At 40.1% G+C, this 72,089-nt stretch overlaps 1 protein-coding gene across 2 annotated transcripts; it reads left to right on the forward strand.

Annotated features, from left to right (window-relative positions):
- Positions 1 to 13,498: 13,498 nt before the first annotated feature.
- Positions 13,499 to 33,574, forward strand: OPRK1 (opioid receptor kappa 1). 2 transcript variants are annotated; one of them, XM_037380635.1, is made up of 4 exons: positions 13,499 to 13,866; positions 14,357 to 14,681; positions 27,250 to 27,602; positions 31,999 to 33,574. In XM_037380635.1, the coding sequence occupies exons 2-4, from the start codon at positions 14,422 to 14,424 to the stop codon at positions 32,529 to 32,531; spliced, it is 1,146 nt and encodes a 381-aa protein (XP_037236532.1). In that variant the 5' UTR covers positions 13,499 to 13,866; positions 14,357 to 14,421; the 3' UTR covers positions 32,532 to 33,574. The 2 variants fall into 2 exon arrangements, with proteins under 2 accessions (XP_037236532.1, XP_037236533.1); XM_037380636.1 differs by lacking the exon at positions 13,499 to 13,866 and having other exon boundaries at positions 14,454 to 14,681; positions 27,250 to 27,606; positions 32,009 to 32,594.
- Positions 33,575 to 72,089: the final 38,515 nt, after the last annotated feature.

Below are 72,089 nucleotides of genomic sequence, written 5' to 3' on the forward strand. Positions count from 1 at the left end.
GATGGGATAAAAAGTATAGAATCATAGGATGGTTTGTATTGGAAGGCACTTCTAATGATCATCTAGTTCCAACCCCACTGCCATGGGTGGCAGGGACACCTTCCACTAGACCAGGTTGCTCAAAGCCCCATCCAGCCTGGCCTTGAACATTTCCAGGCACGGGGCATCCACAGCTGCTCTGGGAAACCTGGCCCAGTGTCTTACCACCCTCACCATAAAAAATTTCTTCCCTATGTCCAATCTAAACCTACTATCTTTCAGTTTAAAGCTGTTGCCCCTTGTCCTGTCACTATGGGTTTTGGTGAAAAGCCTTTCTCCATCTTTCTTATAAGCCCCTTCTAAGTATGGAAAGGCTGCAGTAAGGTCCCCTCCAGCTCTCTCATCTGCAGGCTGAACAACCCTAATTCTCCCAGCCTTTCTCCATAACAGAGATGTTCCATCCCCCTGATCATTTTCATGGTCCTCCTCTGGACCTGCTCTAACAGGTCCATGTCTTTAAAAAAATTCCTGTTATGGATTTTTTGTCATGTATAGGGGTTTTTTTGTTGACTTTTTTCTTGTAACTGAGCTCATATTCAAAGCCTTTATTCATTCCATGTTTTTTTTTTTTTTCTTTTCCTCCGTGACTCTTCTTTTCCATTTTCCTTGCTTCATCATTCTTCATCTTCTGTGGCAGCTAATGTCATCTTCCTCTTCTGGCAGACGGAAGCAGTGGATCAGAAATCATGTTGCCACCTTCGTCATTACTTTGTACCTATCCAGAAAATAGATTAGATGGTCCTTGCTGGAAGACAGTTCTTTCCTTCTGCTGTTGCTACAATCCAGATCTTCAGTGCATTCCACCATAAGGGCTCATTTTTCTGCATCACATTTATCTTGAAACAGGAGAAATTTCTATGCATCTTTAACTTCTCTGAGGTCAGTTCCTACTTATAAAGTATCACCTTCACTGGAACTGGAGGGCAGGACAATACTGCTTTCAGAATGCTATCTTATATTAATCTCCAACCATAGAAAATTTGTTAATTTTGAAGGTATGCTGTGACTGGCAGTGCCATAGTCTTATTGTGCTACATACAGAATGCCTACAATTCAGAAGGTATCAAATTACATTACTTGTGTTTAGGTAAAAAGAACAAAACTAAATGTCACATGTATCTTTTGGTCTGTCTCTCCTAATGGCTTTTAAAATCATTGGTTAATTTTAACCCAGCTTGTCAAAAGAATAATCAAAAGGATTTAATACGTGTGAGACGAGTTTAGCAAAATGGTAACATTGGATGGAGAAGAGAGTGCACATTGGAACCCCATATGAGGGAGAGGCTGAAGAAGGTGTTTTTAACTAGGACAGGAATTGTTCCAGTACTGCTAGGAAAACTTATTTTATTTTTAAAGCATTTATGAGTTCTTAAAGGTCTCCATGATGACCACTGACCTGGCTTGGCTTAGATAAGTTGTCTGGGGCACAGTGCCCTGTTTTATTATTTATATCAGGAAAGCTGAAACAGACAGAAGTAATGTACACCTAATTCCTTCCAAAGCAAGTACACTTAAAAACGTACTATATGATGAAGTGTTTAATAACTTTGTGTTTTCCAGATGTCAGTGTGAGCATCATTTATCCACTAGAAACAGTACATTTTTGCCAGTGCATTATTATGTCTATGTCTGTGATCGAGTGGTCCTCTGGGTATAGCATATTGATTAATGTCAGCAACAACACGTTCTTCATTTTGTTCTAGACTGGAAGCGTTTCATCTCTGTGGAACGTATACAAACTAGATAGACTATCATGTTGGTTTATAGCTTGCATTCTAGATTAGCCTTGAAGATTACATTAACCTCACTGCAAAATAAATGTTTGTTATCTGTACATTTTATTCTAGTATTAAAAAATACCACTTGATATTCATCCTCTTTCAAATATTAAATACTTTAACCATGTTCATAATCAAAACAGGCTTGACAATTAGAAAAAAAATGCTTTCATACTAAATTAATGTTATTTTCCTTAGACACTTACGCAAGATGATAAATTTATGTAGATTTACTTAGAAGCACTTAAATGCCAGCTTAAATATCCTTCCAAATTCAGATTTGTTTATTAACAACAAAGAAGCAATTCACCAAATTCTTCTTGTGACAACTTACATGCAGAGTTTTCTGTGTAAGAGCTAGGCGAAAAACTGTCTAAAGATTTTTTAAAAAGGCAGGATATGGAGTTAGGAAGAATTCAGTGTAGAAAATTTCTGTCTTTCATGTACTCAAAAGTTCCTTTTTTATTTTTTCTAAAACCCATAAGTACTGGAAATTGCAAGTACAGTCTTGACAGTGAGGTAGTCAATGAATGTTTTTCTTTTGATTGGAAAATGGTCAGGATTTTCTCTCTATTTTTACTCTAGCTTTTATTGCCTCAGTTTTATTAGTCCTATTGGCTACTGAAGTACCTAGCTGGTTTGTGAAGTAATGTCTGGTTTTTTTCCTCCAAATACATTCTTGGACCAAAGGGTTTGGAGGGGAGAAAACTGAAAGGGAAAGACAGCGGAAGGGGAATTAAGCCTTTAACCCAGGGCAGATTTTCTGCTGTTTTGAGCAAATCTTTGTTTTCCTAATACCAAAAAAGAAGCTAATTTCATAGTGGTGGAGCTGAAGACATTCACAAGCAACAAATATTTATCAAACTGATGGTCCTGCCTGAGACAGTGTACTCTCATGACTGCAGAAGGTTCTTCGTATCAGACTACAGAAAAGCAGGTAACAAGTGGGGCAACAAAATGACCCCACCAGGTAACACGGATAGTACTGGTTGCACTACCGAGTACCTGCAGGCAGCAGGGCAGTGAAATCACTGAGAAGCACAGGACTTCAGAGGATCCTTATTTTCAAGACTAATTTTAGTTTATTTGGGTGATTTATTTCCAAACATCTTTTTTTAATAGACTTATTAAATATGATTGTAAAACAGGTTAATTTTTTCATCCACCTTATGATAAGGTGGAAAAGAAGTAGTTTTATGGTATTTCCTATGGAGTCCTGAAGTAAATAGGCAACATGGAGGAAAGCATGAAAATAATTATTGAATGTTTTTGCCTGGGAGTTGCCCTGGTGGACATTGCTTGTAGAAGAAAAGGAAAAGCAGTAAGTAGTAATTCCCTATAGTAGCAGTTCCCATCTGACTTGGAGAGCCTTGAGACCTGGGTTTCCTCCAGGCCAGATGAACCAAAGCTTCTGAAAGTTACTGGCTGTATTTTGGAAAATTGTGGGGAGTTATCATTCAAATCTTTGCATTTTCAGCTGGATTTATTCTATGCTATTCATTTTTTGTGTGCTGACTGGATATATTATGAAAGAAATGCTGAAGTGGAACAAGTAGAAAAAAGCATTCAAGTGACCAAAACTATAATGTTTAGTGTCTCTATTCACAAGCTAAAAAATAGTCACAGGCTATTTTCCTAGACTGCACTGTCTCTGCAGAGATTAGAATTAAAAATCAGTTTTCCTGTATATTTTCTACAGTTCTTATGTCTTATTCTAAGTAAAAGCTGCAGGCAAACTACCAGCTGCTTTGCCCACCTCTACTTTTTCTTTGTCCAGTCTCTCTGGCCTTATAATCCTCCTTTCCTTCCTTTCCCTCTGTGCCTCTCTTTCTTTTCCTCTTCACTGCTTCAACACTAGGGTGAGATCTGATGAACGGAGATTGTTGTGTTCAGTTGGAGTCAACCTGCTCAGGGTGAGCAGACTATGGAGGTGTTGCTTTCCTATGGTCTGACAAGTCTCCTCAAGGCACTTACTAAATGAGATTATTCAAAAGCTTTCAACGTGGCGCTATTTGGGAAATTTCCATATGAACAGTGCTCCCATAGTTCAAGGTGATTCTGTTCTGAAAAATAGGGAGCCTTTCCACTAAGATGTGTTAGTACCAGAGGGCCTCAGCAAAAACACAAACTTGTTCTTGTTTTGCTGTAACTAAACTGCCTAATCTTCTCCGGAGTTTTTGAATGGTTTTCTTCTTTGCTGATTTCTCTCAAAATCATTAAGATAAAAGATGAAAGTTAACATGAAGAAAAAACCCCACAGATCCAGTATTAAAAGTTTGTCTGAAAACCGAAAAATAGTGTCTTTTGTGAATTTGATGATTTTTAACTATTGACAATTTGACTGCACATGAAAAGGGGAATGAGTGTTGGTAAAACGGTATAAAACTCTCAGGAGGTGTTTAATGTCACGTATCAGTGATTTTGTTTATATGTAACTATTTATGCTGCATAAATGAAATACTTGACAAGTGTAGAAAATATATTTTTTTTATTGAGGAAAAGTCACTAAACTCATCAGATTAGGACAAATTTGGTAATCCAGAAGGTAAAAAATCCAAATTTGAACCAGGGAAGCTACTATCCTACTTTATCTCATGTTGCATCTTCTACATGTGTCTACGTCTGTATCTCAAAAGGCAAATAGGCGTATAACGGAAATTTAGTTTGGATCTCATGGTGATAATATTAGTAGTTATATGTTCAGAATTTAATTGCAGCAGAACTGATTGGAAAGGAAATATTTCTTTTCTGCTGAGTGTAAAATGAAGAAAGACAAAAGAAAAATCTTGCTTAAAAATAAGAGTGGCAAAGGTTTAATACCAGTGCAGTCTAGGGACATGATCATAGGAAGAATATACACATATATTTTATAGTATTTATATGTAGTATTTTAGGAGCAAAAATATGTGCATCTTGTACTGTAGAAGGAGAGCTATGGAGCCGAATATCTAACACTGATAACTCTCCATCCTCTTTGGTTCCTAAAAGCTGGTCCTGTATTTTTGGTATTTCTAATAATGGAGGGAAAGTTAAGGACAAGAGGTATCCTGCATTGTTCTGAAAAGCATAAAGAAGAGCACCTTATCATGATCCTTTGCACTCAACAGACCTGCTTATAGAACCCAGACCCTTGTTTTTTTTGAACCAGGATTCATCCCTGCTATCATCTAAGATGACCTCTGAAACTCTCTTCTGAGATGACATGTGTACATTGTGATTTCTGAAACAGTACGGTGTGGGTCACTGCCATACAGCATGATAAGGATACATATTTTGCAATGGTACAATACATATTTTAATCCTGTTGCACTCACCTGACTATTCCAGAACAGCAGAACTTCATTCGTCTTGAGGAAGTTTTTCTTTATAACTTTTAACCTCTTCCATATCAATTTTAACATCATAAATAATAAACCTATCTTGCTAGAGGACCCATAGTTCTGTCTGGATTTATTGCTGAGTGCCGACACAATAAATTTAACCTGAATATTTTTTGAGACTTTCCTAACTCTTCATTAAATTTAGGGGTGGATTAAGCATTCTACAAGCATTGTGTGGCTTTAAACTGCACATCACGTAAACACTTGGCAAAATTCAAGGTAAATATAATTCAAAATCTGCACTCACAAATTCAGATTTGAATGACTGAAGTAAGACACTCAGATTCACACCTAAAAATATAATGAAGTGATTTTATCAATTGTGTTGAAATATTTAAGTTTAATTACCAGAATTTTCAGGTTAAATTGCTATTGGCAATTTAAATGTGAATGCTCTGGATGAAACCAAACACATTACTGGTGGAACCCAGTAAGGACAGGCTCACTTGGCCAGCATGTCTAGCAAGCATTTAGGCTACTAGACTAGAGAGCAATCTGTCTTTGAATATTTCTTTATCTACAGTGGACTGGCTCCAAGGGGAAAGGCTAAAGCCTAAAGATGGGTTGTTTCTGTAACCCCGACTACCAACCCATCTGCCAGCCTCAGCTGCTGGAGCTCCCTCTCGCCCTCACTCTCCCTGTGTCTGTATATATGCAACCATATTCCTTCTTCAGCAGTAATAAAGTGGCATTGAAATAAGTAATTTCTACAAAAATTGTGTTCAGGAATGGGTTATTTGCAGACCTTGAGCTTTTCTGGCTTGAGGAAGACCTGCTGTACTAGACAGTGTCTTTGCCAGCTGGTCACAGGATAGTCTCAGGGAATTTGTCTGTTTGTGGTGCAAAATTACTTAGAGCCATTGGATGGCACACCTATAAAAAGCATTTACATTCTGGTTACCTGTAAGTAAATTTTAGGAGTAACATTGGGTTTTTGTTATGATGCAGATTTTCTTAGAAATTGCATACCTACTTAAGAAGCTGGTTGCCAGGCTTGGTCCCTGTAAGGTGAATATTTTTTAGGATAGTTTCTGTCTGGAGGATGCAAATGAGCCAAAGGTTACGTGTTGTCGGGAGAGTTACAGGCTGTATGCATGTCTCATGTCTTCTAAAGCTAATGAAGGATTTGTTTGTGTCATATGAAGTAAGCACTTCTGTGCATGTTAATGCCATGTCCTTTAATAGCCTGTGATAAAAGCCTTTCATAAAACTCAGACTGGTCTGACTTTAACAGCCAGCTGTGTCAAATACCTGACTGGCCGACTCTCCCTACTGGCAGAAAGCAGCAGCTTCTGCCACTTTGCATGACAGAGCAAGTAAAGTCACAGGCAGTAAAGACACACTGGTGTCTTCACTGAAAGCATGCTACTGAAACAATGCAAATAAAACCTTTGGGCACTCAAATACGTTCTGTTCTTGAGGTTTCAAAGGATCTTTGCATTTACTGAAAAAAGAAAATATCCTTCAGTGCATAGAGCAATTAGCAGCCTAAAGCAATTAGTAATCTTCTTTTGCCACAATTGAAAAGCGCTTTGGAAAAATAGCTGGTATGGGATTCTAATTTATTCAAATATAAAAAGAACTGCCTTGGTGCAATTTACATTATGAATATGCTGATATTTTGTAATAATAGGCAGTTATACTAACAGTAAGAGAGGTGAAATCAGAAAAAAGGTGAAGACAGCCTAGCTGAGGGGTATGCTTTAGTGCGGTATCTAAGCCTTTGATGATTTCCTGTGTTCCCCTGCCAAAATCTTAATTACACTCGATGTTTCTTTTTGATGCCACTTGCTCGCACTAATGATACCTAGTCAACACTTCCTTCTTCTGTAGGTTTTGTTCAGCTTGGGTTGCTCTTGCAGTTTTCTGTGTTACTTCTGGTGATTCTCTTTTCCTTCCCCTCCTTCCTGTCTTCTAGAAATGAGATTTTTAGGCTGGTATTTTTACTCCATGAGCAGTATTACTGAATTTAGTGGCACTACATGCAGTAAGTAACGGCCATAAAATTGGACTTTGGTATTTTATGTGACCCACTTAGTACCCTTCTAAGCAAGGCACTAGTTTTCCAGCTCGATACCCAGCTCGGCTGTAAGCAATTGACAAATCGATCCTCAGTCATTTTCTTCTTGCATAATTTATTTAAACAAATGCCTCAAAGGGCCCACTTCCATGTGGTGCAAAACATCAGCACAGAGTTTTCAGATTCATTTTCCCACCCGGTAACCTGCAATTTAGCAATAGCACCGAACAACATAGGGTAAAATGCCCGTTTGTCCTCTTTGTGACATTTTATACATGAGCTTATACATCTGTCTTCATCCTCTCACAGGTGTCGCCATTTCAGCAAATGGCTGCAAAAGGCTTAAAATACCTGCCGTCCCGTTGTGATGCTGCAGAGTAATTATAAATATAACCAAGGGAAATAAAATATCGGAGTGGGGGGCAGCTGGCAGCGCCAGGCAGAGGGGAGACGGCTGCGGGGGCATCACCCCAGGCCGCGCCTCGCCCTCCCCCTCGGCCGGGGCTCCTCGGCGGGGCCGGGCTCGGGCGGCGCTGCGGGAAGCGCTGCGGGAAGCGCTGCGGGAAGCGCTGCGGGAAGCGCTGCGGGAAGCGCTGCGGGAAGCGCTGCGGGAAGCGGCACCCTCTGCCGCTCCTGCGGGAAACAGCGCGGCGGGGGCGGGGGTGCCGGCTGCCCCCTCCCGTGGGTGCTCGGTCCCCGTCCCACACGGCGCACGTGTTTTTTTTCCCGGGGGTGCTCTGGCTACACGGGCTTTTTGTGCGGGGTGAGCGATTCTGGGCTTCCGCCTGACCCTTGTGTTTGGGTAACTGCTTGCCAGTTCTTAACCCGTTGCTCGGCGGTGCTCAAATAAACGCAGATCACCTCCGGTAAATCGGGGTTTGCTTTGCGAGCACCACTGGTGGAAGTGGCTGTAAATGATCCCTCTTTTACCTCGCTCCTGCTCTGAGGAAAGCTTTGTCCTCTGCGCCTGATTTTTCTGGATAATCTTTGCTCTCAGCATCGCTATTAATGTGCTGTTCACACCTGCGGCTCATGCAGGTTCTCTGTGGCCCTAACTGAGCAAGTAATAGTGGGGAAGAGGGAAGGGGGAAGAGCGAAGGGAGCTGTAGCCTTCCCCACTCCATCCTGGAGTCAGTGGAGACTGGCTTAGTCAGCTGGTGCAGGCACAACCCCTTTTTCAGAGCCCTAAATTCACCCCTCTCTTCATCACAACATGGTTGTGTTTACACCATTAACCATATATGAATGGAGGTGTCAAAAACAGGAGGCAGAGGAGGTGGGAGGGGCAAGGTTTAGGGGTTGTGTGTGTAAAATTTACTTTTCTCCATCTTCAGCTTCATCATTTTTCAGTCTGATTCTTATTTCTGCCAGGCATCAGAAAAAGGCAACAAATGACTCTAAATCTTAAGGCAAGGAGATTAAGATTTAGGTATCGTTGGCATATAATCAACACAGTTCTTACCTCCTGGAAATGAATCATCTTTCTTTTGTCAAAAAGGTAAAGAGACGGCTCTGCAGGAGCTTGAGTTCTTTGGGGAGAAGTCAGTACTTATCCCACACAATCCACTGGGATCATCCTAAAAAGAAACAACCAGGCTAATCTTCAAGTGGCTTTATTTATTCCCATAAAACCTATTAATGGCATCAACAGCGTTCTGCGCCTCAGAGCTGAAGCTGGGTGGATGTCTGGGTTGTGTCAGCTCATTCCCTCCCTGGGGCAGTGTACCAGCTACCAGCAGAACTGTGCTTCCACATGCTGGGAAGCCAGCTTGCTGTGGAAGATAACTGATAGTGCCCCATAGGAGAAGTAGTTGTAAATAATAATTTGAGATGCTTAGTTTCTTTGTTTTGGTGGTTTTTTTTTAATGTTGAAAAACCTGACCAACTGTATCAGATGGGCTGGTTCTGTAGACCAGATATGTGTATCTGTTTTACAGATATCTGAAGAATGCTACGATTTTCTTTTAAAGAGAAGTGCTAAAAATGGTTCTTTAGCTCACATTCGGCTGCTGTCAGGAACCTTGTGTCTCTGGGAGTCACAGCTGTAGTCTGGTCCAGAAAAGTGGGAAGTTATGGAACTTTCATACGAGGACCTCAATGAAATGAAATGCAGGGAAGATGGCAAAGTGGTGACCTGCTTTGACAGCTCTGTCCCTGCTCCGAGGTGCTGGCCTGGGTGCCACAGCTGTCTGCAGTGGTAGTGCTGCTGAGGGGAGGCAGGGCCACAGCAGGACAGAGCAGAAGGCCTCCTGTTATGACCTAGTGAACTCCTTAATCCAGCCACTGGCTTCCTCACTGCCAGTTAGCTCTTGTCTGTGTGACACTCTTCCATGCTAAAGTCCTAGGGCCAGAAACCTTTCAACACCTGCCCAATACCTCCCTGCAGCTGGCAGTTGGAGGGTGGCTGGTCTCTCCATACCGTCCCAAGGACTTTCCTGTGGAAGGTGGATGTTCTTGAGACAGGCCACAGAGGCTGTCCTGGTGCTCAGGGTTTCATTGGGTTGGTTTCTGAAGGTGACAATGGAGATCTGTACTAGTAATTTATTTTAAAATGTAACGCAAACTTCTGTCATCTACAAGTGAAAACCAAAGCACAAGTCTTATGCTGCATATTTAGTCTGCTGTGACCAAAATATGTGTACAAAAACTGTTTAGGAAGTATTACATATACTTTCCTGCCTCTCTTTTCCCTCTTCCTCTCCCTTGCTGATCTTCGAAGAGATAAAATACACCATTTCCTGAGAGCTTCGTTCACACGGAGAGCTAACATTTGTGGATGCAGAGAGACAGGAGAACTTTGTTTCCCTGGCAACAGGAGCCACCAGAAAGTGATTCCAGCATTTCCTCCCTTTACTCAGGCTCGCTATTATTATAGCCTTTGGTCATTCAGGTAGTAAAAACAATTATGAACTAAAAAAAGCATCTTGATAGTGTGCTTTACTTAACTCACCTGGCCTCCTTCATTACCTCTAGAATAAAAAGTGACCTCTGCAAATGATCCTGTACCAAAGCATCCAGTGTTACAATTCATGGTTGAATTTTAAGGTCTGCCCTACCCCACAGATCTAACTTAAACCTAGAAAGTGTCAAGGTCTTCTGGGAAATGTCAGCGACTAAGCAGCTTTCACTCAAAACCTGCATGTGCTGGAGGGACGGAGCTGACACTCTGCTGTGGCATGGTGAGCGGGTGTCGCACAGAGTCGTGCCTGTGATTCAGCGCGGTTCATTCTTACCTCTGAGTCAGGCTGAATTAATGTCCTAGCGCATTGTTAAGGTTTTGAAGCAGTGTGCTGATGGGGGCAGCTCTTTACTTTAGCTTTTGGTAATAAAAAAGACAATGTTGAAGCCCTTTCCCACCTGCTATTGTTAAATAGCACATATCTTCCTCCTCCCATAATCCTTATTCATTCAAAGAATTTCACTAGGTTTGCAAAAGAAAACAGCTTACAGATAAAAATTACCAACTCATGGTTTTCCTTCTACTTAAATGTAGTAATATTGTGTAGCTGATCTGAGAATGAGGCAGAGATCCTGGGGAAAAAAAAGATTGCGTAAATGCATATGTATTGTAGTGCCTAGGTATGGGATGGCTGCATGTGGTATTTTTTTGCCTTTGAGGGCTGGAATTCACAGCTTAAACAATGTTCCCTAATTTGATACATAGTTTTGTATTATTAATGAAAAAAGTCTAGGTGAGTTCTGTTGTGTGTCTCAAAGTCCAGTGAGGTGAACACTGGCTCTACAGTATTATAGTGGAAAATATCGGTGGGCATGTGAGCCACAGGTTTGTAACAAGAGTGCTGGGGGAAAGTTGTAGCTGCATCGTGAGACTGTGCTTTTATGCTGTCTTTCTTTTCTAAATCTTTCCTTGATTGTCTTTCTTTCCTAGATCTTTCCTTGCTTTCCCTTGAATGAACAGGGCCTTTTGCCTAATGTGAGCCCTCAGAGGGAACAGGGACTTCTTGGCATCGGCGGGTGGACAGTCTGGGTTAGGTCAGCTGCAAGCCCTTTCTTTCTTTTCCCTTGTGCCTTCAGGAGACTCCTGTCCATTTCTACAGGACTATTGGGAAGGGCACAGAGGCACCGAGTAGTTACGTGTTGAAGGAGAAGATGATGCTGATGGAGCGTGGTTCTCCCTCTGCCCTTGTTTTTTTCTTTTGATATTATTGCAGATGTTTTCAGTGCCTGCAGTGAGACCTTACTGCTGAAAATCCAGATATTAAAGTTTTCATCAAGAAAACAAACACAAGAAAGGAAAATATAATTTTTAACAGTTTATACGAGTTTGATGTGACTTTCAGAAGAAAAAGGCATTTCTCTAGGTCAAGTACTTGCTTTCTACTGAATCGCAAAGGCCTACTGCAACTAAGAGCCAGAGCTGAGCCTCCAACATGGAGCACACATAGACAGAAAACACTTGCCTCTGGCTCACTCTGTAATTTGCGGTGTTGTGGTCAAACTCCGCCTCACTCTACCACACCTCCCATGTAGCTGCAATGCACACTCCACTAAGGGTCAGTGACTGTAGCTGTGACCACATCTTTTTTGTGCTAAGATCACTGGAGAGTTTCAACACATAATTTGCTAGAGAAAGAGTAGCTTGCTGCCCAACTGAGCGGTGCTTGAAAAAGCTTTGATTCTGCTATTAATCTTCCTGAGCTTTTTACATCGTCCATGTTTTAGATTTATGCAGAGTGATAATAGACTTTTCCTCCCCATGTGGAAGTTTCTTATCCACCTGTAGCAGTTGCAGAGTGACAAACTGTTGCTTCTTTCTCCCTCACTTCAGCCTAACCATTAGAATCCACTTTACTGATCATTTTTTGGCTGTATATGCTCATATTTAAATCACTTATCCAAACAAAATGATTGCTTGTAAGAGATAAATTGTCAATGAATACTGAAATACTGCTATCTTAAAGCTCTCCTGTATATTTTAATTCCAGAATATGGAGAAGTCTGGGGAAGATATTAACAAGACATCGAAAACTGCCAAGTAAACCAATGTATGAGAAGATATAGCACTAGTAATTCCCTTCAGTAAGTCTGCAAGAGCCCATGGATTGCAGAGGATAAAAACAGGACTGGGGTACATTTTATGTTAGGATCTTACCTTACCTTCTAAAAAATTATTGTCCCAGGTCTGTGCTCCATCCTTCAAATGCATTTGGCTCGGGGGTGTTTTTATCATGTGTTTGCTATTTTGCATTTTTATCCATCTTAATTAAGGGTGAAACTTTTAGTCAGCCCTATACAGATGATAGTGAGCAGATGCTGATGTTCTGGAGAAAGCAGTGATTGCAGTCAAAGCCATCTGCACAACTCTACACTTCTAACAGAGGGGATTCTGTACCTTTTAAATCTCCTACATGACTTTTGACTTTACATCTGACATAATTTCTTATCTAGATGGTAAAATTGTTTTAGAAATAGAAATTGCAGCCCCATCACTCTCAACAAGAGCATCACGAGGCAAAGTTTCAACATGGGAAAAGGATGAAGGAAACCCACAACCCCTTTCCTAGCCATCTAAGCCTCACCCAATGCCCAGAGAGGCACGGCAGCCTGCTGTTCCCTGCTGAAGCCTGCTTTCCTGCTGCACACTTTGTGATGCAGCCAGCCTGGCTGTTCCCCATCTCTTCCAAGGGAGTGGAAACAACTCGGGGTCTTACCTCACCTCTCCCAATTTGCCATTTAAAGGGATTCCTGCTGGGAATTTCAAGGTCTATATGTAAATAAAGGGATATCCTGAACACAGGTTGGTGTTTTACCAGCTCCTGCTTGATGGAGTATATTAGGGATAAGCTCTGAGGGACATGGTTTCTGCGCATACCATCTCTCCATCCCTGACTGCAGCTGGAACTTGAGGGGAGCAGAGCTCTGACAGTGCTACAGGGAATCCTTGGCTTCTCACATGGTGTGGGACAGTTTGAATAAATTAAGGACAGTAATTGGGGTGCCTCTCTCTGCTTTTATAGCCAGCTTCTGACTTTCCTCCAGGTTGCAGGTGTAAAAGAACAGGGGCACAGCCACCCAGGAGAAGTGTTTTGAACGCACAGTTACGGAGCTGAGGCATGAAAGATCTGATGATCAGGCAAGGCACCTAAACTGAAAGTTCCTGTTTTACTCAGCATCTACTAGTCCATAAAAGCCTGTGGGATTCAATAAGGTAGAGAGGATCATTACCTGAGGCCTGGGATTGCAGGGGGAATGAGGAAAAGCAACTCAGAAAAGTGTATTTAAACAAGCATTCATTCTTTGCAGAACTTATTTTTCGCTTTTAATTTATCTGCCTCTCAGTGTTTAGACAGAAGTCATGTGAGCTTCTGAGCTGCAAGGACAGAGGAGAACGTGTGCATCAGTGCAGAGTGCTGCTGGAGCCCTGACAGTGAGAGGGAGGCAGAGGGAGCCTGAGAGGGAAAAGTGGTGGGAGCTGGAACAGCAGCAACTGCTGCTACCACGTTTCAGCTCATGCCTGGGAATCGACTCCGCTGCCAGCACTCCCCTCTGAAGGTGTAGGTGCCTCAGGTTCAAAAGTCCTAGAAGGTCGGTGGCACTTCCAGAAGCCAAGCAGAGCTGCATTATTTTTTCCTTTTCCTGCTTAGAACATCTGTTTGAGGACTCTGCTCCTTTTCCTGGACTGAAAGAGGTAATTTGTGTCATTAATGTGTCTCTTCTTTGAAAGCAGGTATGGGATCAGGAAAAAAAATAACTCAGGACAGAATGTCAGGGCAGATATGGGTGGTGGGTTTCTCTATCCCTCCTTTATAGCAGAGCTTAGGCATTAAGGAGCCCCTGTCAATAGGATACAGTCTGACTTAAAATATGGAGGATGGGAGAGACAGGGTTAAAGTGTGGGGGTGGATCTGAGCTGTTTCCCATCTGATTTGTTTCTCTGTGCAATCTCTGAAAGCAGAGGGAAACTTTCCTTGTGCACCTGGAAGGGACAGCACTTTCCCACTACATAGTGCGATGTAAACCTTGTAATTATTTAATATGAATGCAGTTTGCTTAAATCTCTGCTTGGCAAATTACAGTTCCCATCACAGCAGAGCTCCCCTTAACACACACAAGTTTCAGAGGTCTTAATGTCCGGCGACTGTGATAGCACTTTTGTTTCTTTCCCTCTCTCTTTCCAGCCTACTGGCCTCCTACTGTCTGCACTCCTCCTGGTGTTCCTCCTGCCCGTGGGAGCTGAGTCCCTATGGATGCCCCGGTACAGATTTTCCGGGAGGAGACAGAATCCACCTGCTCCCCGGTGCCCTGTCGTGCCCCCAGCACCAGCGGCAGCTGGCTCCTGGGCTGGGTGGACTACGACAGCAATGCCACCGGGGCCTTCGGTGGCACCCAGCACAACCACACCAGCATCTCCCCTGCCATCCCCATCATCATCACTGCTGTCTACTCGGTGGTCTTCGTTGTTGGTTTGGTGGGAAATTCTCTGGTCATGTTTGTCATCATAAGGTAAGGGGTTTTTGAGCTGAAAGAGGTGCAAATAGCCATCCCTAAATTTGGGAGGATGGGGGAGGGCGTAGTTTATGGGAAGCTCTCTGGGTGTGTATACATGAGGAACTGAGAGAAGGCAACTGGAACGACCCAAACCTTTTCAGTCACAGAGGTTTGCCTGAATGTGCAGGTCGAGGCAGGAGGGAGAAGCCGGTTCAAAATGTAAATTCTGCAGCCTGCGCGAAGGTGCTCTGTGCCCCAGCCGCGTTCATCGGGTGCCCTCTAGGGATGAGAGGCCGCTCTCATCCCAGGGAAAACGCAAGTGGAAGGAAGACATTCCTGCAAGGCAGCACTTTTCCCCTGTGAGGCGAGCCGTGGACACTGATACATTGCTGCCTTGCCACCTAGCTGCTTGTTTAAGGAGGTGGGGGAAAAAGGAGACGATAAAGATAGGTGGAAATGCTTAATGTAAAGCATGGGATGTTTTGTCTCTGTCTAGTGGTGTTTAACTCCAGTTGTTGATGTTGGACCGAAGAAAGCAAAAGCAGATGCTGAAATATCTGTCTTATTGTTTCTCAGGAAAGAGGAGAAAGCTATGTTCATTACTTTTTCATACTAAACCACTTAGTGAAATGCACCAATACTTACACTTGCAATTACACTTGTGTATTGGTGTATATTTTAGCTTGCATTATGATTTCTCTCTTTTTGTCCTTTTCATTTGCATTTGATACAAATGTTTGTACAGTACAGATCAGTACATGCTCATCAGATAATAAGCAACCAAGGGAACAGAAATCATAGAATCGTTTAGGTTGGAAAAGACCTTTGAGAGCAAGCCGAACCATTAACCCAGAACTGCCAAGTCCATCACTAAACCATGCCTCCAAGCACCACATCTATGGGTTTTTTAAACACCTCCAGGGATGGTAATTCCCCCACCTCCCTGGGCAGCTGTTCCAATGCTTGACCACCTTTTCAGTGAAGAAATTTTTCCTAATATCCAATCTAAACCTTCCCTGGAATAACTTGAGGCTGTTTTGTCTTCTCCTGTTGCTTGTTATCTGGGAGAAGAGACCTACCCACAATCATGAAACCTTTTGGAGTCTTTCTTCATAGTCCATTTGCATCCAGCAAAAAAATGCTAAAAAAGAGTAATTGTGGAGTGTTCGTTGCTCAAATGAAATCAGATTGTACACAGAAAGAAAAATGGAGGTATTGGAAGGGATCTTGTTAGTAAAGCACGCATGTTAAGTGTCAAGCAATTGTGGGATGGTGAAATAACTGTCAGACTTGATATAGGAGGAAGTTAACTCGAATGATGAGGTACTTTACAAAAAATGAGTTATAACCAGGTGAATACTCTTGAAAAATGGAAATAAAAATCCCCTATGATAGTCAATGCAACAAATAAAGATGCCTGTGGTCAATTTGGGGAAGCTAGTTGGCTGCAGTTTTGTGATGTTATGATTTTTATACCCCTGCATGCCCTTTTGCCCTTCATTCAGAGTAGAGATTTCATTTCTTTTTGTATCCCTCTTGCAAGAAGAGAGTCTCCATACCTGACACACATAGAGCTGCAAAAGCAGAGATTTTCTAGGCCATCAGTCACTAACAATGATAGTCATTTAACTGGCCTGGTCAGTGGAAATAAATTCAAACTTAGCCAGAGCCCTAAAAGTTAGCACATATTGATTATACTGGTGCATATGTATTTCCTTTTTTCTCTCCTGTTACCCTCCTAAAATTATTTTTGTGATGGCCTAGCTAGCTATGGCTCACTCCTACTAGTTCCTACATTAGCCTTTTGCTTCAGTTTCCTCTTGGTCCATCTTTGATTACATGACCAAAAACATAAATTAGTATGACAAAACACCTGTTAGTTTTTTTATTTTTTCTTTTTTTTCTTTTTTTTTTCCAGTATCCTCATGTCCTGGGTTTTATCTGTGGCAAGTGCTTTAACCACTGCTAGAATCATTAGCTGAATTGCATGTATACACACACGTACAGTTTCAAACGTTTCTTATGAATTTGAAATATTCCAAGGGTTTGTGCAAGAGGTGCATTTTCTTTATTTTTGTCCTAACTTATCATCCCCTTGTCTCTTTCCCTAACATCCACTCTGTATGATTGTGTCTCAAGATGGATTTTCATGACCCATTGAAAAATGTAGCCAACAGTGATGTCCTTTCGTGTGGAAAGTGAAGGTCTGTGGGAAGTTTGTGAAATAAGGTGGCAAGGGAGGAGGGGATTTTGTCCCCTGACCACCCCATGTTGCCTCTCCTCCAGCTGTCACAAGTTTAATGGAGGATGGGGACAGACTGTGGCTCTTCTTTACTCTCCAGCTGAGCACAGAGTTTGTGCGAGGCCCCTCACTGCTGTTCCTCATCTCTCTGAATTCCAGATCTGCTCTCCTCCTCCTAACTTGCTCTGGACTGGCAGGCAAGGCAGGCACAGCTGCTACTCCCTTTGCTCTTTTAAACAACATCTAATATTGTTAGAATGGTTTGGTTGAAAGGGGCCTACAATGATTATCTTGTCCAACTGCCTGACCACTTCAGGGCTGACACTGAGTCACCTTTTGGGTGACACAAACAAGATCCCTTATGTTCTGAAATTTTCAGTGAAACTGTTGAAGTGCCAATGCTGCAGTAGATTCAGGAGACTCCAACTAGTCTTGAGATGCCTCAGAAACAGGCTCAAATTCAGCCATAAGCTGTGGCATAGGCAGGCTTTGCCCAGTTCCTTCCTTTAATACCCCCACAAGAGTGTTTTTTCTACTTCTGCCCAAGGGCTGCTAAAGAAGCTCATGGAGCCCAGCGAGTCAGCATCTCAGCAGCTTGTGTGTAGAGTGCTGGGTGTCCGAGATCTCCTTCAGGTGTGGTGGGATGTGTTTCTGCTGAGAGGGAAAACCCTCTCAGAGTTCCCTCAGAGGGAAAAAAAACCCTCAGGAGAATGGAACTTCAATCACATTTACAAGGTCCTGAAAGAAAAATAGCTGAGTTTGATACAGCTCCTGTAAACAGAGATTTGTGTTAAAGGCTGAGCGGGAATGGTACTTTAGTACGGTGGTGGCATCATGCCTGTTGAACCACGTCTCAGGAGACCTGGACTCTTCTGTTGGTTTTGCTACCAGGCATCAACACTTTTTCCTGTTCTGGCAAGGTCATTTAATGGCCTTGTGGCTTGGTTTCCTCACATGCAAAATGGAGATGCTGGTATTCACTGTCTTTGAATGCACAGCGACCATTAGATTTAAAGGCCAAAGCCCTATCATTAAAAATCCTATCAGAGCAAGACCAGGACTATTGTAAGCCCCCCAGGCTCCTCGGGCACAATGAGGGTGGTTATTTTTAACGTGCAGAAAGAGCTCTGTGTTGAGTACTCAGTGCAACCTGCACTCTGCACGCCCATTGTGGTGTGGATGGTTTGTGGGACCTCTCCTCATGTTTGAATCAGCTGTGAGGCATGTGCACCAGCCCCAGGGGGTCTGCTGTCAGGTCAGCAGCCGGCCGGGTGGCTGGCAGTGCCTCACTCACGCTGAGCCATGGCATGCGGGATGTGATGCTCTCCTGTGACTGCCGCTTTTCCTGCGGAGGGAGTAGGAGAGAAAGAGGTCATCACACTGCCTCTTGCACTGGTGGGAACTGCAGATACTGTGTGTGAGAAGCACAGTCCTTCTCTTGTGGAAGAGGAGAGGAGGCATGAAATGAATGTAAAGAAACCAGGTGAAGTTATCTGACCTTACCTGAATAAAGTTATAGAGATATGTGTGTCTTGGCATGATCAAAATCTATCTCAACCCCAATCCTTTTTCCTTTGAGATTGGGTTTAGCTCTGAAGTAAACGTTTCTGGAGGTGAACTGGCTGGCTGAAGCTGATAAATAAAATTACTTGTCCTTGGAAGCAAAAAGTCTTCTTCCTCTCTTCCTTCTCCCTCCTGACCTTATTCCTCTAAAATTTAGGGCTGGCTTTAAAGAAAATGGTACTTTCTTGTGATAGCTGGAGGGTAAGAAAAGTCACCTGACTAAAGTTACAACTTTAAATAGGGATTTGCCTTTATCAAAACCATAAATATACTATGGTAAAACCTCTGGTAGATGCTGTCTCTTATCCACTCCAGATTCACTTTTTCTATATATCTGCCTTACTCTCATTGTTCCTGAAGTCATTTGCTGAGAGCAGCTGCTATCATCAGGATCCTAAATAGTCAAACCTGCATTTATTTTAAAATTCTCTTTCAAGTTTCCAGTGAACAGAATAATTTCCTACATTCAAATTCAGCTTTAACAAGAGGCTGTGTCACAGATATGTAGATTGATTCCTAGGGGAAAAGAGAAAGCTTGTATTCCTCTGCTTAGTCTAATGTTGAAGAAAAAATGTAACTGGTAGTACATGTTTGTTCTTATATTCATCGAACTGAGTGGCAACTTATGTAACAGGAAGAGTCTATTAAGAAATGTCATATAAAATCGACTCAGTTCCAGTCTGTTTTTAAATCTTCTCCATCATTATTTCCAAACAAGAATGAAATTATAGAAGAAAATTCTGCAAAAAATAAATTGATTCAATATATTGGTTTAAATCAAGAACAGATTTTGATAATATCAAAAGATTACTTGTTAATTTGCTTTAAATTATTGTTCTAATTTTATTAAAATATATTTGGAAAGAATATTGCTCTGAAATAAAAAAATGAAGGTCCAGAAGATTCAGCCTAACTGACTACCTGTTCCCTATTACTTGCAGTTGGTATGATTTCATTCTTCTATGAAAGCAAAGGTTTGGCTTCTAAAAATAAAGGCCAAGCTGTACTATACTTTAGTGAAGTTTATGGCTTTTTACCTTTTTTTACCCAATCAAAAATTTGCTATCTTACTATTATCAGTACAGAGGTGTCAAAAGGATTGATAGTAATTTATCACAGGACCTCAAAGAGCATCTGCCCTTACCTCTCTGAATGGAGGTAATTTTGATAGGTTCTGCAGGGTTTGGCCAAACTAGGCATAATTTTCATCACAGCTTTGAAGACTGATCATTACCAACAGCTTTTACAGATGGCACAAAGACCAGGGTAACAGGGAAAATGGAAGACGACAGGTTTATGAAAGAGTATTGGTAGTTTGACAAGCATAGCACATTTATATGATGTTTCTAAAACTTTTAATATCCTACTAGACAATGACTAAGTGAGACCTGGGGTTTATAAGCTGACAAGAAACTCAACATGAGTTCCTGGTATGATGCTGTGATAAGAAGAGCTAATACTGAAAAAGCAGAGAGAGCAGAGGGAAAGGTTGGAAGGAATATTTACTAGAGGCAATATTAGAGAGAGGCTATAGCTTATAGTGAGTAATCTGTTTGGCTTCTGAAAAGTAATTTGGTATCCATCCAGACACTTCCGCCGGGCTAGCAGCCAGGTTGTCATTTATTTCAGAGAAAGGCGTAACTGGAATCAGTGTAGGGAAGCAAGACGAATTACAGGGATCCCTTTTGAAATGGCAGAAAGTGAAGACTTACAAGAACTTTTGAGTTTGGCTACTGGCAAGGCAGAAAGCTTGAGAAAGCTTACCTGGCCTGTCCTCAGCCGGGAGAGCGGTGGGGAAGCTCACGCTCCTGGACGAAGTGTGGGGAGGAAGTGCAGTGGGGAGATGGTGCTGGGGAGGACAGGCTGGCTGAGCCCTGCTGGTAAAGGGGACAGAGTGAGCTAAGAGTGGGGACCCTTCATTTCGTTTTTCCTGCAAGGGGATTCTGAATTTGCTGAAAGGGTGTTGTCCCTTTGAGCAATAAGATTTATTCTCTTTGCCAGGCAGCCTCTGTCCTACTCGCTTCCCTCTCCCACAAACACACAGGAAACACTTTGCTAAGAGAGCTCATGCCCTTCATGAAAAAAACCAGTCCTTCCAGGAGATAAGAACAATGGGAAAAGTGTATGTTACCAGAGACAGAGACTCAGCACTCACCAGGGCAATGCACCTGTAGCAAGTAAGAAGGATTAGGATGAGCAGTGTAACAGCCTGGGAGCTCCCCACAGCATGACTGGTCACTGGAACACATCTGCAGCAGTGTACAGTTTCTCAAGAGGCAGTCAGCTGCTTGACAAGGTCTAGATTCATTTTAATAACAGAGGCAAACAATCAGGTACCTAGTCTAAGCTAATTGTCTAGGCTCTCTAATAATAATAATAATATTAGGCAGACTGGTTTTAGATAAAATACTTATTTCATAAAATTCTTCATTCTCACTATTTTAGTTTAAGCCACAATTAATCACAGCACCTTGACAATTCTCTGAGCTCTCCTACCAAAATCATGCAAGCAAAAATTTTGCAGTATTGCTGTTTCTGACATTAAGAATTTTTCTTCAAAAAAAGGCTCTTAAGCTCACATAAAAATATTAAAAGTCCTTATCATAGAAGGAGGAAAAAGTTCATTTTTGTAAGTAGTGTGGATTTTTCATTTTGACCAGGTTATATGTAGACTTGAATCTCTTTTCTTCAGTTTTGAAACTGGTTCTTTAGCTCAAGAAGGAAAGCTTCCGCTTCTGATCTAAATCTGCAAGATCTTGTTCAATCTCAGTTTATGGCTAGTTCAGAGGAGTAATAGTAGTGGTAAATTGTAAGGTTTTTAATGATACCTTCTAGCATTCAGGTAGATTATCCTTCCTGAGGGGAGAATAAAAGACAAGATCATGCCTTTCTTCTTTAAGCTGTTTGAAAATAGGTACCTACAGGTGCTCTTTAATAAAGAAAATTCCACTTTAGGATACTATTTTGTAGGCAGCATGTGCAATTTTTTGTAGGCTCCTAACAATTTTAAAGACAGGTGATCTTCAAATATGTGCATTAACAATGTTTGTTTATATTTAAAGTGTTTTCTAAGGTCCTATGTACTGCTAAATTCTGGCTGTCATTTGAAAGGTGATAATGACATATAACCCAACATGAACATGGAACCACAGCATATTGATTTTTATATTCTTTAAATGACCTCCAATCTTAGTTTCATACTGGCAATAAGCCTTTTATACTCAATTACGAAGATCCAGAAGGTAGATGAGCCACCATTTTTACCTGGTATGTGTTTGGAATAGATCCTCCTGGGTTGTATTGTTTATTTATTTTTATTTTATTTTTATTTATTTTCATTTTTTCCACTTGTTCTGATGCAGGATGATATTGAGTGTGCCCTGAAAATAGCATTGAGATTTAGAGCTTTCCTGACTAAACTTTTCAGCTGCTTAATCTCTATATACTTCATTCAGAGGAACCTAGTGGAACAGAACCTGCATCCTGCTGATAGGTGTTACTGTAATTTGGTTTTAGATGTGCTTTAGCTTTCATTTTCATTCTCTGACTCAGGTAACTACCGCAAATATTTGTTTGTTATATCTCGCATTTCATGCTTTTGTACTTTCACTCTGCTACTGGAGAATGTTGTTGTAGTGTGTCTGTTAGTCTCGCTCCCTTCCTCATACTGCATTTCATACTGCAGGGAACATTTCAGTCTATTACAATTACATGAAAAAAATTTGACCAAAGCCTCCTTCTCAGCTTTTATTAGCTTTACTAATGTTACAGTGCACATCAGAATCATGCTCCTCTCCTCTGCTTGAGATAATAACTTTAAGGGGCTCTACTAGCAGATTTAGTAATGCATTTCAATTTTTTTCTGAAATCATACCAACTCTTTAGTAATATGCTTCCTTCTATTACCACAATTTTGTTGATAAGCTTAGGCTGGAGGTATGATTTCTTCCTATTTACTGTCTTAAAAAACTGTTCAAATTAAGTTCTGCTCCAGAAGGAAAAGTACAGTAATGATGAATCAACTGAGAAATGGGGAAAATTTTCTAAGGGTCAGTCTAAAGTCAATCTCAAAGAACTTTCCACTTTTGGGAAGTGGACTTAGCCTAAATTGTGATAGTTTTGAGAATTTAACTTTTGACGTTATTTAAAATATGCTCCTTACAAACTCTCATCATGTATTCATAAAAAAAAATACACCCAAACCAAAGTTTTATTTTTCATCTTGACTATTTTTCTGCAGTTTCCATATATCTTCCAATTATCTAAAGTCTACAGAGGCTCGAGGCCTGCTTATAGCTTGACAAGCAGTCTCAAGATCCACCAACCAGCTTAAGTCACCAGAGGTTTTTCTGCCTCTTGAAATTAGATTCTAGCACCTGATTTGAGACAAGGACCTTCCATTTCTAATACTACATAGCTGTCACCTTGTTGTCGTAACAAGTTGTCACTTTGTTATGAAATCCCAGTATTTAACAAACCAATTTCTACACATGGGATTTGCCATGAGCAGTTTATGCAACAATGGTTTATAAATATTTTAATGGTCTTTGAAAGTTGTATCTCAAAGACAGTAAGAAAATGTTTGTAATTAATTACCAGTGTGCCATCTATGCAATAGCTATGTCCAGGCTTCCCCTATCTGTTCTGCTAGTCTAACTAAAGGAGATAGCAGGATTTTTTCCTTAAATGAAATTCAGGTATTTGATCAATAATTTTAATTTCACAAAGGAAGATGATTCCCTTACTTGAGCACTGTTTTGACCTTGTTCAAGGGCAGATTTGGGTGAATGGAGGGCATGGTGGGAAAACCCCAAACCACATAATATAATATATATTTTGGTGCAATTGAACAAATTGTAGAAAAGCGCTTAAACCCCTTGTCTCATGTTTGAGTCAAGACTCTGTCAGGGTCCACTTCAAAGTATCTGACAACCACAGCAGTCAATCCGTTACTTTAACTGGACTTTTGATTAAGCCTGCAAGCACATATCTTCAGAGGCATGTAGGCATTTAATAATTTTTAGGTGTTCAGTTAAATACATTGAAAGGAGTTTGGATGATTGAGTCCAGATTCTCAAAGGCATTTCTGAATTTTATGAACTTCTAAACGAATAATGGTTTAATCTATATTGCCTAACAGCTTTAAAGGCTACCATCTCATTTAGATGGAGGCCAACGCTTCCACGTGAAAGAAATCAAGCTCTTTACATTACTAATATGAGATCAATGACTTTTAAGGTTGCATCAGTAAAATGTGCTTGTATATAACATTGCTGAGGTTAACCAGCACACCCTTCACCCCTGAGTTAGGTACGCATGATCCCTTTGCAGTGCCTGGGAGAACTGATTGCCTAAATGTAACAAAGCATTTATTGGAGCAGTTTTTATTGGTCTCCCACTTTCTTGTTCAAAGTCTGGCAAAAGAGATGTCAGGTGCCTATTCTGGCTCAGAATGAGTGGCACAAGGAGGCATCTGTGGTCAGTGAACTGGGGTGGATTTGGGCAAGGCCAGCTAGTCATGGGATTGCCAGGCTGGTGAGCTACAGCAAAGCATTAGATGCACGTCAGCTAAAGTTGTCAAGGCTGGGATAGTTATGTGCATATGTGCCCCTGAAATAAGCCAAATCTTTCACAAAGAAAGATTTATGGTGGGAATGGCACACTGTAGGTTTTCTTCTCCCCTTTATATTTTCACTTCCATATACGGCTTTGATTTGTTTACATTGGAAGTTGTCCAAATGCTGATGCTGGAATGACTCTGTATTTCTTACTACCTGTGAATGACAAGACATCCTTCATGTTGGATCAACAGTAGTGAGCAAAATTATTTTTCTTAGATTTGCATCGGTTCCATAGGCCAAAAAATCAAAATTGCTCACTTTACATATCTAACATAAGCATCACGTATACAGAGAACATGCTTTATGTTGCAGCTTCAAAATTTTGAATATTGAGGCTACCTGAAAAACTAGTTCTGTTTTGCAAAGGGTCTTTCCTATTCTACCACTGGAAGACTGGGGGAGGAAAGAAAGGGGTGGTGGAAAAATGTGGTATATATGGTCACAGCGTCACACACAAGAAAGAATTGAATTAAAGTTGCAAGGAACAGGAAATGCTGCATATAAAGACTTTCAAATATTTGAGTTTTCAAGGCTAATAAAATCCTTTTAGTTATTTTTCACTAATTTTCTGATTTTCTTCAAGCAAAATGGGTCAAACTAATTCTTCCATATGTAAAAACAAACTTTCACTATCCAAACCCTGGGGGAAGTTTTTAAATATCTACAGAAGTAGTTCATAAGATCTGTTAGTTACTTCATCTCTGCTTATCACAGGGCACTTCATTCATTTAATTATTCTTGTATCAAGTATCAAGTCTAATAAATTGCATTGGACTGAAGCACACACTTTGCAAGGCAGCAGACATTGATTTGATGATATCAAAAGGCGGAAAAATTAATCCTTTCTTATGTAATTCGTTCCCAATAATAGTCATTTTAGCTGTTAGGAAAAATCTGTCATTGTTCCTAAGCTGAGTTTGTCTGGCTTTGACTTTTATGTATTTGTCATCGTTATACTTTTTTTTTTTTTAGTCTGAAAGAGCTCTTCAGTACCTGCTTGTTTCTCCCTGTGGAGGTCTTTAGACACTGTAATCAAGTCACCTCTTGGTGTTCTTTCAGATCAACTAAATGTGTTGAGCTCTTTAAGCTACTTACAGTAAGAATTTTCTCCAGTCCTTTTACTTATTTTGTGGCAATTTTTATGCATCCATTCCAACTTTTCATAGTCTTTTTTGCAATGTGAGCAAGACAACAATTCCAAATATCATCAGTGATGTCCATAAAAGTAAAATCCCCTTTCCACTACTCCTTTTCAGACATTTGATGGGAATGAGTCTATTTTAGCACAGATTTGCAATCTGTTTAGTGAATTTTTATTTAGTCTTACAGCTGAGATGCACTTAGAGCAGGTTGGGGTTTTCTTACTAGAAGGAAAGTTACTAGTCTGTTAATATGTCTTATATTTGTTTCTCCTAGCTATATACTCTTGTATTTGTGTTTGAGCAGTGCTTTTTGGGCTATAACGTGATCAGGCAGGCTGCCTCCTCTGCTGGAGGGCCTGTTGAGGAGATTGATCTGGGAGGGGGCAGGACCCCAGCTCTGACTGGCAGGTGCCTCCTTGCTCTGCCTTTGGTCTTGGAGAAGCTCAGACTGGGACAGAGGGAGTCTGGACCATGGGGGTCATACCATCGGTGTAGAGCTTTTCTTGCTGATTCCTTTTGGCTCTCTTTGCTCAGAGATTTCTAATGCTTCACTGGCTGTGGCTTTGTTCAGGATGTGAGCCTGGGCATGGTATCCTGGTGGGAAGGCTTTACTTTCTTTTCCCTTCCACTTCTCCTTTCTGTGCTGCGAACCACTGCTTGGTGTCATTTTGTCAGTAAGTAGTTATTAGAGTGTTTTAGAAAAAATGCTATTTTTAACATTTCATGTTGGTCATAAAATGACATTTCTGCCCATATTTTAATTAATAGCTAATTTACATATTGGGCACATTTTGTCAACACTACTCATCATCTTTTTAAAGCTATTTTTTAATTTATACATCAAAGTTTAAAAGGCAAATAGACACATTGCCCTACATGTTCATTAGCTGAATTGATTGAATATGATATTGCTGCTCCAAATTATTAATGACATACAGCAAAATCTAGCTAGATGTATTTCTGTGTGTGTTACACGTGCACATTTTAGTTTAGGCACACATTCAAAATATGGGGCTGAAACAGTTTTGAGAAATAAAACCTGTCATTGAATCTGATAATAAATTAGCAACAACGAGCAAAAGTAACTAACTGGGGGAAATAATTTCAGAAAGGAGTGTTAGGTATACCTCTGTGTTAACAGGCTCTCCTTCATCCTTTGTGTCCATAACAGAACTGGAAGCAGTCTTTTACACCCTGGAGCACGGGCTGTCCCCCCCCAGCTGTCACCGGAGCAGAGCTAAGCAAAAACCCAGATCCTATTCTTCTGTGTAGGCTGAGGTTCTTCCTGCTGGACAGAACAAGTGCTCCATTTCAATGAAATTAAAGGATGCAGAAAAAATATTGCTTTGATTGGGTTTTCCCCCCCGTGGTATCCAACTTAAAGAATAATCTTTTACATTAGCAGTCATGAAAGAAAGGACTGGCAAAAGCTGATGAGAAGAAAGGAGGAGAAATTGGAAATGAAGCAAAAAAGAAGGAAAATGACTAAAACTTGCATAAGCTGGCATCACTGTAGTGAATTCAAGGAAGAGAAACTACCATATAAGAGGCAACGTGGCCCAGCAGATGTCACAGTTAACATGGGTTCTTACTGGAGAATGGCATAACTCTTCCTTCCACAAAACAAACCCAGAAAGCTCGCGATCATTGACAGTTAGCTATAAGAAAAGGAAACACAAAACATTCTGATCACTTGCAAATGTAACAATGACATTTTCTTGGAGAAAGATCTGAGAAATTGAAAGGGAAACCAGCATTTGGCTAATTAGCTCAAATGTATTTATATACCTGGTTTTGCTTGAGGTGAATAGTTCTAACTGCTAATGCGGGTGCTGAGAGACTGAAATGTGTTTATAATTATCCCAAGGGTCTCACTTTTGTATGCACTGCCATCATAAATTAGGAATGACAGAAAAACCCCAACTATGGCAAAGACTGACTAATAAACTGTTACATATCTGAATGTGCATAATCATATTTTGAAATAATACAGCCTTACTGTTTTTGTTCTCCAGATACACAAAGATGAAGACAGCAACCAACATCTACATTTTCAATCTGGCTATGGCAGATGCACTAGTTACCACGACTATGCCTTTCCAAAGCACTGAGTACCTGATGAACTCTTGGCCCTTTGGTGATGTGCTCTGTAAAATAGTTATTTCAATTGACTATTATAACATGTTTACCAGCATATTCACACTGACCATGATGAGTGTTGATCGATACATTGCCGTGTGTCACCCTGTGAAGGCTCTGGACTTCCGTACACCTCTCAAGGCGAAGATAATCAACATCTGTATCTGGCTATTGTCCTCATCTGTTGGTATATCTGCAATAGTTCTTGGAGGTACCAAAGTCAGGGAAGGTGAGTGTGAGCTTTCAAAATTCAATCTTTCTGCTTCTCAAATGACATAAGATGTAGGTTCTAATATTGATTAAACCTGATCGATTCCTTGTTCAAAAATTATGTCTAAATTTCTGACATTTTGAAATACATTGTGGAACATTACAGTATGACACAAATCATTTAAGCTTAGATGCCCTGGCCGACTAAAAGAACAAAATGCACTTTGAAGCATTGTCTGTGCTAGAATGAGACCATCAAAAACTACTGGCAGACAGCAGGGGAAAATAATCAGGAATTTGATCACAGTGGATTGATCAAAGATCAGTTTAGGATGAAACTTGAAATGTGGGCTTAAGGTGCTTTTTGTAGGTGTTGTGAGAGTTGTTCTGATGAATTTCCAAGAGCAGAAACTAGATTGCCTGTCTTCAGTATAAATATTAAAGCTATCGTTAGCACTGAGACTGAGGAGCTTATTATCAACAGCCATTTCAGAGAACTTGAAGGCATGGTGAAGAAAGGAAAAGTCTGGAGAAAGAAAATCAAGCTAAATGATACATGTCAGTATTTCAAATTCTTGTTTAAAAGGGGACGGGGATGTATATGGAGGCTTGGGAAAGCTGAGAATAAGGATCAGCAGAGGAACTGGGAATGCAGATCATGGCAGGGAAGCAACTACAAGAACATGGAAATCTTTGAGATCTGTATGCAGACCCCTGTGGGCTCTGCTTGAAATTCATAATCCATGAAGGACTGTGGATTGAGCCCCTGTAACTGGTGACTCGTTACCAAAACTGCCCTACTATGGGGTTAATCTTACTTTGAAATCCTCCTTGAGAAAGGAAGGGGAGAAGCATTCTAACACACATATACTTCATACCCACAGGCATGACTGCAATGCAGGAGCACCTCAGTGTCTTCAAAAGGTTTGAATCCTCTAATGATGTCCTTGGGTTGGGGCCATCTTGTTAATGGATGGCTCAATAAAATACAAGACAAGCATATTTATGTGGTGGTAGTCTTTTGTTTGAGAAGTAAATAATTTTTTACAAAATGATAATAATTTCCTGAATTAATAACCTTTTCTATCAGAAAGGTTTAACTCCTCTGAAGAGAAATAGCAAATTTTACATAAGGACACTGTTTTGTCTGGCAGAGACAATAAATGCTGTGCTTTAAACTATTTGGCATAGATCAATGCAAACAAAACATTTCAGTAACAGCTGCTCAAGGGCTGACTGATTTGACTGAAGATGTATAGATTTTGTTCTTGTTGTTGGTCTTCTGGTGAGTAGATGACAGAAGAAGCCTCTAGAAACCCTTCTTTCAGCCCTTTGGGGAATCAAGTGTCGTGGTCTGCAGTGCTGTAACTCTTCTCCCCAGTACAGTTTTGACAGGGTCTATAAAACAATGTCTAGCTCAGGAAACATTAACTTTCAGGCATCTTCATTTGGGAAGAATGATTGTCTCGCTGTGTATGAGATCTTGAAGGCCATGGGACGTTGGCTTGGTCTGGTGTTTTGTTGGAGCATGCTTAACTAGCACAATATTTCTATATTATAGTTTCTATCTATATATTCACTATGAGCATCACACATCAAGGGGCTGCTCTGAGGCCAGCAATGTTTAAATGCCTTTCCCATGCCACGTGGCAGGAAGCCTGTTGGTTTTTTTCCTCTGAAACAGAGACTAGTAATACACAGCTCAGCTGGGCCAAAGAGGTTGGAAATTATTGACAAATGCTTGTCGGCCCCTACTGTTCAGGGCTGCTTGTCTGCTTTAAGGTCTCTCTTGAGCATTTAGCACCAATTATCTTGTCTGCTGTGTTCATAAATTGTGCTGATAAATGCTGAAGGGGAAAAGCAAGGATCCTCCCTTTGCCTGACAGCTGGAGCTCACGTCCAAAACTTTATCTTATGTTCATCAAAAATGTTGTTGTTTATATGCTACAGGGCCTCTGTTGGATTTAGATTTAAACAACAACTGAACATCAAACGGAAAGTGATTATATTTAAAGTTCCCACCCCATGCTCAGTTAGTCCCTTTTGTTCTCACAGTACAGGACGGCTGCCAGTGATGTCCTTCTGGGTACATTTTCCCTGCAGAATAAACTTTACATCTGTGTAAATATTCCCCCTCTGGCCTTAATGCTGAAGAATTGTTCACTTAAAAGAAATTTGAAAATTGGAGGTACTATTAGTATTGCCAGCAATAGTATGAAGGCTCCTTTTGAGTGCAGAGGAGTATGGATGCCTGACGGTAACACAATTAATGTATCTAACAGGAATGTATTTACTATGTCAAGATTAAGATTAACGTTAAATGGTACCTTGTCATACACATTTAAAGATATATTTACACTGAAATACCATCTAGAATGCAGTATTTTTCCTTAAATATATCAATGTATTTGGAATATTTGGCTTTCAGAGTGGAAAAGGTCAGTATGAAATATTAAGTACTTAGTTTGTGACAACGTACTTCTGCTTAGTTCTGTTCTTAGTTTCCAGTAAACTTTAATGAGATGTAAGGCATCATTAAATTTGTATTTGATAATTTTGAATTCTAGAATACCATTGCCAACTACAAATTCTATTAAAATGTAGCAAGCATGACCTGATTATTTTGATAAATATATGAAATTATGTCAGTAGATCTGAAAAGGCAGTTTCCTCTAGGAAGGGGTTTCAGTGAGTAGCTGGATGTGGTCTGGAGCTGTCATCCCTGATCACACCTCATTTTTATCTAGAACTGCACATCTAGATGCATCTTTACTGATCTAAATATCATACCTGCAATAATCACCATGAAAACTATTTTGAAGACAATTGTTGACATTTCTAGAATAAAATTAAGGAAAAGTACAATTATGAAAAACAAAGGATTTAGATAAGCTGATTGAGTGAAACACCCTGTTATGTCATACTTGTGCTTTCAGCTTAGCATCCTCCTCCAGGTTTAAAAGGTATGTCTTTTCACTTTTCAGTTTTCAGAATCATCCGTTAGTTGTTATATTATTTAAAATAAAACCTCAAAATATTTAGCTTTGTCTTCAACTTTTTTATTTGAATGTTTTAGTATTCAATATCATTCAGTAACAGCTTTCTGATAATCTAACTGTGAAAATGTTTGTATGATACCATAATGATATCTTCCTCCCCAATTGTTTTTCAAAACAAATTCTCTGCAATGTCACCTTGATTTTTGAAGCATTTTGATATCAGGGTAATATGGCTTGGTGGAATTTTTCTGACTAGTGCTGCTGGAGACAGATATGAAAACGTGAAGTGCAAGAGTATATTGAAACATTCTACCCTTAGATCTGATTCAATAAGAGCCAATACATAATAATTTGTAGAGGAATAACATATTCAGGAGGGAAAAAGAAGAAAATCCGAAGAATAATGCAGTGCTCAAGAGGATAAAATCTGAGCTAAAATTCAGAGTGAAAAATCCCTGTGTTACCTTGACTTGTCTTCAGTAGAATTTAAATGCTGATAAATTGTAAATTTATCCCTTCTCTTGCCTTGCCATTTATCTTGTTTCTTGGTTTTTCATACGTTTTATATGCTGGAAGGCTCCACTGAGGTCAGAAAATGAAACCTCAAATATTTCATTATTTGCTGCCTCCTGTCAGATGGAATATTTCTGGGATGTAAAATCAAATGACAGCCAGTGACTCTGAATCCTGGCATGGGCAATGAGGAAGGGCGTAGGCTGGTGTTAGTGGCCCAGGTCCTGCAGTCTCTGTGCAGGCTGAATTTTCAGTGGCATAATCTACAAAAAGAGCAGCCTCCATTTTACTCTGCACACACACATATTTTATTTGCTTCTATTTAACTGAAAAGAAACTGTTGCCAGGAAATAAGTTTTTCTGAATGCAAGCACTCCATTTGCACTGAAGAAGGCACGTGGGAAAAGATTATTACACAATTATCATGTATTGGCAAAATCTTCCTATGATCAAAAGCTCATTTAGCTCCCATCGTTCACAATTCCAAAAATCTGTCTCCACTCACAGACAAAAACATCTGTAGTTTGATAATAATTATGAGATTTCTATCCATTGAACATCGTACTCATTCTGTCTTTAAATCTCAGCGAGATTCAAATGGAAGCACCTTTACAAATTTTTTAGTTTTGTGCTCTGCATTTTTAGATCTTCCCATGGGAAACAAATTTTACACAATATCATACATTTTAAAAAGATCCATCTCTCTAAGAAATTTCTAGACACAGCTGCATAAAGCCAGTGCAAAGGTAATTGAAAGGTTTCCTTGGAGTGATTTAAAGATAATTCTGTTTATTAATATCACATTACGTGATAATCACTTTTTTCTAGCTTATGCTATGATAATTACATTATTTAGAATATCTAATAATAAAGCAATTTTCTTCTTGGTTCTTTCATTCCTAGACACTGCTAGCACTGAATGTTCCTTGCAGTTTCCAGACAGAGATTACGTATGGTGGGACATCTTCATGAAAATCTGTGTCTTTGTCTTTGCATTTGTTATTCCAGTTCTCATTATAATTATTTGCTATACTCTGATGATCCTACGCCTTAAAAGCGTACGCCTTCTCTCTGGTTCTCGAGAAAAAGATCGAAACCTGCGCCGCATCACCAGGTTGGTTCTTGTGGTTGTGGCAGTTTTTATTATCTGTTGGACTCCTATTCATATTTTTGTGCTGGTTGAAGCATTAGGGGATGTGTCCCACAGTACTGCTGCTATATCCAGCTATTACTTCTGTATTGCTTTGGGTTACACCAACAGCAGCCTCAATCCAATCCTTTACGCTTTTTTGGATGAAAACTTCAAGAGATGTTTCAAGGACTTCTGCTTCCCCTTTAAGATGAGGCTAGACAGGCAGAGCACTAGCAGAGTCAGAAACACTGTTCAAGACCCAGCTTATACGAGGGAAGCAGATGGGACAAACAAACCTGTATGACTAGTCGTGGAAATGTCATCTTACTGTCCTCAAGAAAGAGAAGAGTCCAACGACCTAGGACTGACGCAGATTACCACTGCAGTTTGAACTGGACTGACCTAGACAGATGTTTCTGGAATATTTTAGAAACCCAAGTAGTTCAAACTAAAGCAAGTTTATTATCAACAAACAAGAACATCCTGAAAATAAACTCAAATGAAAAGGACCTGGTCAGGTTTTGGCACCATGCTTGTTGTGCTTGAGCTGGTACCAGCACACACTTTTGAGGAAGACAGGAGATAATGCTGTACCAGCTGATTCCAGATAACGAAAGTTCTGGCTTTTCTCTTTACAATACATAAGGTTATATTAAGCAACATTTGGTCATAACACTGAGTTATGCCACAGACTTCTGTCCCGATAGTGATTGCTTCTGAACTATGTAGTTTGATAACTTGATCTGTCATACTCTTTTACAGTGAAGGGTGTTGCAGAACAATGCCAGAGCTATAATCAATATTGTCCTCAACTAGTATATCTGTAACATTTGTCTGCACTGTGGAAATCCAATTTAAGCATGATCTATCTGCCTACACACCAAAGTGATTTAGTGTCTGTGTATGGTAAAATATTTTGGCATTTAAAAATACTGGAATTTAAGGAGGATCGTTAGTATATTTTTAGCACGTGTTTAATCACCTGTGTGTAATGTTTTCTATGTGTGATTTTCCAAGATGATTGTGTACATATTGATCGTGAATAATATAATATGCATTTTCAGAATGTATTTTGAACCAGAGGCTAGAAAACTTTAAATACTTCATGTGTTACAAAACTGATGAAAAGCCATGCCACATTCATTATATGGGGGAAAAGAATCTCATCCCATTTTCATTAAAGGGGACAAATGGGCACACTTAAAAATAACGCTGTACTCGTTTTCCTGGGCAATTTGTCAGCAGACTTAAAAAAATATTTGATGAGTTAGAAACTGGTGAATTAGCACATGGATTAGCTGGATTGATACAAAGGAAATGAATAAATATACTGGATTCTTTAATGGCACTTGAATGGAAAAGTTTGTGTTTTATTGATGATGATACATTTTCTTTGATATGGTCCTATGAATTCAGTAAATTTCTCTATATTCCAGAGATGGCAAGGCACAGCTACACAAATTGCTGTCTTGCTGAAGGTAAGTTTACGGCAAAACTGAGACTAAACTTCAATCTGTAGTCTTTTGTCTTCCTAATTGGTATATATTACTATCCCTGCTTCTGCTGTTGCTGAAGTTTAGAGGAATGCTCTAATTATCTTCACTGGGAACAGATCTGCTCATTGGACATCTTCCTGGTAACTTTGTCTTTATGCAAAATGATGAACAAGGTGTGTGCCTTCATTGCATGGCATATTTTCTCAGAAACACAGTCTGGTTTGGTCATACTGGACCCGAAATCATTTATGCATGCCAGTATATATCATGGGATTTGCCCCTGCAGCTGGCAGTACCAGTTCCTGTGAAAATGCTGTAGATTCAGCCCTCTGCATAACTGCCACATCCTTTATTGTTAGCACACTCATTTATGTCAAATATTTTTGATATCAGGTCGATAAATGCAGTGCTCCTACATTCATCTTGCAGTACCAAACCAATCCTGAACAGTCAGAGGTGGTCACAGCCTTTCAGTGGCACTGCCATGTGGAGCAGAGCTGTGAGATTCAGGCCATGGAGTTTGGTACTTGAGAACTAGCTGATCTAATACAAATATCTTTCTTAATGAAAATATTAAAGATAATCCTTTCCAGACAAATCTAGCACTTTGTCATTGTTTCTACATGATGAGTGAATAGCTGGTCTCAGGATGCTTGATTTACCTGTGGAGATGAATAATGCTCACACAACTGATTGAGTGAGTCTAACTTCTTGCTTTCTCCCTTTTTCTATTTTTTTTACATGCATACACCTCTCTAAATAAAGTTATGACTTTTAAACAGTCACAGAAACAGAACGTTTAAGGTAAAAAATGACAATCTAAGGTATTTATCAAGTTAGGAACCAATAAACTGTGAAAGAGCTAGGCCCTAATGAATTTTTTTTCATTCCAAATAACCCATGCTCTTGTTCAAGATTTACCATTTGCATATATGTGTACCTGTGTTTCAATACAGTTATTACTCTATACATTACGTGCAGTGATCCATATTGTAATGAAAAATCAGTGTTCTTAATTTGTAAAAAGGAGCTCTACAATAATTTTTATTTTTTGTCGTTATGATTTTAGTAAGAGGACCATCTTCCCTATCATAGTTGGAGGAAAATATGAGTTCCTAGCAATTTTTCTGTGGTATGGAAATATTAGTGTTGAAAAGTGATATAAGAATGTGTTCTAAAGATTTATTTAGTTCATGGAACATTAACAGCCAAATTAGTCTGGATGCAGTAGAAAGGAGTCTTAGAGGTTTTCTTGTCAAATTAGGCAGCTTACCACGTTTCGTTGAACAGCAGAGGAAAGTTGGCTGAGAAAGTATATTAAAAAATAATATTATATATTTGCTCACAGAATCTTCTTCCAGACGGTTAAATTCCCACTGTTCGTTCAGCAGTTCCCAGACTGGAATGACTAACAGGCCAACCAATTATTCTCACAGGAACATGCATGCTGACTTTGACAACCTGTATTTAAGCCTTGTGAAGCACAGAAGAAGTTACTTTCTGTGTAACTCCAGACAAATGACTTGTCTTTCCTCTTGTGTAGCTGCCTGTCTCCAGGAGGCAGTGAGGGGTGAAGGAAGGGGTAAGAGCTGCCTGGTCCAGCCATCGTAGTGCTGGGTAGAGGATGGGGCAGCAGGACAGGCTGGGCTGTCCCATGCGTCCTGGAGGAAGGCAACATGGGGCAAGTATGTGCACAAAGCCTGGGAACCAGCCATACTTTCTGCAGCCAGCCTCACCTCTCTTCCTTTTGGGAGGTTCCAAAAATTCAGTATTGCAAAAGTATGGCCCATGGTCATTTAACCTGCTTGTGGGGTTAATTTCCAATCAACTAGCGTGGATATTAAGGTGTCACCTTCTGTGTTCCCTCTTTCTTTTCATTTAGAAATCTTTTGCATGGGAAACATGCCAGGTGTTCTGGTTCAGTGCTTTTTTCTCTGCTTTGGAGAGCAGAGCAGAAAAGCGCTACCACGGAGTTAATGAAGTCTGCAGATCAAGTACCTTCTCTGAAATCTCAGATTTTTGCAGTGTAGAGGTACCAGATTAACTAGAGAGTGGAGGGCTCTTTCAGTCTCAGCTGTCTCTCCACGATAAATTTAATTATCCTTAACATTTAAATATTCTACAGCTGCCACTGGATGACCCCTGTAGCTAATCTGGTGTACTTTTTAATGTGGATTGCAAGAGAACAATTAGGTGTAAAAAAATAAGTAGAAAACCTTATTCAAATCTCTCTGTTCCTAGGGACTTAACTCAATGTACATGTTTGTGTATTAGAATTGCATCACAAGGAATAATAATGATTATTATTTTTTTTTTTTAATTGGGGAAAAAACCCAGTGATATCCATGTGTGTCAATGTCCTGTGCTTTCTTTATTGCTAAATGTAATCTACACGGTGAAAGTGTCTTTCTTCAAACAAGAAAACTATTGCCTAGGTTTGACATTGCCCTCTAAAAACCAAGGTGGCCACAAGGTGTTCCTTTTGCCTTCAGCTAAGTTCTGCAGTGCATTGTTTCTTATTGTCCAAGACAACATTATACTAGATTTTTTAAAATTTATTTTTTATTTATTGGCAGTCATGGTTTCTTCCTAATGTAATGAAAACAAATAAGCATTGAAAGAGAGACAATTTACATAACTAATTGCCATGACAGAGACAGCCTAGAAACAGAAAGAAAATACAATTGGTGTAATGCAAAAGCAGAACATCTCACCTGTGGTTCTGAGAATGTGAGGTAGGTTGTGTGCATGAGAAACAACTTTTCTTTTGGTGCATGTGGAAAACTGTTCAGTGCCTCAGTGCTAGTACATTCAGAATGCATTAAATTGGAGAGAAAACAAATACTCAGCATTATGCTTTCTAGCTACATTGATAAATAAAATATTAAAGGAAGATTATGCATCTTAACTCAAATGTAAAAGATATGTTCTGCTAGGGTTTGTGAATAGGAAGAGCTAAGTTTTCAGGTAGCTTCACCTAGTTTGGGGAAATTAGTGCTGAGAGGTGCTGTCTTGTTTTGGATTGGACAAATATTTTTGATTTAGCATCTGGCAAAGCAGCTAACTTAAGCTGCTACTCATACTGTCTTACATTGAAAAACTGGACACAGAAGGAATCTTTAGACCGATACAAAATACCTTTCCTTTCCATGTTTTTCTGTGCTGATACCAGCTGGGACCGAAAGAGCAAGTTTCACATACTGTGTGAGCAGTCAGATTTTGTATAGTTTCCAGCTAACTACAAGAAAAACTTGTGATCTGTGTTACACACGGTCACAGAACTAAGACAAGTATGTGATACTTAAGGTGCTTCAGGGAAAATATATGACTTTTAAGGGTCATAGGGGAAAAACGATTTCACACAAACATCATATATATGCCTTATAATCAGTAATAATGAGTTTTCAATAGGAAGTCTAAAGATGGAAAAGAATTTTTTTTCAAAAAGATGTTTTTGATTCCATATTTTGCCTAATATTTTTTCAGACTGGAGTATCACTTTCAACTTTTCAACTGTGACATTCAAAAAGAATTTATGTCCCAAAGGGCAAAGAAGCTACATTTAATGGTACACATGCAACGATATATACAGTTTTTAGTAGGCCTTGGGTGTTGTGCCATTGAAGATCTCTCCCACACATCCATATAGCTCTTTATTTTAAAGCCAGGCTCTGGTAATATATTCAAGGAAAGACAGGGATCATTAGTGTTTTTAAAAGAATCTTAGCCTTAAAAAATGCATGTCAAAGAAGTGATGCTATTTTACCGCAGATGAAGAGGCAGCCCCTGAGGTGTTGCCCCATGTCCGAAACTGCTTTACATGTTCAAAGAGCAAGTCCATTACAAGCAGTGATCTCTGAGTAAACAGAACCTTCGTTAAAAATGCAGACCTCCTTAGTTCTGTCAAGGTATGGTCAGTGTAAACAGATCATTACTGAAAGAGTACACTTGCTTGTTAAAACATGTTTGATAGTCAGACTTCACGTTAAAATGTTGAAATGCCCTTTCTTTTTCTGCTTGCAGCTGTTGTAATCAGCTAGAAAACTTCTAGCTGATCTGTTGATAGAGACTGGCTTGCTCTTAAGCAACTGTACGATAGGAATAGCTGTAACATTTTTGAGAGATTAGAGAGATTACGACAGTAGAAGGAAAAGAAGAACGTGGAGAAAGGCTGATTTACCTCACAGAAAGATGATGACTGCTCAAAAAAAAAAAAAAAAAAAAGATACAGTTAATCTCTCCTTTCTATATTCTTTTTGTGAAAGAATGCATATTTTTTTCTTTTCTTTTTTTCTCCTCTCCCTCCCCAAAAGGTACATGTGGGACATTGTCAAGAAAGAACAAATTATTCTAGACGATGGATTTCAAAGTATTGCTTTGAAGGCTGATTGCTCTCTGATAAGGTTTGGTTACTCGTCATGCACACTAATAAAAGGCTCAATGGACACAGAAATGACCATCAGTGAGAATACCCTTGTTTCTCCTGTCTCAGCTCCTCACAGAAATGTGGTAATTTTTAATTGCTAGCATTTTGCTCCAGCTTTAAATACTTCTATGGCTGCTGAAAAGACAGAGCTCTAAGGTGAAAGCTGTGCAGTAATTTGGCACAGCACAAGTAAAAATCTGTTTGAAATGTATGAAATGGTGGGATCAGGAGATGACAGAGAAATGATGCTCAGATGCTGAGAAAATCCAAGCTTAGTGATCGAGCAATATCTCAACATACCGATAAATTTGGAAAAGAATTTAAAAGGAAAATTTTATCCTGTGAATGACAAAGGGAAAAGTCTCACTGATCTGAGCCAGTGTTCCTCTTGGTGCTGGTAAATGAATATAGTCCTTGCAAAGAAGACAGTCAGGGTGATTGTGCTGGGATTTTTTTTTAAATTGCTTATGAATTCTTAGTCAAACACAATTCTTGTAAATCTGGGTGGGTTTTTTTTTCGATGGGAGTATTTTGTTCAGAAAAATGTGGTTTCTGCAAAACTGGTTGAGTTTGTGATAACTTACCTAATCTGTCAAATACAGAAATTAATTTTGCCTGGATAATATCAAAGGGCTTAATTCTTAAGTGTACTTTGCAGGTGTGTAGTACAATATAGCAAGTACACCTATTAATTGCCAGAGTGATAGACTGGAAGGAGATGTTTTCAACTGTCTGAATCATTTTGGCTTGTTTTGTTTCTTGAAAAATCCTGGAAGTTTGATTTCTTGTCTTGATTCAGAACCAAATGGAAAGTTTCAGATTTTCTCACAGAACAAGGAATTTGCTTGTTAAATATACTCTTTGCATTACCTCTACCACTCAGGAAAAGGACCTGATGGCCACGTGTGTGATTGCAGCCATCAGCAGAAGAAAACGGGGGAATGTGGGGAGGAGAAGACCTCCCTGAGCAGATAGTACCCTGCCTGTCTAGGTATAAAACCAGGGCAGCAGTGGCTGTACAATGCTGCCCAAAACACAGAGCTTACTGCAGGAGTGGCACAGGTCAGTCGACTCAATACAGGTGCAGGATGTGATTTTGCACTATGTGAATTTTTCAGTGTGGAGTTCCATTAGGTAAGTTCAGGTTACTAAGGAAGGGAGCTGGGTGTGCCACACCACACACAGATGAAAATGGACACTGAAATGGGGTAAAGATGACCTGTCACCATAGCAGAAGAATAAAGAAACAGCTTTTGAAATTGAAAACAAGTTGAAAACTCATACATGAAAGTACTTTTATACATAGAGCATGTATCGCTAGCACATGAAATTAAAGTTTGTGGCTCAGTGATAGTCCAAAAGAATTATTTATGTAGCTGAATCTGAGTTAGGAGGATGAAAAGCTTGCAACCACCACTTCAGGCATTAAAACCAACCCTAACCTTGCCAGGAGCATAACACAAATTGCAGGTATTTAGGACACATGACGTCCAGCTTTGTTCCAAGCCTCTGCTCAACACAGCAGGGCATTTTGGTAGAGGGAAGGATACCCAGGAATTGTAGGCTGAACTAGTGTCTGATGGGAAGGGAAACTAGTTGTAAGAAGCAGCTTTTCCTTAGGACTGAGAAATGACAATGTTAAAATGGAATCTAAAATAAGAGCTGCTGCTCAGGAAAGGAATAGCTGATGATGTACTTTGGTGTATGTGCCAAGGCATTCTGTATCTGCTGGAGAGTAGAGAAGTGTTATTTTGGGGAAGCAAAGAAAGAAAAGATGAACATTTTCATAAAGTAGATTCTGAAGAATAAAGAAACACTGCAATTTTTGACCAACCAGCTAATTTTAACAACTAATATTTTCTTTCAGTGTTTATATTCTGTGCTACATTTTGATCTATACATAACTTTTAAAAACCTTGTTATCATAAAGCCAGTGCTCTATTATGTGTGAAATGACCTAATTGTGAAAAATAAGAGGTAAACCCCATGTTTTCTGCTTTGGTATCTGCAACAGTGCTGTGACATAGGGATAATTGACAAAATAATCCTGTTTCCAAAAAGCACACAATTTGTCCCCATCTTCCAAATCAATATAAATATTTATCACAAATTAGTCACGTGATTGATTATAATGTAACTGGGAAAATAAACAGTTTCCTCCCTCCTGCTGTGTTTGTATCACGTGCAAACAGCAAGGTGCGTTGCTCAGCATTACTTGACACCATATGTGATGAAGGTATCTCAAGAGGTGAAGCTTTTTAGTTGTGATTGCAAGTAAAATGCTAAGACTGAAACTTTCTCAGAAAGCCTGTAGTTAGATATGAATACATCAAGGAGGTAAAAGATCAAGATATTTTTTCCTGTATGATTTATCATGTTTCCAGGCCTAACTGGAAATTCTGGGGCCCTTGCCCCCTATGCTTCCTAAATGGAAGTTTGATGGCTTTGAGCATGTCCTTGGGGTAGATCAGGACTGTGAGGCAACTGATAATTAGAAAGCTAAGATTTAGCACCAGCTAAAGGGACAAGAAGGTAGCAGAGGGACTGGCATGAAGAGTATGTTGGTATGAGATCGTAAAAGACCTTGTTGCAGCCAGCTAGTTTGGAGAGTGCTGTGACAACTTACTACTGCTGACTGCATTTTGTCCCAGACTGTCTCCTGTCAAAGAAAATACTTAGCTGTCTTCAAAAAAGCCGTGACTATTCTTAAAATATTTTGATGTACAAGAAGGGTTTCAGAAAGGCAAGACTAGGAAGAATCATAAAGATGCTCTTTAGTTATTGCTTAGTATGGGCAAGAAACCTGTTGACTGTATTTACTTTCTATTTCTAAAAATGTGAAATTCTGCATCTGCTGGACAATTGGTTGTTCTGTGAAAATACGTGTCTGTGAAGTTGTAATGTACCCGGCAAAACCACTGTTAATTAGCCAAGGAAACGGCAGGACACATTTTAGGGATACACACCTCTCCTCTGTCTTCCCTTTCTTCTAGAAGAATAATTTTGTATGGCCAAAATTGCCCTTTTTCAAAAATGTCTTTATTCAGCTCAAAACCAGCATTCATGTACTGCCCTTTGTAGTAGGTAAGCTGGTATTTCATGCTTTCAGAGCACTTTTTTCCTCAGTCTGGTGACGTTTCTTATCTCTGCTTTGTGTCACAGTGCAAGAAGTGTCCAGGGCAGGGTGGGGAAAAACATGAATGATACGATGCTCAGCAATGGCCTATGGTACCAGCTGAGGAAGGAGGTGCTGCTGGTGTTGCCACAGGTAGCACAACTCTTGCACAGGTATTAGGCTTACCTGGTGTATCATGCCCCCCTTTTCTTGCCAGTCCTGCTCCAACTCCTCTCTTCTTGGCTGAAAAAAGGACTTAGAAATTTTATATGTAGGCATAAAACTGTTATCTGTATATCCATTTTTTTAATTCATTTTAGTAACTCCTATGTATCTCTAAAACTCAGTGATTACCTCCAGCTATATGAATTATACTAAAAATAAAGTGCTTTAGCCTTATGTGAACTGTGACAGTTCTGCCCCATATGTAAGTATATGAGTATAGTGTTCCCTGGCAGCTGTTTCTGGGTATAGAGTTTCTTATCTGACAGGTCCAAGGGAAATTTAGCCACTCTAGTGCACCCTGGAGATATTACCAGCATATGATGTTATAGATCTTAATTGCGTTTATGTTTGTGCAGTTTAAAAATGTTTTGCTGCTGATTATGCCATTACCCAGAGGTACATACAAATTGATTCATCAGTATGGAAGCAATAAAAGGGAGCAATAATAATAGTAATAATAAATGGATCGTATAAAATGTTATGAAAGTAATTGAAATATTTTTCTTGACAAAATGAGACATTTGAGACATTTTATTCATTTAATGAAAAAAATGCATCTAGTGTCTCTGGGATCAGGGGGAGAACAGAAGCCCTTCTCATCCCAGAACATTCAGTTAAGGCCAATGGGATTTATTTGTTTTTATATGGTGGAAACCTTTTTTTTTCCCACCATATAAAACTCTCTGCAACTTTCATTTTCAACAAACCTTCTGCAACGCAGAAAAGTTCCCATGTGCATTTACAGGGTGCTTTCAGCTGAGCAAGTGATACAAGTTTGAACCTCACATAGTAGGTTTCAGAGCTGCATTTGAACATTGTGTAGAGTGATGTCCCCAAGTTAATGCTGTTATTGCAGTGTTATTTTCACCTGCTTGCAAGCCAAATGGTGGCAGCTGCAACTGCACTTTATTGAAGCCCAAGAGACATGTGGGAGAGCTTTCCAAGTCACAGCTGTCAGGCAAAAGCACGACCTAGGCAAGGGGTTGCTTGAGTTGAGCGCAGGCTCAGCATACACAAAACAAAAATTTGGACATGTGGAAAACTTCAGGAACACGTATACGCCTATAGGTTTCTGTAGTGATTAATGGCAGCTGGGCAAGACATAGAAAGTATGCTGCTGGTGTACAAAATTCTGTTAAATTCTACCTGTTCTTTAAAGAGAAGCAGACCTTTCTCTTCACAGGCTTTGTACTGAAAATAATTGTTCTCTGTGTCACAGAAACCACATTTCTGATTTCACTCTGGTAAATGAATTTTAAACAGAAAATAAAACACAGCTAAATCACATAGACCTAATGATAACATCACATCTGCAACTCAAACACCATTAAGATCAGATGACTAATATAGAGCTCTTTGTATGAACTTACAAGCTTAACTCTTTGTATGAGTTCTGGCCAGGAGCACACAAATTGCAAATCCTACCTATTAAAGTACTATTAACTGGTGTCACATGTGCAACATGTTAGATTAGATGCCCTCATACAACCACTGTACAACACGTGTATTACATCTTTGTTCATTTCTTAACCAGTATTGGAAAAGGTAGAAAGGTTTTATAAAGGGATATTTCTTGTTTATATGGCTTAAAAAAAATTGGATTATATCAGGACAAGCATCATGCTGTTCTGTAGGAAGCATTTTGGTCTCATCAAACAGCACAGAGCTTACAAATAAATTGAAATAATAAAACTCTATCTTTTTATAGCCCTTTTCATTTGGAGGGATCCCAAGGTACTTTACAAAATGCATACAATGAATAGAAATTTCTTTCCTGCTGAAGAAATGTAGCAAGCTATTTGATTATTGAGAGCAGTGAAAAGATCTTTTTGTTTAAATGTAAAGTCAGAGAATTTCAGGTAGGTGAATGACCAGGCTTATAACTAGCCCGCCCCTTTGAAGAAAATGCTATGGTTTTGCAAAAAAACAAGCGATAGGATTTCCAGCCAGTCTGATAGTCACCGGAGGTGTCCCCAGAGGGCCAACAGTGGCTCATGACAAGGGAAAGGTATTGGTTTGACCAAGTACGGGGAACCAGGCTGGAGACAGGACTGGACAGCACCCTGGTTAGATAAAAAGGCATGAAAAAGGCTCACGGAGAGGAATTGCTGGCAGCACCTGCAATTCTGAAGCAGGACTTTTATTCAGTTTCTCCTGTCTGACCAGCAAAAGCTGTTTCCAGAAAATATTTAGTCCCTAAGATGGTACTTTGAGGACCTCCTGTTTTACAAAATAACTGTATCTTGTTAAGGCAGTTCAAAGGCTGAAGCACCTACAGAGGTGTTGCTGAAGTGTCATCTTCTGGCCTTCTACCCATAACAAGAAATGCAGCTGAAAGCCTTGGTTTGTACATCTTCCTACTCAAAAAGCTTTGATTCCTATGCTCCATACCAATGAGGATGAGTTTCAGTGCTGGATATTGCTGGTTAAGAAGCAGATATAGGTCAGAGTACCTTGGGTATGAGATGCTGCCATTCTCAGGTAAGGAGATAGAGTAATGCCATTTGCATCCTAACAATCATCAAGTTTTTAGGCAGGCTATTGCTATAGTTGTAATACATTAATCCACCTTAGCTTGTCCTTCACCACCACATTGTTCAGATGCTATAAAGCTGCTGTTAAGCTTTTTTAATTAATTAATTAATACTAGAATTAAGATTTTTTTGTTTGTTTGCTAAAGAACTATAGTGAAGTAATAGAGTTCACTTTTTCATCTTATCCAGCCTGTCAGTATTGGCTCTAGTCACAAGTAGTTGGACATTACATATCCCTGGAATTCTTACTTTACTATTTTTATTTCATTTCATTCTATCTTATTGCAGTCTAAAAGGGTTTGTGGCATCTAATGGCAAAATACAAATTACATGTAAACGTGCACAGAAAAGATTATGCTGTCTCAACATGTACTGTGAGCAATTCAGCCAGCTAAACTGAAAAACATTCCTCACAAACTATTGTTACACTACTCTTTATTTCAAAATCTTCTGCTTTTTTAGCAAACAGAAGACACTTCTGGAAATTGTCTTACTCTTTTCACCTTTTATCTGGTTTCCTCCCAAAACAAGTGATACGTGGCAATAGTTTTGCAATAATGTATTGAAAGAAAACATCTTTTTCACAGATTTATTTTCTAATTTCTGTCATTTCTGCAATGAGGGGTTAAAAAGTGCTGCCTTTTAAGCGATTTTAGCTCCTTCCAGAGCCAGACGGCACTGATATTGATGGGGACATGTATTTGGTTTGTATGACCAGTTTTTTGGGTTTTTGGAGGGGTTTTTTTGGTTGTGTGTGGGTGGGTGGGTGCTACTGTGGTGGCTTCTGTGAGAACTGCTAGAAGCTTCCCCTGTGTCTGCCAAAACAAACACCAGCCAGCTCCAAGAAGGACCCACCGCTGGCCCAGGCTAAACCCATTAGCAACGGTGGTAGCGCCTCTGGGACAGCGTATTTAGCCAGGGGGGAAAGCCCTGCACATCAGCAGTTGTAGCAGGAGAGGAGTGAGACTGTGAGAGCAACAGCCCTGCAGCCCCCCAGGCCAGCGCAGAGGGAGGCAGGAGGTGCCCCAGGCCCCAGAGCAGAGGTTCCCCGGCAGCCCGCGGTGAAGCCCCTGGCGAGGCAGGCTGTGCCCCTCAGCCCGTGGAGGGCCGTGGTGGAGCAGATCCCCACCTGCAGCCCACGGGGACCCCAGGCCGGGGCAGGGCGATGCCCCGAGGAGGCTGTGCCCCGCGGGCAGCCGGCGCTGGAGCAGCTCCTGGCAGGGCCTGTGGCCCCGTGCAGAGGAGCCCAGGCGGGAGCAGGTTTGCTGGCCGGGCCTGTGCCCCCGCGGGGACCCGCGCTGGAGCCGCTGTGCCTGAGGGGCTGCGCCCGGGGGGGCACCCGGCTGGGGCAGGCTGGGAAGGGCTGCTGCCCTGGGAAGGGCTCGCGTTGGAGAAGTCCATGGAGGACCCTGTCCGTGGCAGGGACCCCACGCTGGAGCAGGGCCCGAGTGTGGGGAGGAAGAAGCAGCAGAAAAATGTGATGAACTGACTGTAACCCTCATTCCCTGGTCCCCTGTGCCAGTCGGGAGGAGGAAGAGGAGGCAGAGAAATTGGTAATTAAGTTAAGCCCAGGAAGAACAGGTGGGTGGGAGGAAGTTGGTTATTTTTCTGATTTGAATGGTTATTGAACTAATTTCCCCAAGTCATGCCTGTTTTTCCTGTGATGGTAATTGTTGAGTGATCACCGTCACAAGCTTTTTGTTATATTTTCACTCCCCTGTGCAGCTGGGGAGGGTGGTGACAGAGTGGCTTTGGTGGGCACCTGGTGTCCAGCCAGGGTCAACCCACTGCAGAGCACTTGGCTGTTTGCCAGCTATGGCACTGCATGGTGGGGAGCATGTGCCATGCTAGAAGATGCTATAGGAAAGATTAGGGCAGGCCACTTTGTTCACATATCTGGTCTGTTGCTGTCTATCCACTCTTTGCTAAACATTTATTTTCAGAATAAAACACAAAGTGTGCTCTATTCTAGCTCCACCACCTACGTTTATTACTCTTAAAGGCTTGGAAGAAACTCAGGCAGGGTCTAGAGAGTCATATTTTTGAAGTGAAAGGGGTCTTCACAAGATGAGCATTGTGGAATGAGCTTTCTTCCCCCTGCAAACACCAACAGGCATCAAAATCTGTCAGTGAGATAAGTGCTTGTGGATTACTATGACATTAATGGCTTTTTATGAATTTGTAAACTGTCTTGTGGCTTGGTTTAATATGAACATTTCACACATCCTGGGTGCTTCACCCTTACAGGAACTCTCTGAGGTATAATATGAGTCACAGCTTTAGTAATTGGAGGAAAGAAATGGAAATTTGCTTCTTAGCATGAAGGAGTTGGTAGATGGGGAAAGCTGCCTTGTTTATTAATACAGCTGATCTGACAATGGAATTCCTTTCAGAAAAGTGTTATGATGGATGGAGGGAAAAAAAGAGGATAGGAAAGCAGAGTAATTTTTTCTTCTTTTCTGGGGAAAAATAGCATATTGCTGGTGGCCTAGCATTCTGATCCCCAGCCTCTGAGGGGTAGTGGGTGGATGGAACATTCCAGGGAAGGAACAGCTCGGGAGCTAAGTTATTCAAGGAGCTAAACTGGCATCCTGAACAGCTTTCTGCTTGTGGAATGTCGCTGTGGCCTATGGGCACAGGCGTGTTAGTTATCTCACTGGTAAAACTTAGGTAACTAGCTTTAATTTTAAAATTTGTGGCTCTTGGAAAGAGCAAGGTAAGGTAAATAAGAAAACACTAAGCTTTATTTGTATTCTGTATTAGTTTCTACATTGCATTATAAGAGAGACATGTACAAACTGGAGAGTCCAATGAAGTGCCACAAAGGTGATTAAGGGGCTGGAACACCTTTCCTATGAGGGAAGGCTGGGAGAGCAGGGACTGCTTAGCCTAAAGGTGAGAAGGGTCAGAGGGATCTTATCAGGGTATATAAATACCTGAAGGGAGGGTGCAAAGAGGATGGAGCAAGGCCCTTTTCTGTGGTGCCCAGTGCCAAGACCAGAGGCAATGGGCACAATATAAAACACAGGAGGTTCCCTCTGCACATCAGCAAACACATTTTTACTATGAGCACTGGCAAGAGTTGCCTGTAGAGGTTGTGGAGTCTTCACCCTTATTCAACAGCCATCTGGACACAGTCCTGGGCAACCTGCTCTGGGTGGTTGTGCTTGAGCAGAGCGGTTTGACCAGATGACCTACAGAGGACCCTTCTAACCTCAACCATTCTGTGATACCATCTTTTTCTGGAGACTTGAGTCTATGGTTGTTGCAAGCAGAGCATTTTCGCTTTTAATACTAAAATCAAAATGTGATACATGGTAGAGACACTTGGTTCCATGGTGTTAGTATATATAAATAAAATGAATCAGTTCAAACTCTTAAAAGGTGGTGATTTAATTAAAGTTGAGCAAGACATTTTTGTAATATAAAAGATGGCACTGTTAAGTCTACTTTTTTGTCTTGTGATTTTAACTTGTAGTTTTAAAAATTTTTCTGCTTCTAATTACAGTAAGCATTATCACAAATTTTAGTTTTGAAATCCCTTCTTTATTCATATGTTCATAAACATTTTTTCCTACTCTTGAAACATATTTAACTACCTGGTAGCCTCCGATCACTTTAAATTTTTTTTAAGCTGGCATTCATCCCTACCTCTGACTGTCTATAAACCTTTCCCTATCTTCTTCTGGACCTTTTTACCCTTGGTGACAGAGTGGGAGATTCATCAAATGAGACACTTGCTAGCAGGCCATGTGTCTACTGGAAACAACAATGTCACAGTAGTATCTACTTATTCTCATGCATATAGTTGTGAAAAACTCTTTATTCAGTATTTGAATAGCAAACTTTGTCCCAAAAATAAGATAATACCTTTGATAATGTCTCCCAGACTACATACATAGCTTTAGATTTCTTATTAAAGGGAAATGATTCAGGTTAGTCCCAAAACTGGGTCTTTGCAAGACTAGATGCAAGATGAGGTCTGTCCTTTTTATTGTGGAAAATGGGTTACATCAGAAATGTACTTCTGAAGTGTGGTAAGCAGCTCATAAAAGCTGTTAGAGTAATCATACCACCTTTTAAAAAAATATCTTGCTGATATATATTTCAATATATAATCTCCAAATACCTCATCTTGCATGTATCTGAAATGGGACACTGTCTCCATTTCCTGACCTCGCCCTTCTGTACTCATCTGGCACCCCTTCTCCCTCATCTCAGGGCAGGCATGTCTTGTCCTGTTCCTTGTTATGGCCCTGCCAGGAATAAAAAGAGAGTTTTTATTATTCCTGTGTAGCCCTGAAGTGGTCTTAGAATTCTTTTGACGTGCGGAATTAGACTCTATAACTCGAAAGTTATAAAGTAGGTATGTTTATTGCGCGCAGATGCACGGGGGATCGCTCCTCCACAAGCGTGCATACCCGAAGTGACGAACCATCTCACATTTATACAATGAACAAATGAATATTCAATTAACGCCTATACATATTTGTTACCTAAACCCCGCTTCGTATGTTAATTAGCTTATCAGTCCGTTTCCTGGAATGTGGTGGTCTTGCAGGTTTGTAGGTGATTCATGTTCTTGTGACCATCCGATCTTCTTCAGGTGATTCATGTCCTTGTGACCACCCGATCTTCTTCAGGTGATTGTGACCACCCAATCTTTTCCAGCAAGGAGACTTAGCACTCCCTCCCTCTAGATAGCATTTGAATGTCTCTCATCTTTTCTTATTCTCTTTTAAATAGCCCCTTTGTTAGAGGAAGAAGGGCAGGCGTCTCCCCTTTGTTAGAGGAAGAGGGGCAGGCGTCTCCCCGTCTCCCCTTTGTTAGAGGAAGAGGGGCAGGCGTCTCCTCCAAACTGTGGTTGTCACCGCACCCATGACTAGTCACCATACCCACATTCCTTAAGCAGACACATACAATCACAATCCATGTCCATTATCCCCATTTCACATTATTTCTCCATATCAATCCCCCCTTTTCTATTAAATTAAGTAAATTCTTTTACTTAAGCAGCCTTCCCGAATGATATAAAGCATCATACATAAGTATTACTCTTTTAAACATTCTCCAAATCCACAAATATAACATAATGGTTAGTATTAAGGAAATTCCTAAACTGATCAATAAGATCACAATGGGGTGTACCATAGTGTTAAGAATTCCTGTTGCAGAGGGTGACCAGCCAAAGAGAGTATCCTACCAATTATGGTTTCCATCCTGTTCTACCTTTTTTAAAACTTTCTTGATCCCCTCTACATCATGATGGATCATAAGAAGAGTTTCATGTCCCTTTTCTTTGGTTTCTTCCAGTATACGTTGTAAATCTGCATGTTTTAATAGTTCTTTTATACTGCTTATATTTAGTCCTATGGGGGTAGGAATTATCTGTGATAGGGTAAAACTGGATTTTAAGAATTGATGAGACACTACTGGGGCTGAGTAACTAAAATCGCATCCTATGATAGTAGTAAAATTACAAATACAATAATTTGAATACTGTGCAGTCTCTTTTACCTCCCCATCTATGGTTATTGTGTTACACTTAGTTCTCAAACACGCACATCCCTTCCCTGCATATATAATTACTGTTTTCAAGTTTGCATTTGGTCGGGCCTCGAAATGACATATTTTCTGATCTGTATCTAAACAAGTATCCTGAGCCATTATAGTATTGCTTTCACAGAGGAAGCCCTGCTGTTCTCGCATAATACAAGATTCTAAATCTACTGTTTGCCACTTGTCGCCTGTCTTTCTGGCCCATGTTCTATGTTCAAAAGGGTATAGGAGCACCCCATTATGGTTAATTCCAAGGGCTACAATGGGGTGTATGGTAATTATTACTGCATTATGTATGGTTAACACAAAAGCTGTGATGGTGTGTGTGTTGGGGTCATAGGTAAAGTTCACCACATTCCACCATGACTGGAGTTTTCTTTCTACCTCCGTAGCACTGTCCCAAACCATCTTTCGAATTTCTGTAGGAAATATGCCTTCCTCTCCTTCTCTTATTATGGATGCAGCTATTGATTGCATCCACATTTGGGCTTGGATGCAACTTAGAGCCAGGGCGACGTCATCCTGTAAACCACCTAATGCCTTAGTGATGAGTTGATGATCTTCCATGTTTATTTGTTCCCACCTGGGGAGTACCTTCGATATCAACCATTGATGTGCCCCTAATGCCAATAATGAAGATTTTAGTGGTTGTTGTAGTTTTGATAGATCGGCCGTGGTGGTGGCTAGTTTATTCATTATCACCTCTGAGTCTATGGAATTTAATACTCAGAGTCCTGTTCCCAACATTCCAGTTACATCTCTCACTATTCTGTTTCGATAAATATTTCCCCTTTTTCTTAACCAAGTTGTCCATCCCTCATAAGAGGTTCGTAAGAAGGGGGAACAGGATGGATTAACATCAGAAACATTGACTTGTATTTTTAACTCTATTCTTTTAAGAGACCATTTTGGGTTAAACAACAGTTGTTGCTGACCTGTATTTCTGATTACATATGGTCCAATTGTATAAATCTTTGGATCTGGTTTAGTTAATTTAAGATCGAGCGTTAATGGGGTTGTTGTAACTGTGGTGGTGGTAGGAACAGTGGTTAGCATGATTGTTTTCAGAAAAAACCACCATAGCTAGTTTTGTCTTTGAGTCCACCTTTCCCATTATTCCAGTGTGGTTTTTCTGGGCATGATTCCAAGGCCAATTATCAGGCTCTTGGTTGTAGGCAAGAGAGAGGGTACAAAAAAACACAAATGGTTTAAACCCACTATTGATCATTTTAAGAATCTAAACGTTAAAATCTGTTTTGATCAAAAATATCTTTGTTTGAGTTGGGGCTTACTAATAACAAGTTGGGCGAGCCTGGCCACTGGCTCAGTCCCCGACTCTTGTTCTATATTGTTTGTTGTGGTGCCCTTCCCATATGGTGGATCCGCAACTGCTCAGGTTCACTTACTTGCCACCCACATTGTTCCCATTTGTCCGAGTAAATTTGAGTTTCAGTTCTTTTTTATCTGGGGTTACTTTCCAAGAAGTTGCAGGGGCTTTCTTAATCCGGGTATGGTGAATTCAAGAATTCTGTCCCTCAACCTTGATTGCAGTGTAGGTGGTGAGTAGGACTTGAAAAGGTCCGGTCCACTGTGGTTCCAGGGTTTTATCTGCAAAACACTTAACGTATACATAGTCTCCTGGTTGTATATCGTGAACAGGTCCATCCAGACCCCTACTGCGTGTTCCCATCATATGCTTCTCAATTCTTATTAATTGTTTGTTTAGTGCCACCATATAGGAAGTCATTGTTTCTTCACCAATCTGTGAAGACGTCCCCTTTTGTACCCCATAGAGTCGTCCATATAAAATTTCAAATGGGCTAAGCCCCTCTTTTGCTCTCGGCCTAGTTCGAATTCGTGTAAGAGCTAATGGCAAAGACTGGGGCCAAGTTAGATTTGTTTCTTGGCCTAACTTGACAATCTGTTGTTTGATTAGATGATTCATCTTTTCCACCTGGCCACTCGATTGTGGTCGGTATGAGGTATGTAATTGCCAATCTATTCCTAGATGGTGGCTGATCTGTTGCACTATTCTGGACACAAAATGTGGTCCTCTATCCGAGGACATTACCGCTGGGACTCCAAACCTAGGTATTATCTCTTGGAGTAGTATTTTGGTCACTTCGCGGGCTTAAGCAGTTCTGCATGGGAAGGCTTCTGGCCAACCTGAAAAGGTATCCATTAGTACCAATATCGATACCCCCCTTTTCTAGGAAGTTCTGAGAAATCGATCTGCCAATGTTGCCCTAGAACATTCCCTCTGCTAATGTTCCCTAGTTTTATTTTATTTGCTGTATTGGGATTATTGCGTAAACACATTTCACATTGCTGAGTCACCTGTTTTATTACAGTATACAAGTTTCACCCTTTCAATTTCTGATTTAGACTTTTATATAAAGTATCAGCTCCCCAATGCGTCTTATTAATAATAGGGCTGTGGTCCATATTAAATTGGATGGTACCACTATACAACCATCCCTTAAATAAGTCCACTTACTTAATTTTATTTTATAATTCATGTCCTGAATTACCTTTAAGTTTTCTTTAGAATAGTTTGGCTCTCGATCTGTACTTACAGTTTGGATTTTATCATCTGGTATTAAGGATAATTCCTCTTTTCCTACCTCCTCTGTTACTCGTCTGGCCTCATGGTCGGCCAGGCGGTTTCCAATTTCCAAATCAGTGCCTCAGAGTGGGCCATGCCTCACATCAAGGTCTGGCATGGCATTTGTTCCCACCGCTCAACGCCTGCTGGGTTGCAGCCAACAGCGGAGCTCAAGATTCTTCTTGGTGGCAAACACAGAGGCCAACCCAGTCTTGCCCTTGACTATGGTAGGAAGCACCTGACCAACCTTATTCCTTGTACTTCATTGTCAATGCAGTTCCATCTGCACATCCCATAACAAGTCACTGTCATGGCAAAACACACAGATTTACATTAGTAGAACTACTACAGAGTGTATTTTATTTCAGTTTTTCTGCCAATATCCCCACAGCCTTGCTGACCAAGGGATATTGTTTTTATCTGAACTGGGCAAGCCTCCCCCTTATCATTTTACTGTAACAGGTAAAGCATTTTTCACCTTTCCTGGAATTTATTTTCAGATACACCTGGTTAAAAATTTCTTTTACTTCAGGGAGGTCCTCTTTTCTGTTGAATTAAAGATAAGCTCAATATTTCAATTACTTGATCATATTTAACTTTTAATTTCATTTCCCCTTCTTTAAACGTCTAGATGTTCTAATAAATCTCATCCCAACAAAGATTTTAGTGAATTTGGCATTCTTATTTGGTTTTTTTTTTTTTAGTTTGTACTTTAAAGGTTTCAGGATGTTTTCCTGGTGGCCAGCAGCTCCCACAACTGTAACAATTTTTTTTTTTTTTTTTTTTTTACTGAAGTTTAACAAGTAAGTTGGTTTTGTATTCACTAAAATTCCACCTCATACCCATTCCCTGCCCTAGAAGGGCCGTTACCGGTCCTGTTGTACTGCAAATGCTGCAGCAATTGGGGTGACATTGTCAGGTCCTTCTGCTCAATTGTCAGCAAGAGCAACCCCTCCTCCTCACCAGCAGAAGGGTTCGGGGCAGGAGATGCTGTTCCTGCTCTGCAGGTTACACAAGCCTGCCTCTGCAGCAGCACTTCTGTTTTAACTCTTTCTTACCCTGAATGCAAATCTGCTACTTGTTGCTTTAAGTCTGTTGTTATTACGTATCATGCCGTTGCAGGCAAACAGAAAACATCCTGCCATGCATTCCAGCATGATTCAGTCGCACCTTCGAGGGGGTACAGGGGTTTGTACAAACTCACCTCAATACTTCAACACTTTCACAGGGTCTTTGATTCTTCACACACACACGCATGCCTCAGGTTTTACATACATCAGTACAAGTTTTTATATCTTACAACGTGTTTCATTCTGGTTGCTCACACGCCTCAGGTTTTACATACATTAGTACAAGTTTTTATATCTTACAACGTGTTTCATTCTGGTTGCTCCACAGAAGGAACCGCAACCTGAGCTTTTAAACACAGAAATTTCAACAAGAACATCTTTCTAGTTTAGGTCTCAGTTTTTCCCTATCTTTTCTAGAGCCACAATCAAAGATCAGGTGATGTTAATCCCGCACTCTTTTCTAGTGCTAGTACCATAGGATCCCGAGGGGGTACTAATCCACAGTCCTTTTGCCACTCAGGTTGCCACTGGAGGACGAAGAACATGTCTGCATACGATACTTCGTCCCATTTTCCTTCTCTTCTCAGACACAACATTAATTGCAGGAGAGTGTTATAATCTAACGTTCCTCCCTCCTGAGGCCATTTCGCATCGCTCTCCAATTTATACAAAGGCCACCACTGATTACAATATTTAACCAATTTCCTTCTATTTTCGGTACCACCCTGTCCTACAATATCACTCCAATGTTTTAATATACAACCCAAAGGCGATTTTTCACAGGGCTTACTCCTTCCATTTCCCATTTTGCAATTTTAATTACTTTGTTTTTCTCCGGCCGCCTTAGCCACCCAAGGTTGGAAACGCGGATAGAGCTTTTACTCGTTTTGCACTCAAACGCCTGTCTCAAGCACTCTTGCACTCACACTTAGTCAAAATAATTAAGCTATACACGGAAAATCAAAATGCGCATCTCAGTCACACCATTCACACTCTCCGGGCAGCCCGCAGTCACACAAGCAGTATGTTATACGGTACCGTGCACTTATGTACAAACTCTTAGGAACACTAACAGTTCACAAAGTATGCATTTCAATGAACAATTGCCAAAAAACAAACAACAAACAAAAACCAATTTTTCCTGGTCTTAAGCAGAGTGTTAAGTTTTCCGCTATTTGCCACAAATTACCAGAATGTTAATATTTTTCAACATACATTTCATAACTCCGAGTTTTGAACATATAACCAGACAACACATAGAACAAACAAGACACAGAGCGCTATTTCAGTTGTTACATTCCAGGAATTCCCCAATTCTTAAGACAACCTAAAGGAAGTTTTTAGCTTCCTCTTTTTCCTACGCAAAAGTTTCCCTTTTACTTTTGCTGTGAGGTCCCTCTTGTTCCTGTGAGATTCCGCCTTATTCCGTCCCGCCCCCCGCTTTCCGTCACGAGGCCTCCGGGCTTTTAGGAATGGCAGTAACCTCGGGTTTGCTCGATCTGCCCTCAAGATCGCTAGCGGCCACCCCTTGGTCAGCAAACCCCCTCCCAAGGTACCTTTCCTCCTGGGGACTACGCTGCGCGCCGGACGTCTCCGTGCGTCTCACCAGCCGCCCCGTTACTAAACATACCGTTTTATCCGTGGATCCAGGGGTTTCTTTTCTGCTCCCGGGTGAACAGCTGAGAAGAGGAGGCTCCTCCGAGGAAATCTCCCGGGGCGCGCCTAGGAGCGTCCGCTCCGCAGCTGGTCCCTCAGCCGAGCAGAAATCCTCCTGCCTGGCTCGCCAAACTGACGTGCGGAATTAGACTCTATAACTCGAAAGTTATAAAGTAGGTATGTTTATTGCGCGCAGATGCACGGGGGATCGCTCCTCCACAAGCGTGCATACCCGAAGTGACGAACCATCTCACATTTATACAATGAACAAATGAATATTCAATTAACGCCTATACATATTTGTTACCTAAACCCCGCTTCGTATGTTAATTAGCTTATCAGTCCGTTTCCTGGAATGTGGTGGTCTTGCAGGTTTGTAGGTGATTCATGTTCTTGTGACCATCCGATCTTCTTCAGGTGATTCATGTCCTTGTGACCACCCGATCTTCTTCAGGTGATTGTGACCACCCAATCTTTTCCAGCAAGGAGACTTAGCACTCCCTCCCTCTAGATAGCATTTGAATGTCTCTCATCTTTTCTTATTCTCTTTTAAATAGCCCCTTTGTTAGAGGAAGAGGGGCAGGCGTCTCCCCGTCTCCCCTTTGTTAGAGGAAGAGGGGCAGGCGTCTCCCCGTCTCCCCTTTGTTAGAGGAAGAGGGGCAGGCGTCTCCTCCAAACTGTGGTTGTCACCGCACCCATGACTAGTCACCATACCCACATTCCTTAAGCAGACACATACAATCACAATCCATGTCCATTATCCCCATTTCACATTATTTCTCCATATCACTTTCATCTGGATTGTTATTTGTAAGCCTTTCATACATTCCTAACATGTCACATACACTCCATGTGAAGGCTCTTTATAGCTGTTTTCCTCAGTAACATATTCTTGCTGTAGTTATCTATGCTAGAAAAATAGTATGCAATATCATGCTTCAAAATTTCAGTGATGTTAAAAGTCAGTGAGAAGTTAGGAGGTTAAAGGTTGTTCCATTAAATCTGGGTTCAGGTGTGTTGCATTTTTCCTTCTGCCAAGTCATTTGTCACTGCCTCTGTGGTAGAAGTACAATGATCTTGCTAGAGCAACAGTTCAATTTGACATGATAAATCCTACAAACCTTTGTGGCTTTTTGGCTAAGTCTTTTCCAGTCCAGCATTATTCATTGTCCTCAGTGGGGATAGGAACACTTGTATGGCAATTGTGTAAGGTGAATTCCCTCAGCAGATATGCAAAAATGGGCAGATAAGGAATGGTTTCTACTTTGAGCTATATGCAGAAATTTCCATCTTAGTAAACAAGATAAACTGAATGCTTTAGATCTTCCTGCAAACTCCCATAACGCTTTTCCCTTTGTCAGCTAATCTCTTCCTTTCCTTCTTTTCTCAACAGATACCTGTTTCTGTTTGTTTCCACTCCACACAGATCAGCTGTAGGCAGTGAAACCAAGCCTTGCATTAAGCATGCTTAAATGCTACACTTGTTTTTCAAGTCTGATAAATGTTCTCTTTCTGATTTTCAATTTTCAGGTTGACAACTTGCCAGAAACTTTCTTCAGTGAACACTAGCTTATTGGTAATTATGACAGCTGACAGAAAGAGTTCCTGCCTATGGTTTCATTTTGTAAACAGCGAACAAAGCTCACCACACCCCAGTAATTTGCATACATTGATGCACTGGGATGCAACTGTGAGAGCTGTACTTGTCACTAGGAAGTATTGTTTTGTCAAAACTGAAATTCTTTTAAAATGTATTTTCTCTGATAAAACTTTTCTAGGGGAGGTTTCTTAGGGAAAAGTGTTATTTTTGCTGAAAACAAACAACAGTCTCCATGAGGGCTGTTCAGGTGCTGTGTGCTTACTAGGGATGCAGGAGACAGAGTTTAGTATGGTTGAAAAGGAGCATTCAGGGAATGTGGATCTCCCATGTCCTGGGTAGTGGATTCATCCCTGGACTAAATGAAAACTGCTGGCAGTAACCTGCCAGTTGTGCAGACCTCTCCTCTGGAGAGATGTGAGACCTGGGAATGGCTCATGCCATGGGAGAGATCACCTGCATGGGTGCCTTCAGACAAGATACATTACCACAAGGGTCTGTGAAGGCAGGACACAGCCTTTTAGCTGGGCTTCCTGGAAAGCAGGCCCTGCCCAGGCAGTGCCAGACCTACTGTGTTAGACCCAGATACCCACAACCATGTCTAGCACAGAGCAGGAGAGAGGCCATGACACTGCATTGCAAAGAAGTGGGACACGGCTGTGCTCGAGGAGAGGCGCCAGACGGGAGCCAGCTGCATGAGTGTCTCACCAAGCGTGGGAGGCTTGTCAGGTCTGCATTTGAGGATTTTTCTCTCTCTCCCTGAACATTTTCAAGTGGTCTCAGTGTTGTTGCTACAAATTGAATTCTCAGCCTGGGCAGCTGCTTCCAGTTGAAAAGAGAGTTATCTTCTTTTTACAGCTTTTTATTTCCTAACTCTCTGCTTTGTTGGTAAGGGTTCAGGTAGGCAATGCTTTGATTGAGCTGAGATCTGATAATATAAGAATTCATGTTTTTGTGTATCATATGCCAGAGTACAGGGTGCTGGGCATAAGTGAATGTTCAGATGCTAGCTCTATTCAGTGTCATATTGTTAATTTGCTTTCAACAAGTGAAGCTAAATAATATCCATGGGAAACGTGCATTGTTGGAAACTGGCTGTGAATCCCAGATTTCCTTTTAACAGAAGCTATTTGTATATTTGTGGCACTTGTCAAAAAAAAACCCCAACAAAAAAAAAAAAGTGGTAATGCTTTGTCCCTTACAAAGCTTTTAGTTTAGCTCTTCAATTAGAAGATCCAGGAGTGGAAAGGTGATCCTGCAGGTATCCTGAACAAGCATTTGGAAAACTGGAGCTTAATCTTACTGTCACAGATACTTGTTGGATGATCAAAGAAATCAGGTCAGTAAAATTTGCAAGGCAGTTTCAAACAAGGTTAATTTGGAAATGCTAAAGCAGCTGACTCCCTGAAGGAGTTGGGTGCCGGTATGTTTTAAAAGTAACACTGGAGGTGTATCTACATTTTCAGAGACCTTTACAAAGATGGTCTATAGGTAGTTTCACAGCTGTGATGGTACCACCTCTTGTTGGCTAAAGAAACTGTCTTGCTATAGGTCTGACTGTGATGAGCAGGTTGGACCAGGAGCCCTCTGCCTGGGGTATGTGGCTGCAGACAGAGCTGGTTGGGAGCACAAACCAAGACCTAATATATGAGAGACACATAGAGACTGAACTGTGAAAAAGCCTGTTTCTACATATGATAATCTCGCATGACTTAGGTACTGCAGTGATGGGGTGGGTTCCTAGGAAATAGATCTGATGATGTAAAATCTGATTTTTTAAGTAACCTAGTTAACACTGGAAGTGAGTGTGGGAATATAGGTAGCATATGATGGGATAAAAATTGGTGAATGGTGTGTTTGCATAACCTTAATTCTGCCCAGAAAACCCATGGAGCATGAATTCCCTGTGTAGGACAAGTTGTGGTTCAAAAGCATTTAAAATACAACAGAAATTATCTTCTATAGTTCATGCTGGGACAGAAATTGTGCTTGAAAATAACATAGCAACCTATTCAATTTCAGTAATTGTTTGAGATAAAAAAATAACTTTTTATTCCTTTTAAGAAATTACTGAAATCAAAGACAGTGTATTTATCATGCAAGTTAACTACCTTGATATTTGTTTAAAATGCAGTAAGACACACATCTCCTTGAGGGCTCCTTCTGGTGTTTTTTCTCCCAAAAGCTGATGTGTTATTTAGTTCTTTTTTTACAGAGCTTCAAAACTGCATAATTTTATCCACTTTTTTAGCTTCTTTGGAAGAGTTTCTGCTATATGTTGTAGGTACGTGCAACAGTTTAGATGGGCCATATGTGTAACCTTTGACCTTTCCAAGCACTGAGGTGGCTTTAGATATATTTTGGGTAACCCTGAAGTCTTCTGTAGGCATGCTATGAATCTTCACTCTTTAGCTTTATATCATCTCTCACACTTGTCTTACCCTGCATACGGTATATGAGAATTTTGAGATAAGAGTCAGAAGGTAGCACTAGAAATTGTTCACAGTTTTTTTACAGCAATCTTCCTTCACTGAGGGTTTCAAAACATGTTTTATACTCCCTACCTTTATACTCCCTACCTCACCATCAAGATGGGCGGATGCAAGCGTGGAGATAAAGATACAGGTAAGCTGATGAAAATCATATGGTTTAGACTTGTAGAAACACCTATACTTGCAGCTAAACACCTTCTTTTCATTAAAAAATAAATCTCTGTAGGCTCTGTACACTACTGAACTTTGACATAAGAATATAGGGATTAATGCTTCTCAAAGATAGGAAATGCACTCTTTTGAAGCACAATGCTGTCTTTACACTTATAATGAGTAGTTTCCAAATATCCCATACAGAAGCTACTCTACTGTACCCCATGCGGAAACTACTCTGCTTTCTTTTTTATTGATTACTTAGTTGTAAATACTATACCCAACTGGGGAACCAAAGTATTGTCAAACAGAGATTGGCAAACTCTCAGGACAGCTTGTCAGTTGAACAGACCAAAGACAACAGCTGCTAAGAAACACCTTCAACTTGTGGTTCAGTAGCAGAACAGAGGATACTAGATTTCTTTTTCTGTATCAGCCTATACCATCAGGAGACCCCAGTCATGAAACTGAAGTTAAAGTAATATGTGACATGCTAATAAAATTAATTAAAAAAAAATTTAAACCCACTTGCCTATTTTTGTGCTGCCTGTTATGGGTTTCTGTGATATATCAGAGCTAGAGGCATGTCAAAAGTTACTTCCAGAAGCTGATATTTAACTATAGAATAATTATTTATTTTTTCGGTTCTGCAACCCAGATTTTACATTCATCAACAACTTATGCTGAATACTAGAAAAAAAGTTATCCTGGTAATTTTTTTCAGTCTTCTGTCTTCCAAATGGTATACTACCCTGAATTATATAAATATATATGTATCGTGACTGTAATGACATTGACTCATTCCTTTATTCAGCTCCTGTGCCAGAAAGTTTTTCATCTTTTTCCATTATGGTAATTTGTATCTCCTGACAAACATACCTTACTCAAACATTTATTTCTAATTTGGTGTAGAATTTTTTTTTTTTCTAAACTTGCTGCTGTTTACTATAACCTTTCCTGTCTATTCCCTACTCCATCTTGGGCACTGTTTCTTCCATGAACTGCACCATCAAAGTTCTTGGAATGCTGGTCTGATGGAGGGAATAGGAAAGGAAATGTCTCTCTTAACCTTGTCATGCTTTTTAGTTAAAAAATTCCTGTTCTTCGCAAGTACAAATGTAAGATGTCACCAAATCCAAAATGAGGCCTCCAAATAGGCAAAGGTAGTGGAATATGAAAGAGCAATATGGTTAACATAAAAGACTATCACAGAAGACAAAGTCATAGGCGTATCTCCAAGGATTTTTTATTTTGGGGCATTAGAGCTTACCACTGTGCTTGTGATACTGTTTGTGGGATCAAAATGTCCCTTGAATTTCTATGAATTATTAGTCTGTTATTTAAAAGTCCTGGTGTGAAAGAACAACGCTCAGACTTACAAGAATATTGTCAACCTAATTCAGGCTCTAAACATTTTGTCCAGGATTTGAGAAAGTTTGCTGATTTTTTTCCAATAAAATATGGAATCTAATTGAATTTAGTATCTCCTAAGAGGAACTGAATTTTAATCTCTATTCTGTAGGGTAATTCATCTTAGATTGCTGCAATTCAGTACTGTATTTTTTAAATTTCAATTTATGTGGGATTTATCTTGACTGTGCGTAATGAATGGCAATTTAATAATGGAAATTAAAAACACAAATGTAACCACTTACAGCTGGGGTTTACTTTGAGAGTAGACTACAGCCACAGTGCTTTTTTGGGGTTGTTTTTCTACTTACCATGCATTCCAGGCTTGTCTTTTTGCTTTTGTTAAAAAAGTAAGTTTTCATTCTTACTTTTGCTATTGAGCACCATGGAACTCTAAAAGTAAATGATTTGGATACTACTTTTCATTCAGGAATAAAATCCTAAATACACAAATGTAATATATATTCCTCCTGCAAACACTTATACCTGTGCAAACACAAAGTAAGAGGCTGTGCAAGTCATTGCCACACTCAAGACCCAGATGCTTTGCGGTTAACACTGGTATCCATTGGGGTGTGGTGAGTTAGCCAGTGCTCAAATCTGCACTCACCTGACCACACAGTTGTGGTCCTGGACTTGACTTGACTCAGCCTGCGTGGGCAGTGATTTGCTTTTGTCACTCTTGTGACTATTGTGTGGATATACTTCTAGGGTAGAATTTAAAATGTTATTAAAGATGAGATGGAAAAAAATCAAGTTGGCCTTCTTGTTGCTGGTTATGTATAGGGCTAAAAATCAGAGGAACTTGTAAACTAAACACTTCAATACGGAAAATACTGCAGCAGTGAGCATGGAGTGGCACAGAACTGACTGTGCTATCAGTTTTAAGAAAAATACCTGTAATTCAAGGTTATACAAACAAACTTCCCAGTTGGTTTTCTTATTAGTGGCTGTCTGAGAATGGACTTTTGGAAAGGGCTTAATCTGTCAAGGAAAGCTTTAATATCATTCTCCCATTTTCAACAAGCCACTAGAGTAAGAGGCATGCATGATGGGTTCGAACGTTCATCGTAATTTGCTTGAGTAGAGACCAGGATGTATTCACAATGGCTAACTTTAGTCTGTCTGGGCTTACTGGCTCAGTTCTCAAGCAGCAACAGAGGCAGAGCCACTCCCATCCATCTGTGGGAGGAATGTATTTCTCCCTCCTTTTTGCCTGCAAGAGCAATCTAAGGAGACTGAGCTCATAAGGGTAGCATTAGCCTTGGCCAGCTTGTGCACACAGGCTGAAGGTGAGGGACAGAGCTGCCATTTCTAAAGAGGATGATGTGCTGTACAGATGCAAGGTTATCTGCTCTCATGCTAAAGGAGAAAGCGATTAAGTGCAAGCTGTCAGAGCCAGTATCACTGGAGAACTCATGTCTTGAGTAGTTATGGGTTGCCTAGGCAATTTTCAATTATTATATGTGTAAGAACAGCTGACACTGAGGAAATTAAACATTTCATTTTAAATTATGTGTTTCGCTTTATTAATACCAAGAAAACATGGGTGAGAAAACATGCCTTTATCAAGGTCTAAGTAAAAATAACTTCTTAGAAAAAAAATTAACATGAGGGGAAAAAAGAGCTGAGTATACATTTCCCAGCCAAGTGGTTTAGCAATAAGTTTGTGTGTTTTTTGTAATGAAGATCTCTCAAGAGGAGGGCATGGCAAGGCAAGGAAGTTTTCCTCTCAAGTATAAGTTAGATCCAAGTACCCGATAATTCTGATGTTTCAAATACTGTAGTTTACCTGATGAGATGCATCCGTGGGTATTGAGAGAACTGGTGGATAAAATGGCTAAGCCACTATCCATCATACTTGAAAAGTTGTGGTAGTCTGGTGAAGATCGCACCAACTAGAAAAGGGGAAACATAATCCCTTTTTTAAAAAGGAAATAACAAAAACCCAGGAAACTACAGGCCAATCAGTCTCAACTGCGTGCCTGGCAAGAACTTGGAGCAGATCCTCCTGGAAACTGTGCTAAGGCATATGGAAAATAAAGAGAACATTGACAGCCAACATGGCTTCATTAAGGGCGAGTCATGCCTAAGAAATTTGGTGGCCTGCTACGACAGGGTTACAGCACTAGTGGATGAGGCAAGAGTGACTCATAACATCTACCTGAGCTTGTGAAAAGCATTTGACACTATCCCACACAACATCCTTGTCTTTAAACTGGAGAGACATGGATTTGATGGATGGACCACTCGTTGGATAAGATATTGGCTGGATGGTTGCACTCAAAGAGTTGTGGCCAACATCCTGCTAAGTGGAGACCATTGACAAGTGGTGTTCCTCGACTGGTGCTGTTTATCATCTTTGTTGGTGACATGGACAGTGCAATTGAGTGCACCATCAGCAAGTTTTCTGGCAGTACAAAGCTGAGTGGTGCAGTTGACACTCTGGAGGGAAGGGATGACATCCAGAGGGACCATGACAGGCTTGAGAAGTGGGCCCATGCAAATCCCATGAAATTCAAGAACCCCAAGTGCAAGGTCTTTCAATCCCCAGCATCAATATAGGCTGGGTGGAGAATGGATTGAGAGCAGTGCAGAGGAGGAGGGCTTGGGGGTGTTGGTGGATTAGAAGCTCAACATGACCAGGCAATGTGCACTTGTAGCCCAGAAAAACAACTGTACCCTGGCTGCATCAAAAGAAGCATGACCAGCATGTTGAAGGAGGTCATTCCTCCCGTCTACTTTGCTCTTGGGAGACCCCACCACGAGTACTCTGCATTCGCTTTGGGGCCCCTGGCATAAGAAGGACATGGAGCTGTTGGAACAAGCCCAGAGGAGGGCCAGGAAGATGATCAGAGGGCTGGAGCACCTTCCCTATGAAGACAGGCTGAGAGAGTTGGGGCTGTTCAGCTTGGAGAAGAGAAGGCTCTGGGGACACCTTATAGGAGCCTTCCAGTGCCTAAAGGGGGCCTGCAAGGAAGCTGGAGAGGGACTTTTATAAGGGCCTGTAGTGACAGGACAAGGGGGAATGGTTTTAAACTGAAAGACGGTAGACTCAGATTAGATATTAGGAAGAAATTCTTTACTGTGAGGGTGGTGAGGCACTGGGCCAGGTTTCCCAGAGCAGCTGTGGATGCCCCATCCCTGGAAGTGTTCAAGGCCAGGCTGGATGGGGCTTTGAGCAACCTGGTCTAGTAGAAGGTGTCCCTGCCTGTGACAGGGTGTTGGAACTACATGATCTCTAAGGTCCCTTCCAACCCAAACCATTCTATGATTCTGTGATTGACTTCTAGGGCCAATACATGCTGCTGCATGCCTGTCAAGTAAGGGACATGATTAAAAGGCCTTTAACAGAAGTGCTAATGATTTATTGATCCCTCTCAGACTAGCAGTCATGATATTGATGTTACTGTGACTGAATTGCTGAAGCACCTCTTCACACATAATAGAGTACAATGCAACCTGGGAAATTTGGTTTCCACAAAAATTAGATTTTTTTCTACCAAAATCAAATATATCTGAATACTGTAAATTGTGCTGGGAGGAAATATTAGTAGATTTTTCAGTTTAACAATTGCATATCTATCCTTTCTGTTGTAATAGAAAAAACATTTTTTTGTGTGACAGTGTGGATATAAATAAGTTCATGCTTTGACTGCAGAAAAAAAGTGAAATTTTCTGTACAGTTGTAATTTTACTCATACAGTATTCAAATATGAACAGACTTTACATAAGAAAATAAAAAAGGCATAGTTAAACAGATTTTTTTTCCAAGCTCCTGTATCAAAATGAAACAAATATGTATGTGAATATTTCCTACATGTAAGTACATATCAACTAAATGTAGACTGGAAAATAACTGCCTAAGCAGCTACTCTGAATAAAGTTTTAGGGTTGTAATCAGTCACTTGTATTTCACTGAGTGATGTGATGGTTTTGTAGAAACTGGCATAGCTTTTGCTGGTGATGTGCAAAAGAGAGTATAATCTGACAGTATTCAGCGCAACTCTTCTTGCTCCAAAGAACAAGCAACATTTCTGCCTGAGGACTGTGTCCAATCATGGACAAAGAAAGACGTGAGCCAGCTGGAGGAAGTCCAGGGAATAGTCATAGGCACAGGTTCCACAAAATAAAGTTGTTGAGTGAGTTTGGTTTGTTCGCATTAGAGAAGAAACACTGAGAAATGTAGGAGTCATTATCTGTGAGTGTACTTCGAAGAGAAAATGAAAAATTGTATGTGAACTTTGTAACTGTAAAGGGAGTTTATAAGCTGCCATGGGGGTGTCTGGGGAGGACATGGAGCCCCCACCACTGGACCTATTTAGGAATGGACTTTTGATGAGCAGTGACCTGCTTGCTCCTGCCTCACAGAGAAGGTCAATTAAAACCCTTTCCAGGTTTTTATTCAATGGTTTCCATGCAGAAAACTGTTTTTTAAGGCATTATGCAACATTACAGTTTTTGAACTGGTTAGCTTCATACTGATTTTACTGAAAAGCTGGGAGTATCCTTAGCTGTTAAAAATGGATATACGTTAGAGTTGTATTGAATTCCATGACAAAATGACCTAATGAATTCTGCTTTAAAAAATATGATGTACTATTTATTGTGATTATTTCAGACAGGAAATTAATTAAGCAGTGCAAGAGTAGAAGAAATGATGAACTTAGAAGGTTTGGAGGTGATGCCCTCTGCTCTGTTCACTACCTGTTTTTGACACATGAAGTAAATTTCACTGATGTTAAATTTATTTACATGCTAGTTTTCAAAATTTCCTCTCAACTCCTATTTGAGTGACTCATTTGTGAATATGCGTGTGGTTTGTTCAAACCTTTTGACATACAACAACAAGGTTTGCTACTTTACTTACAAGTCAGTCTGATTCTCATCTCATATAAAGTGCTGTAAATAGCCATTTTAGTTGTACAGTAATGTAAGAGAAATAAAAATCAATCTTAAGGAGGTCAATTGGATAGCTTTGTCTATTACATGGGCCTATTAAAGTCCTCTTAGCAAAAAAAAAAAAAAAAAAAAAAAAAAGTAAATAAAAGGAAGGCAAAGCTCTTTAGGGAAAGAAGTAAATCTGTTGTTTTGTTTTGTTTTGTTTTTCCCAGGAATTGCAAGAAAAAAATACGTAGCTGATACTGAAGTCAAAGAGTCATTTTTCTCCAAATGTAGTTCCACAGGCCAAGTCTGGATGAAGGACTAGGGTGGAACATCTCATAATAAAAAACGGCTGTGTCCCACCTAATTTTAACCACTGATATACAAATATATTTGCCAGGACTGCTGTTTTCATAAACCTGAAAGTTGTGTTTCTGAATGACTGGATTACTTTATTGGTTTAATAATCTTGCTTTTATTTTTAATTAGAGGAGTAGTTGTTAATTTACTTATCCTGTGGAAAAGGAAGACCACAAGTCAAATATCCCTTATGATTTTTATTATGGTTTATTAAGTTTATGGGAATTTGCCTTGCATAAAGAATAGTGTATCTGACTTGAGATTTTTTATACATTGTTAAAATTCTTTCTGGGTTAATTCAGATGTGCTGGTTTTAGCTGGGATAGAGTCATTTTTTTTTCGTAGTAGCTAAGATGGGACTATATTTTGGATTTATGCTGAAAACAGAGTTGATAACAGTTGCTAGCTGGGGTTAAACCACAATGTAAGCCCAGAAATAAAGTAGATGATGAAACCAAGAAAGTAACATTTACATTTGACTGCTTAGTTTATGGTGAACATCTACAGGGATTTTTTCTTGTAACTGAGAGCCTTAATTTGGTTTTACTTAATTCACTTTGAAAATGAATTATGTCATACCAGAGATGTCACTTTAATTTTGAATGAAAGTGTCCACTCAGAGATTTAATTTTAATTAATGTATTTAAATTTGTAGCTAATTTATCTGATTCATATTAAATTTCCTCAGTAGTAATATGTAGTCCAGCTCTCTTTTAAAGTTGGCTGTGGAAATTCAGCAATATTTTCTGCAGAAATTACTACAATATAATGCATATCCATATATGCTCTTACACTTTGGGAATGTTTTGTTATCTCTGGTACCTACTGTGATATTTTCAAACAGGAGTTCTTTAGCTTTCGTAATTTTCCCCAGTACGAATAAAATTAGCATTGACAGCAAAGTGAATTACAAACTTTATTGCCAATGTATTATGTTATTATGAAGTCTACAAAAGCATTCTCCATAGTCCTTGACCTCCTTTCTGGATACAATGACTTGTAGGACAATCAGCATGCATCTGTTTCTAGAGTCTCTAAGTCTTCTAGATGTCTATGAATTTCTTTTTTTTCAGAGTTACCTTCATGCTTAATTCCAGTAAACACTTACTTTACCTTGAACTAGGCAGAGTAACATGCACTCAGAACTGCACCTTATTTTGCCCCCTTTACTATGCCAACTCCAAGTCCTTACACAGGCCTCATAACTCCAAAATACCCTCTGCATAAACATGACCCTGGTTAAGATCAGTGTGGTGCCATTAACTTCCAGCCGAGTTGTTTCTATTTACATCCATATTGATGTGAAGAGAACTGGTTCTTACTGGAACAAGTGTGTCAAAATTGTCATTCATTCATGAGTTCACTTTTGTTAATATTTCCAAAATACTGATAAACTTCAGTGCTCGCAAGTGAGCTTTTCTTAAATATTATCAGTCTTATTTCCTGCATGATCCCCAGAAATCCCATTTTAGTCCTCAGAAGCCTTTGCTATTTTCAGTTCATTTCAGCATCTCTCTCTTTACAGCTCGGCACTCAGCTCCCTCTGCCTGCCCTGGGCAAAGAGACACCGGGCTGACCACCCAGCTGACCTGGGCAGGAAGGTCGTTGATGAGCTTGCACTCACCACTTCCAGGGGAAGGAAGCGGTTGGAGGAACCAACCGGACCTTATGAAAACTCTCTGTCATATTTCCCATCATGTAAACTGGGAAAAGAGAGGCTCAGAGATATCCCTTCAGCACTGAATACTGAGCTAACAAAATGTTATGTTGTTTGTGTCATTCACTTTTAAGCTTATTTAGTATGGTTATTTTAAAAAATAACAATTTTTTAATTGTTAATATGCTAACTCAGCAAGGTAAGTTTTTCATAGGGGAAAACGTGATCTGTTGGGTGCGCAAAAAGCTTATGCCATATACTTTTGCCTATAATGTTAAGCTAGAGCCTAGAAGGGCTAAAAGTCATCTGCTGCAGTAGACCTATTCATTTCTCAGGTAGTTTACATTTTTATTAATGCTTGGTCTTGCATGGCTATAAACCACTTAAAATATTTATATTTTCTTAATATATATTTAATATATGCTTATATATTAAAGCTAGGGAGTTTGTTGCAAAATGCCAGTTAGTTTAGATCTAAAACTGTTTATGGAAAAGGATTTTTCTCATTGACACTTCTTCCTTTTTGAGCTATGAAATTTTCTTATGAATTATGGAATCATATATAATTTCAGGTTTTTAAAAATGAAATCCAGTTGGGAATAAAAGGGCTTTGTGCTATGAAATATAGGTCTTGGTTCACCTTTTCTAGCTGCATGTATTTAAATATTATTTTTGTAATCCAAATTGAACTTCTCAGCCCCTTCAGTAACCGGTAGAGTAGATCTTCAGGGAGTAATCTATCCTATCCTACAGCCAGCATTTGAGAATAGTGGGATAAATCACCATCTCAAGCATGTGTTTCTGAAAGCAATCTGTCTTTTATACAGTTGAAAATAAATGAGCTGTCTCATTTGCTATTTCTAACATATAGAAAGAAACCCCAAACCCTCCCACAGAAAACATCCTCAACCAAACCCAAGACTGAAATATTTTATTTAGATAATTTCAAATGTAAATAAAAGCTGAGTGGAAATAGTTTAAAGGATCTAAATAGCATGGATGAGAGTAACTTTCAATGATTTTTGATAGATCTTTCAGGATCACGGGGTTTCTTTTAATATGAGACAAGACATTCTCCCACATCTGGTTCTAGAGATAGCTATGTCTGCATTAGCAAACAGTGTGGCTCAGTACCACTGGATTTATAGGGTGGAACAGGTGGTGCTGAGAACCCAATGTTCACAGCATATGCCTTTCAGGGGCATTTTCCTTTGCTTTCACCCTGGGGCACTTAGCTGTAGTCCCTGTGCCAGTTAGCAGCTGGAGCACAGGGGAGATTTGCTTCGGGAGCCATCTGCCAGGCTGGTTGCCAGACGCATCTTTGCAAGCCTGAGAGCTCTGTGATGTCTCTGTGAGGTGAAGCAGAGGTGTGACAGCAGCGATACTTGCTTAGAAAAGTACAGTCCTTTCAGGAACTGAAATGCAGGGTAGTCATATCGGAAGTGGTTTTTTACAGGTCTTATCCTTAAGACCCATATCGAGGTCTAGATACCCTCTGTTTAGCCCTGGGCACATCCCACAGCGTTGGCTATATAGGGATCCTAAGATAACACAGTTATGTGCCTTCAATTAAGCCTGTTAGATCTAGGTGTATAGATTGTTTTATTCTAGACACTGTTGGTGAAAAGAGCACAATCACAGGAAACAAGACAGGTTTGAGCAGCAGAGGAGGGCTGTGCCGGGCCTGTGGAAATCTTTCTAAAGATGCCAGCACCATCAAGTATTCCTCCCTCTCAAAACATAAAAATCTACCGTTTTTTCACATCTAAATCTCTGAAGTCACCCAAAGTAAAGTGCAATTCATTAGACCTTTTTCAAAAGCTGCGTCCATCTCACATTTCTGTGGCAAAGGCAAATCAGAAAATTATTAGTTTTAAGAAGCAACTGCTTGGTGGGCATTCTTCCGGGTTATAAAACCTCATGCAATTGTTAGCAGAGTGGGTTCTGATAAGCTATCAGATTCTTATCTTGAGAAAAGGGATTTGTTTTGACCTGGAATCTGAAGCATGAGTTTGAGGGACCTGCTAGATCCTGTTTCTAACTCCAGTAGTTCGCTCTGCTGTGCAATCCTGCTTTTACCGAATCTGTGTTCACCATTGACTGAATTCAAGGGGAGTTTCTCTGTGCACAAAAGGCCCTCTCAATCCATCTGTTTCTCAGTTTCTCCATCTGCAGAGCTGAAATAAAACCTCTTTGAGATTCTGGGTCTTGTTGTTTTAAAATATCTGACTTCTCTGGAATTGGCAAGCTTTCCTTCCTTCTTTGCTATGAATTTCCCAAATGTAGGAGGTAAACTAAATCAGCAAATTAAGCAACTACAATTTGAGAGAAATCGGAAAAAGCTCTGTTTCACATAAGAACCAGGGTGTCTGCAAGTCTGCTATTCAGCCATCTGTCATGTCTCTTGGCTATGAAATTCTCAAAGATCTTGGTGATGTTCAGTTGGTTTGTTGATTTCTCATGTCTCTCCATATTGTGTTATGACTATGGTAGGGTTTCGGGGTGTGGATTCCTTTTTTTGAAAAATTACTTTTACTGATTGTTAGCAGCATCCTTCCATTAATTCAATTTAATTCAAATTAATTCAATATCTACCTTACTTTGCCATCATTTACTTGCTTCAGTTTAATTTTTATCACCAGCCTTCAAAGAAACATAAATTCGCAAGCAGATATTTGTTCTTTTTCATCTTTCCTAGCCTTCCTCCTGCTGAGTGAAGTTTCTGAAGTTTTTAAAAATGATTTATGCATTGTAATTTACTTTTTATGGTAAGATTTTAAGTTTCTGTAATAGTAAAATGGTAATTTCCTCAGGAAATGCTTTAAAAACTGACTGAACAACATATGAAAGGATTTATTTTAAAACTCTTTAAAATCAATAGGAGTCTTCCCATAGGTTTAGTGGGTTTTAGATCAGACTCCATGTTGATCCCCTTTTCCAAGTACATGTTGATTTTCCAAGGACACCTCTGGTATAAAAATGTAAACATAGCAGCTGGTTGGGCAATCCTGATTATCTGCATTTATAGACATGTATACACATTTTTCCAGTATGCACTGGCATCAAATACAGAAGTAGGCTTGATCCTGCCTCCAGTTAAAAATAGCTGTGAATCAGAGTACAATGGTGAGGTGGAAGGACAAGATGGTGAAACAAGAAATATTCTACTGACTTTCTAAAAATGAGCAGGGCATAAGGCACCCAAGACCCTCCGGAACTGGAACAACAAGCAACTCACTTTACATCACAGGAGAAACTCCTGCAGAGTGACTTCACCAGTGGAGAAAAAGCCAGGCTTGTGGAAGGGCTTGTGGATGAGTGTAAGCACGCCATGCATACAAAATGGAGCAAAGGCATAAAAAAGCAATGTATGAAAATTACAAAAAGGCTTGCCAAAGACAGGAGCAAGGTGAATAGGTAGGAACATGGCCAAAACCTTGATATGGGTAATTGGAAACTATTGGGACTCAATATATAGATTCATGTCTTTTTATTGTCTTCAATTGATTTTTTTTTTAGTATTGTTAAGACTATAACACTTCATTAAATACCTGCAGCTACTGTGTGTATGTGTTACTGTTAGCTGTTTGTGGTGTGGTGTGATTTCTTCTAGCTTAGTTTTTAAAGTTGTCAGAAGATTATAGATTATACAGAATTTGTTGAAAGCTGTAGATCTGCAATAAGAAATAGGAATCTCTTCACTGCTTTCTTTCTAGGGGAAACATCTTGAAAGTCCAAATGCAAAAACATTTCTGTATTTCTAGCCTTTTGGAAAAGCAAAGTGCTTAAAGCTGTGTGAGAATCATTATTTGCTTTTGTGGGTTTTGAATGGGGCAACTCAGACTTGGGGATTTTCAGGAGTTACATTCAGCTATGAAAAGCCAGCTGGCAATGGCCCCACAGAACTGGCTCTGGGGCAGAGTGCCGTGCTGGAGAGGCTGCTGCCACCTGTCATCTGGGCTTAGGGGCATTCCAGGTTTTGCTCACTTTCCCTGAAAACATGGAAATGGACTACTGTATTGTCAGTGTTATGCAAGCCCATTATGAAGAAAATTCTGGAGAAAAAATGAGAAAAACAAGCTCTCTGCTTTAAGTCTAGTGCTTAGCGCACTGTGCTCTCAACAGTGTTAAAAGCTTGCTGTTCTTTCTTCAAGGCTGGAACAGAAGCTGAGGGTCTTAAACAATTGACCGTAATTTTTTTCTCAGATGGGTTCAGGGCCAGGCTGAATCGAGATATGATTAAAAACCAAAGTTACAAAACTGAAAACATATGAAGGCAACTGTTGGTGGATGAAGACACTGGTCCTGAAGATGTATATAATCTTATTTCTGTGTGCATTTATATCCATATTTTGCTCTCTGTGACATCTTCTAATGTTACAATGGTAACACTATAACTATCTGGTCAATTCTCTCTAGAGCTTCTTCATTGAGCTGCATTCTGGATTTAAGTCATTCAACACCTTTGCATGACAGTCCATCTCACCCAGCCTAAATTATGGCCCAACCCATAAAACTAACTTTGAGAAAGGCATATTTACCAGATCTTTTTAGGAGGAGATCCTTTGAATAGAGTTACTGCATGATCCCTTTATTTTTGGGAGAAGGCAGCACAGAAGTCTG

Source organism: Falco rusticolus, chromosome 3 (assembly GCF_015220075.1).
Source record: "Falco rusticolus isolate bFalRus1 chromosome 3, bFalRus1.pri, whole genome shotgun sequence".
Taxonomy (NCBI): domain Eukaryota; kingdom Metazoa; phylum Chordata; class Aves; order Falconiformes; family Falconidae; genus Falco; species Falco rusticolus.

Bases quoted from the DNA above. Each gene is read 5' to 3' on its own strand.
- OPRK1 (XM_037380635.1), top strand. From the start codon at position 14,422: ATGGATGCCCCGGTACAGATTTTCCGGGAGGAGACAGAATCCACCTGC. The intron at 14,682-27,249 runs GTAAGGGGTTTT...TTTGTTCTCCAG, and splicing joins GTCATGTTTGTCATCATAAG to ATACACAAAGATGAAGACAG. The intron at 27,603-31,998 runs GTGAGTGTGAGC...TTTCATTCCTAG, and splicing joins AGGTACCAAAGTCAGGGAAG to ACACTGCTAGCACTGAATGT.